Here is a 72089-nt window from a genome sequence, read left to right on the forward strand (position 1 = left end):
GAATAAATGTTCAAGAGTGTGTCAAATCTATGATTAGAGGTTTATAATGAAGTTTTCCCCCCATCATTTTTGAAAGATGAAGAGCTCACCTTGACAAGTATTGTCAAAATACTCAAAAATACACATATTTGCAATCTTTGTAATATTAGGATAATGTTTAGCGTTGTTATAATATATTCATTTTAATGTATTTGGGGGTCATCTATTTAGTGACAAGCTTACCTCTTTTAACTTTAAACAAATAAAACAACCAGTTCATCTTTTAAAAAAAATAATAGGCTCACTACTCTTGAAAAGTGGTGTGCTCGCCACTAGATAGATTTTCTTAAAATACCATAAATACTTACATTAATTATAATAAAGGTATTGTTAACATGTTTCCTAATGGCAGTTGTTAAATTGTAATAAATACACTTTGGAAATAAAGCATTTGAGGGTATTTTGAGTAAAAAAATAAAAATAAAAAAATATTTGGATGGCATTTTTTTTTTTTTAAGAAATTCAATTTTCAAAGTGTATTTATTGCAGCTTAGCATGAACCCTTTGGGCACTTGTTAACAAAACCCTATAATAAATAGACATGCACTTTAATAAGAAATTACACTTCCACTTAGATTGGGATTTGGACACAATGCTAAAATATATGCATTTTTTTGGGGGAGGTTTATCCAATGGCAAGTATATCACATTTCAAAAAACAATTGCGTCGTTTTGTAATAAAGAAATGAACACTTAGATAAAAAAATTCACTAAGTGAATCTTTAAGTTACTGACCAAAAATTAGGCGATATATAGAAAGATTATCTTATATTAGGTTATATAAAAGCATTTTTTTCTAAATCATTTATCGTTAATGATTTTTTGACTCAAAAATGTTCATCCGGTCTATACTCAACTGATGTGGTAAGGGCACAAAATTGTTTGATTGTTTTCCTTATGTATCTTGAAGAAAAAGATCCATGGTTTTGTGCCCTTGACAAGTCACCGCATATAAACCCTTGTAGAAAATTGTTTGATTGTTTTCCTTATGTATCTTGAAGAAAAAGATCCATGGTTTTGTGCCCTTGACAAGTCAATCGCATATAAACCCTTGTAGTAATCTCCCGTTTAATTCTTGAAAAATTCATGAATTTTTTGCTTATCTCAATAAAAGTATTAATCTCCGGATTATTAAACTAGTTTCAATAATTCACGAATTTTTAGTTTAAAAAGAATAAAATATTATTTTTATGAATTTTTACAAAACACGATGGAAAAAAAAATGCTACTATAACTTGTTGTATATTGTAAAGTGTAAATTTGTAAGTTGTGACATATAACACAAGTTGACTGAAGCAGTTGTACTTCAAAATTTTAGAGGAATCCATATTTTTATATAACAAATGTCCATTTTATCTTTAAAAAAATAATGACACAATCCAATACATTTATTTGAGATTACATCTTAATTTTCTAAATTGATGATTTATCCCTTCATTTTGGTCTTCTTTTAAAAATCAATAGAACAATAACCTTAATGTCCTCATTATTATTATTATTATTTATTAGAAAGGTATTTGGGCCAGCTTGCGCACACCAACTATTCCCTCTTCCCCGAACAAGGCCTACAAACACAGAGTTTTAATCATGCAGTCCATGGCCACTGATATTAGTAGTCGATGGGAATTGAACTTGAGACCATAGGGGGAGCACACCCCTTGACCCCGAAATGCTACCACTTGACTACCCATCTGATGGTTTTAATGTCCTCATTATCACCACCATCATTATTACCATCATCACCATCACTATCATATGGCCAACTTTTTTATTTTCGAATTTTTGAAGCCTATGTTGCATATTTTTCATTTATCGAATTTGAGATCGGATTTTTGCAATTCAAATCGAATAGAACTTAAATTTTTTCCGTATTCCAAATTGCTAACAAGCGTATAGACGGAGAATTTTATGAGTCAGAAAATCACGACTCGTCGTTTAACTTTCATCAGTAATCATACAAAATCAAACGATACAAATTCTAGTTGACGTGGCCGAACTTTATTAATTCAACTAATATTCGTCCAATTTGATGTTCACATTGGAAATCTGTATACGAGTCAGGTTTAAAAACGTCAAGACCGAGGTGACCGAGATGACTCTTTTGAGTCAATATATTGTCACTCGTTCTACCACCCTGCACCTGCATGTGCAGGGTTAGAATTCTGTTACGTCAACTCAGAGTTCGGTGCGTCGAATTCAAACTTCAAAGATGAAGGGAGAACGCATAAAGAAGATTGAGAAATATACACGGTTGGTTGGTTCCAGACAAGTCGGTATCAAATACGGCAAATCTCTCTAACCCAAACCTCACCATCTTTTCCTCGCCCAATCCGTAGGTTTATTCGAAATTCGAATCGAAAAACACGTTTTTCGATTTTTAACTTTTTCTTTCTTTCAATTTTTCTTATCTTAATTTTTTTTTTGATAAGTTTCCTAATCTTAATCTTACAGGGCAACCTAAAACATAATTTTAAGAGTATTAAAAGAAGATTTTTGAGGTTCATTTGGGCTGTTAATCTGTTCTTCTTCATTTGGTCTACCTAATAGTCAATCTTTTTCAATGGGTATCTCTCATGTCTCCTTCAATCACATTTTTTTTTTCTGCACGTTCGATTATGATCAAGATGTTTTTTGTGTGTGTAATCTAGTCTCTTTGGGTGATTTTATGATCTGGGTTTCATTGCATTTAGTGTCACAATGGATCTGTTGTTTATTTTAATTATAGGGGTGGCGATATAGAGATTCTCTATTGCAGTGCATCATGTGGTTTGTTTTGTCTTTGGAATTGCTTTTTTTTTTGTATTAATTTGTTTCTAAAGATAAGAGGAAGAAATGAAGAATCTCTATATGATTTCTATTGATTTATGGAAAACATCCAACTTATAGAAAACATCCAACAAAACACCTAGAGAGCTAACTTGATGAGTATTGGGAAATAAAGGAGCCCTAAATGGATACATTGATATAACTAATGGCATATACGTGAGGGCTTGTGACTAGTGTGAGAAAAAATGGATGGGATACGAATGAGTTCCCACTTACAATTGCTTCGCATTAGGGATCAATTTCGAGTCCGTATTTATTTTTCCTAGTTATAGATAAAGTGACTGCTTATATTCAAGAATATGTACCTTGGTTTATGTTATTTGCAGACAGATTCTATGGTATTAGTTGACGGGAATGGAGGAGTCGACACAAAACTAGGATTATGGAGATACATGTTGGAGTCCAAGGGCTTTGAAATAAGTAGAACCAAGGCCGAGCATGTAACGTGTACATTTAGCATTGACAACCAAGAGGAGGAATGTCCAGTAAAAAATTGATGGTCTAGAAATACCCCAATGTGACCACTTTTTATTTTTAGGGTTTGATATATATAAGGATGCAGTTATTGAAGAAGATGTTGCTCAGAGAATCAAAGTTGGATTGTTAAAGTGGAGGTGCGTTTTTGGAGTGTTATGTGACAGATACATACAATCAAATTAAAAGGAAAATTTTATCTGATGATTGGAAGACCAACTATGTTTTATGGGGTTAAATGTTGTACGATCAAGAAAAACGTGTTAATCAAATGAGCGGCTTGGAAAAAAATGGTTAATAAATAGAGCATATTAGAGATGAGGATATTGAGATGGATGACTGAAAAGACTATGAAGGATAAAATTATAAATGAATGCATTGAGAAACTCTAGGAGTAGCTCTAATAAGCGATGAACTAAGAGAAAGTTGGTTGAGATGGTTTGGACATGAGCGTGAGGAAGACCCAAAATAACGTGGATGGAGATAATGAAAGCATATATAAACTCACTTTGAATAACAAAATTTATGGCTTTGGACATGGTGAAATGTAGGAAAAAGATTCTTTTGTCCAACCCCAAATCTTTGAGATAAGACTATCTTGTAGATGATTGTCAAGGATGGTATGCTCGGAGTGTCAACATGAGAGCTTATACCCTAATCCATCTCTTTCTTTCTTGGGACATTTTATTATTGTTTGTAGAATCAAACCTAGAAAGTGCCACATTTTAAAGCAATTTGCCCTCCAATTAAATTTTTGAGGTTCTTATGTGCTTGGAAAGTTGTTGATCTATATTTAACTCATATTATATAAACTTCATAAATTACTAAAATATGTCTTTTCACTGATATGTTCATATGACTATTTTTTCTTGCAGCAAAGGACGATGAATGTTGCTCTACTCACCTCATTGATGGAGATGGTACATTTAATGTCACTGGCCTTGATAATTTTGTGAAGGCAGTGAAGCTGGGAGACTGTGGACTTTCCTATGCTATAGTTTCCATCATGGGTCCACAAAGTAGTGGTATGCATGCCATACCACAACCTGGGTTGAAAACCTGCCTTTCAACAACTAATTACTAACCACCAACTTGCTTGCTTATTACAAAAAAAATACAACTTTTCTATCATCTCACCAGAAGGGCCTTTTTTTAATTAAGTTATTAGTCAGGCAGTTCCTTCCTTTTGTTTCCTCAGAAAAAGCTTATATTTTGAAATGTGCTTCCTAGTTTTTGGTTTGCAGATTATCATTTGTTTTACACTTTTGCCTTTTACCACAACATCATAACATGGCACCTACCAAAGTTGGGTATTAATCAGTGATAAAAGATCTTGACAATAAAACACTTAGCGAGGTAAAGTAGCAAATCATTCAACCTGTTTGGACTCCTTATAATGTTATCAATGAAGTTCCTTTTTTTTTCTTTGTTTGACATCACGTAAGTGCTAAAAACTCCAAAGGGATATGGGGGACATTTGTGTCACAGTCAAGAGGTTTGTTTGGGGAAAAGTTGAAAATTATGGACCATTGTGTCTTTTGCATTATTCTGGTGAATTTGGATATAATGGAAGAGTGTAATATTTAAAGATCATTTTTGGTCCTTGCGGGACGATGGGTCTTAGTTTTGGAATATCTCGGGAATAAGATTCATATAGCCAACGCCTAATCTTTGGAATAAGGCTTTGTTGTTTTTGTACTACCCATTTGGCTTTGGATATCTCTCACGAATTTGCTTCTTTTTTTTTTTTGGTTTCACTTTTTATCCACTAACTATATTGGAGTGAGATAACATGTTCATTCTATTTTTTGACTTCTAAAACTAAGGATAGGAATGGAGGTGAACACTTGTTATCTTGAAACTGTGAAGATCTTGATAAACACTGGAATCACCTTTGTTACCCCACTAGTACTCTTAATTAGTAAGGCTTTTCGAGTATTCTCCTTGTGTCACATTAGTAATTATATTATTCTCCTTCTTCCCTACAAATGTATATTTTATAATTCTCAACCCATGAACAATGCCAAAGGTGTGGGGGATTTCTAGGACTTCCATCGATGCCTCGAGATATGCCTCTCACAATCTTGATCTTCGAGAACAATATTCATTCACCAGACATAAAAACCAAGAAAGAGAAGAGATACACAAAGAGGCAATCTTTTCCTGAGGTTCATTGCCTAATCTGATGACTACATACTCGGGCCCTATGGAGCTAATTCACTATTCATCTACAAAATACAACTTTGGTGTTCTTGTTGAAAGATCTACTCTTATTACAACCCTTTTTCACCCTTCCCCATAGAAATAGTGATACTCAAATGGAAAAAGGTAAATAAATATAACAACAAATCTTTCTTAAATCAAGAGATTGACTCCTTTCCAAAAGTATATGTCTAATCCTTCTTAGATTAGGATAGATTTTGAATTTTGAATCTTATTCCTTATATGTTGCACCATGTGGGTGACCCATATGGGAATGTGTAGTATCCCGACCTCCCAACATATGAAGATATCTTGACCTCTAAAGGCAACCTGACCTCTGATGATATCCCAACTTCTTATTCCCTAGTCTTATCATGGCTCTTGGGTGCGAAATACACACGTCATTAAGTTGCCCATGTCCAGCCTAGATTAGTTGCAATTTATTGCATTTTGACCCACAAATACCTATATATATAAGAGTTGAATCATTTCTTTTATGTTTGGGCAGGGAAGAGCACACTTTTAAACCATCTCTTTGGCACAAACTTTAGAGAAATGGATGCTTTTAAGGGAAGGCAAGTTCTTACATTTTCACTCACTTATTTCATCTTTCATCATATTTGATAACACTTTGACATTAGAAGATAACAGAATTCATCTATTTCAGGTCTCAAACTACTAATGGTATTTGGTTGGCAAAATGTGCTGATATCTTACCTTGTACACTTGTCATGGATTTGGAGGGTACTGATGGAAGGGAACGTGGAGAGGTTTCTTTGCAAGACTTTCTACATTTTAATTTTGTCCGTCATTGATGTTATTACGTATAAGTCACCTCCTTATAAGGTTTTCATAATTCCATTACTATTTCTTGTTGGTGCTCTGTCTTTGTACATTGGTTGTAATCGCCTCATTTTTATAATATTAGAGATTATTTGACATTTACTATTCTACCTTAAGAATTTCAGGTCTGAATATGAGAACATACCCATGTTACATTTTAATGTATGATAAACATTCTTTTTGTACTTTATATCTGCAGGCCCTTCTCTTCCTTCTACTTGGATTTATGTTACTCTGAAATCCCTGCATGGTATCATGGTTCCAATAGCTAATCCTCTTTTGTTTTGTCCACATGGCTTTCTGAGGTTTTGATTAATATAGTTTCCATCTTTTTTTCTCTGACTTATAACTGTAGAGCAAGACCTTTACATTGTTGGAATGGTAAGGGTTGTATTTACTATATATGGTTCTTAAACCATTGCATTAGTTTCTTACTGTATCTGTTGGAAATTCTGATAAAATTTTACACATTATTGTCTTTGTTTTGTCAAGTTTCCTTACTGTTCTGAAATTTCTATAAATGCATCCATGCTTGTTTTTCCTCATGTAATGTTTCTGTATCATTTCCAGGATGATACCGCATTTGAGAAGCAAAGTGCACTTTTCGCTCTTGCGGTATCAGATATAGTCCTCATAAACATGTAAGCTCAATGGTTTACCATAAACAAGGTTTCTTCTTCATATTATGCTGTCAATTTGAGGCAAGGTGCCTGTATATGGTATCTATTTAATGTAATGATAATGTAGTGCAATCATGCTTTAGATAACTACTTCAGGGATAGTATTGGCATATCAGTTTTGTTCACTCATTACTGGCATTTTTGTAAATACTGTTTCAAGTTATTTTGAATTAAGAGAGGAATGTTTGACCATCTTGGAATGCACATCTCTCCATCTCTCATTTATTTGTTCTTCTCTGTTTTTTTTTCTCGTGTTATTTTTCTCTAAAAAATAATGAAACCCTAGCCTAACTAGTTGACTGAGACAAATAGCAGTTTTTTTTTTTTTTTTTTTTCTTTCTTTAAAGCAAGTTCTTCAGTGAGGAGTAAGGCAGTAACAAGCACTCTGTTGAGAGCAATTGAGCGGGGGATGAAGTGGAGGTGGGGGGTGAGGGAAGGGGATAAGACTGAGAACTGGTTCTAAGTATGGGATATTGTCTCATCATGATGCCTTAGGTGGCTCAATCACATTCGTGAGGTTAAATGGCTCAAATTACCTACAATGGGATACATCAGTTCAGATTTTCCTTATGGCAAAGAAAATGATCATTACCTTACTTTGGAAAAGCCCTCTTATAGATGCTAGTGAATATAGATAATGGTTTGTAATAATTCTCAAATTATGACATGGTTTTGGAATAGTATGGAGTTTTCAATAAGCTCAAATTTAATGTTCCTTGAATCAAAAAAAGCCATATGGAAAATTCTTCATGATATATACTCGTCCAAAAGGTATATTTCATGTGTACAACAATTATTTGAGATTTGTTCCTTTATAAAAGGGATAAAATCCTTGGTGAGTATTACTCTCGTTTGGTGAGGACGTGGGATATGTTCACCAAGGCACTTGGGTGTTGTAAGTGCCCCAACTTGAGGGGGGTGTTAGTGTTGATGAAGTTATAAGGCAATTGACTCATGCTTTATTTCATAGTTAATCAGTCTAGTATTGGTATTTATGTTTTTTTCATGTAAATAAATTATGTTTTTATAGTAATATTTAAGTATATAAGGGGACCAGGGATTTTCGACTGATGCAGTTAAAAACGATTTCTTTCCACTTTTCTGTTTCTTCTCTAGTATTCTTTTTCTTCTTCCTCATTTCTCTCAAATATAATGAAAACTTAGTTTACTATAGTTTGCCTCGGTAGATTCTTAGAAGTTATTTTTATTTTAGGTGGTGTCATGATATTGGCCGTGAACAGGCTGCAAATAAGCCTCTTCTAAAGACCGTATTCCAGGTATTTTCTATGTACGTCCATTGTGCGAGCAATTATTTTACATCTGAAAAGTTTTTGATTGTTCGTTACTTCGGTGATATTTATTTGACAGGTCATGATGCGGTTGTTTAGTCCGCGCAAAACAACTTTGCTGTTTGTCATACGTGATAAAACAAGGGTATATTTCTCAACTACTATCCTATTTTGAGAGCTGTATCTTGAGAATTCCCCTCTCCTGACTGCTAGTTGTCTCCTACTTTATCTGTACCTTTTACCATGTGTATATGAAGACCCCACTGGAAAATTTGGAGCCCATTCTAAGGGAAGATATTCAGAAGGTATTGGAACTAATTCTTCCTTCTGCAATGTATAAAAAATATCAGTCGTGGTGCTTATGTCTTTACCTAATATTTTTGCTTGTAGATATGGGATTCTGTTCCTAAACCACAAGCCCACAAAGAAACCCCACTGAATGAATTTTTTGATGTAAGATATTATGATCTCACCCGATATAAGTTTAGTTGTGGCTTTCCTTAACTAATTAAAAATGTGTAAGCAGCAAAAGATAATTTGTTCTTGCTATTTAAATGTCCAGACTCAAGTTACTGCTCTTTCAAGTTTTGAAGAAAAGGAAGACCAATTCAAAGAACAGGTATATCATAGCTATATTCTTAAAGTATGATTTTACTTATATTTGAGCTTTGCTTTGTTAATTCAACTTTTTTTATTATAAAATGAAGGTTGCGAGTTTAAGGCAGAGATTCTTCAATTCTATAGCTCCTGGTGGACTTGCTGGAGATCGACGAGCTGTGGTTCCAGCATCAGGGTTTTCTTTTAGTGCACAACAGATGTGGAAAATTATTAAGGAGAACAAGGACCTTGACCTTCCCGCACACAAGGTGATGATGCGAATAATCTCTCATTTAATATTCAAACTTGACTTTATGTTCATTGTCATCCTTCTGTTTGAAGGTTATGGTTGCTACTGTACGTTGTGAAGAAATTGCCAATGAAAAGTTTGCTAGGTTAACCGAGAATGAGGTACTCGGTGTTCGTCATCCACTATTTCCATTTTGAATTTCTTTCTATTATAAACATTGACAAATGGCTAGAAAATTTTCTTTGAAATTGAACAGGAATGGTGTAAGTTGGAAGAGGCTGTACAATCTGGTCCAGTTTCGAGCTTCGGAAAAAAGCTCAGTTTAATACTCGAGACATGTTTATCAGAGTGAGCACTTCTCTTCTAATGTAGTAACGTAGATAGATTATTTCACTGGTCTCTATTTTTTTAAGCTTTATGGTTGCTACCTGTAAGCATTCGACAGTTTATCAACTTAATTTCATAAGGTTAAATTATTCATGTTTTATTCTTATTCACTAACATAAGGGCACATGGTTAAGAAAAAGTTGGGTAAATGAACCTCTTTATTTGCAGGCTGAGTGTTTTCAAGGTTTTTCTTCTCTTAGCAATCCCATGTTGAGCAGCTTCTTTTTTGGTGTTCCTTATTTCTTCATACTCTAGTTTACATCATAGTCACCAAGTCAGGATTCAGGAATCAGTCAGCAAGGGAAAAATTCGATAAAATCGGGAAAAAAAGGAAAGAAATCGGGTTAGGCTTAAATCTGTGTTAGTGTTCATACTAGGTGGTGTTCTCATATTTTATCATGAAATCTCATAGTAAACCACAGTAATAAATCACCAAACCTCCATATGGATATCCTCCTGGTATCCACAACAATTAACCACAAGTCCACACCACATTCAGGGTTTATATTATTCAAAATATAAAAATATTCAATGTTATCCTCATTTGCATTCTCATTATCTAATGCTTCATCAATAAAATGATTACCATCGTCTTCATCAATGTCATCTTCTCTTACTAGTGCTTCAATTTCATCTTTCGTTTTAATCCAATTTAATCACAAAGTTCGTGATTTAATCTCAAAGTTCGTAAAAGTCGTGATTAAATTCTGTGAAGGAAAAAGTTGTGATTTAATCGCAACTTTTTCAATAAGTTGGAGAATTTGGTGACTATGGTTTACATTAGCCAGGCCTTTCTTATAGCTCCTTCACAGGATGACATTGTGTCGGTTGTTTATCACCTACTAATTGTAGCAAACAGCTTTAAAATTCTATAGAAAAAAAAAAAAGAACTTTTACTTGTGTGATGTACATTGTAATCTGATATTTAAGTTGTTTGAGCGATCTTTTTGTTGATTGACAATGTCAATTTTGAGTTGCTGAATTTATTTTTCACCTTGTAGATATGATACGGAAGCTATTTTCTTTGAGGAAGGTGCTAGGACTGCAAAACGGCAGCAGTTGGAAGCTAAAGTTCTGCATGTATATCCTATGTGCCTTATCTTACGGAATTTATGGGTTCTACTCAATTTTTTTACTTGATGGATAACAACAGTATCCCCTTTATTGTTGATTTTTTTTTATTAGTAAAAAAGATTTCATTAATTATGAGGATAAAGCAAACAAGCAAAAGATCAAGCACTGCAGGTGGTCTAGGACCTAGAAAAGACACTCCTTAAGAAAGATAAAAAGAAGCATAATGAAGCCCCCAAGCAATAAACAAACAGAAAAAACACCCCCAGAGTTCAAGCTACACTAACAGGAATTCCTTTCTAAACAACATAGCTTTGATAACCATAATATAACCACTTACACCTTAAACCTCCTTCCTTCCTCTAGAAAGTTCTAGCATTCCTCTTCCTCCAAATGCATCAACAAATGCCAAAGGAAGCAGGCTCCACAAAATTGTGCCTCTAGATTTAAATGCAATGAGGACCAACTGCCAAATAGAGCCTCAACGGGACAAGTAAGAGTCTTCACTAAGTAGTATTTAGGAGACTCCAAGTCTTCACTAAATGTTTCTCAATTTCCTTTTCTAATACATTGGTCAATAGAGCTCAAATTGAAAAAGATGACAGAAAATTAGTGGTTAACTCAGAATTTTGCCAAGTTCAATCAATTTGGCGGGTTTTGGATACGGACACCAAACCCTGATTTTTTTCCTGTCTGTTTTTAATATAATTTTGATCTTTGCCTATCCCATTGAAAGTGATCTGCTGGGTTTTTTTAGATAGTCCGACCCGCATACAAATCATTGCTGCGACATCTACGGTCCAGAACTTTAGACAATTTCAAGGAAGCATTTGATAAGGCTCTGAATGGAGGGGAAGGATTTGCTGTTGCTTCTCGGGATTGCACTCAATCTTTTATGTCTATATTTGATGCAGGATGTGCAGGTATAATAGAGGATTTCATATTTCTCATATTGTCAATCACAAATGAAGAAAAGAAAACAAAAAGCTATGCATCCTACCATCCACCTCTGTTTTTTCGTATCTAATTGAATCCAGGCTTCATGCCTTAGTGCCATTTGCTTAAATGAATGATTGTGGGGTCAACTCCCACAGGGTATGCTTCACTATTTGTCTTTCTCATTCAAAATGTATGGTGTTTAATGTGAAATAGTTGGTGTTTCCACGGCATTTGGTGGGGTCGCAGCATTTTAATTACAGTCAGACCCAGCCTATAATGTCTTCATAAAGTTTTAAAAAATAGTCCTGTTTGGTCTTCAAGGATTTGGTGACCTCTTAAAAAATTTCCTGTGGCCTTCTATTTTTGGGATTTGACCACATGAATGTTTGACTCCTTCATGGAACTAGATACCAAAAATCGGCCATATTGGTGACTTCCAGCCATTAGGTTCAATCATTTTTTATGCATTGGTCTCTAGCCACTAGGATTTGATTTTTTTTTTTTTTTTTTAATTTTCTGTTTCTTCTCTTGTGAATGTATTGTTTTTTCCCTGAATGTCTCGATTTATCTTTTCTATTTTAATGATATATATATATATATATATAATATATATATATATATATTATATATATATATATATATATATATAGGGTAGCGTTCAAGGGCAAACTTTTTGGCAAAACATTTTTCAAAACATGGGTTAGAGATTTTGGAATGGGCTGATTTTTGGTGAGGATGATCTCTACGGTGAGTAGATCATCCTCACCAAAAATCAGCCCATTCCAAAACTTCTAACCCATGTTTACCAGTTGAAAAATCGTGCACCGTCCATTTTTTGTAAACTATTTTTGATGGTGTTAGAAGTTTTGGAATGAGCTGATTTTTGGTGAGGATGATCTCCTCACCGTAGAGATCATCCTCACCAAAAATCAGCCCATTCCAAAACTTCTAACTCATGTTTTGAAAAATGTTTTGCCAAAAAGTTTGCTAAAAAGTTTGCCATTGAACGCCCCCCCATATATATATATAAGAGAAATGCCTAACATATCCATGACAAAAACCGTAATATTCTGAGATAAACAATATGAACATAATTTTTGTCTTTTTTCCTTTTACCCATGCCGATTGCTTGTATGTTTCAACCAAACACAAACTGAAACAAAAAATAAAAAATAAAAATTTGAACTATAATTCGGATTTCATTCTTCATACCATAAACTGACTTGTAATTTTCAGAAATACTTTGATGGATCCAGTTTTGATGGAATTCCTATTAATTTCCAGTGCATTCTTTTTTCAAAATCTCTCCTACGGACTTGTGTTGAGTAGTATGCTGATCTCATTAAGTTTACAGATGCGGCTATTAAACATGCTAATTGGGACCCATCCAAGGCTCAGGATAAGCTTCAGCGTGATATGGATGCACATGTTGCTTGTGTCCGTACTGCCAAACTGTCTGAACTTGCTGCCTTATATGAGGTATGGGAACATGGGGTTCCTTTTTGTGGGTATATTTGGTTTCCTCACAATAAGGTTTTAAATCCTAGATATTAATTATAGTTTGGCCTTGACTTTTGGTACTATATACACATGATAACCATTATTACTTAGCAAGTTCAACTGGTCATCATAGATTTGATATGCATGCAGGGAAAACTGGATAAAGCATTATCAGAACCCGTGGAATCTCTTTTAGATGCTGCTAGTAATGACACCTGGCCATCCATAAGAAACCTTCTTCGGCTTGAGACACAATCAGCTGTCTCTGGGCTCGCTAGTGCATTCTCTGGCTTTGACATGGACCAAAAAACTGTTGATGAACTGCTCGCAAACCTCAAGGATTATGCCAGAAGTGTGGTTGAAACTAAGGCAAGAGAAGAAGCTGGAAGGGTTCTGATACGTATGAAGGACAGGTAGTGATACCTGGAATTATTTATATACCATACTGTTTCTGCTGAATTCTATTTTGGGAGTAACTAAATAAAATCAATTACAGGTTTTCTACATTTTTTAGCCATGATTCTGACTCAATGCCAAGGGTTTGGACTGGGAAGGAAGACATACGTGCAATTACAAAAGCTGCTCGCTCTGCAGTATGTCGTGGCTTATTCTCTTAATTGTTTAAATCTTCAGTTTTGTATTATATGTGTTACCCTCATGATCGTAAAAATTTTCTTTCCAGTCCTTGAAGTTGCTCTCTGTTATGGCTGCAATCCGGTTAGATGATGATGCTGATAACATTGAGAATACTCTCTCAGTTGCTCTAGTGGATACTACTACCAAGAGCGGTGGTGATAACAGGAGCATCACATCATTTGACGCATTGGCTTCGAGCACTTGGGAAGAGGTGACCATTTGTAGTCGTCGGAACTCATTGATGTTTTTCTAATTATATGATTTTGTGCCTATATTCTGCAATGGGCTGGCTTTATATATTTTACTAAAAGGTGCACAGTACACAGTACACATCAGGTGTAGGGAAAGAAAAAAAACTGAATGGCCCTTATGTCGACTTAGCACTATTTTTACAATCTTCACCTTTAACAGGTAATTTCAGTCGAGGCATGGCTACTGATGAGGGATTTTGTGTGCAACAGTTATATCTGCACGTTCACTGGAATCCACAAGCTTCTTTGTCTTTTTAATTAGTCAGACTTCTCTATTGGAGAATTTAGGCCCAGAGATGAATTCTTTCAATTTCGACCTCTCATCCTAGTGCCACATGTAGGAATAAGATTTTTTTTCCTCACTACAAAAAGTAAAATTTACAAAAAGATAACTTGTGGTGCCCTTTGGGAGGAACTACCAAATTTTCATATGATCCCAAACAACTGCTCTATGCACAAATGATTTTAACTTGCTACGGATGAGATTTCTTTTCTATGCATGCGTAGCTCAATATTGAAGTTGGAGGGAAGATAATCCATGTCAGGAACAGTATGAGGACTCACCCTGCATTATTAGATTCTGAAAATTCTTTTTAGTCATCTTGTTCCTGACAAGGACTGTTACTTCTTTGAATTCCCAGGTCATAATTCGAAGCATGGATTTTGTCATTTTGATACATACCCTCTACTTCAGTAATCTGACAGATAAATGAGCTAAAACCTCAGGAAACTAATATTTGTGCAATCCTTTTATTTTTCCAAACATGTTTATTATGTCAACACATGAAGTAATTCATACCATGGGAAATTGCCTAAGAGTCTTGCATGTTTTGTTTGTGTAAATATACATGAGAAAATGACATCTTGTTTCATCTGTTTCTTATTTAATCCAAATGCTATCAAATGGGAATCTTCCCTGTAATAAAATGCTTACATTTTGACACAAACTGCCAAAAAAAACTTCACTCAATTATAATTTTTTGAATTCTTTGTATAGTTAAGAAAAACAATCATTTGCTTTCCAAGGTTTTCTGTCAAGAGCTTATTCTCTCATTATGCACTTTTTCCCAGGTTCCCCCAACAAAAACTATGATTACACCTGTACAATGCAAATCTTTGTGGAGGCAATTCAAGACAGAGACGGAGTACAGTGTTACTCAGGCCATTGCTGCTCTGGTATGCTCTCAAATTATGATTTCAACATTATTTATATTAATGTGTCTACATGGGAAGGATATTGGGGTTTTCTTACAGTAGTTTTTTGGATTAATAGAATTATACTAGATTAACTTTAAAAGTTTCTACCTTGCACAAAATTGTCGTAAATTTAGTGGTTTTATTGATAGTGTTCCTTTTATGGTGGTATGGTGTTTCCTGGAGAACTTTTCTATTTAAAGTTCCTGTTGTGGTGCACGATGTGGTGAATTTTTGAGTTGCGAAGATATCCTTTTATAGGAAATCATTGTCTAAAAGGATTAGCCTTGCATATATTGACAGTTCAATTTGGTGTGTCAGTTCTGCAAATTAATTTCCTGCTGGACACATTTTTTTTTTACCTTTTCTTTTCTTACAATATTTTTCTTCCTTTCAATATTTAACTGATGAGGACAGTGAAATATTGGTGAGTATGAGCTCATGTATTATAGGTGTTAATTATACTAGATATATTTTCTTCTCTATTTTTTCAAATTGTAAATATTTTTGAAATTTTTTGTCAAGGATGTCTGATAGAAAACCTCCCCCCTTCTTTTTTTTCCCTTTCAGGAAGCTAATAAGCGAAACAACAACTGGTTACCACCTCCATGGGCAATTGTTGCCTTGCTTATCCTGGGATTCAATGAATTTATGTCCCTATTGAGGTAGTTAATCATAACTCATGCAATTGAGACGCTTGCTTTTGCCGCCTCACACTAATCTTTGTTTACTTCAACACTTGCTTCACAGGAATCCATTATATCTTCTTGTAATCTTTGTCACTTTTCTACTGGTCAAAGCCCTATGGGTCCAGCTAGATGTCTCTGCTCAATTCCGCAATGGTGCTGTAAGTACTAATTTATTGAACATTTGACAATCATACCCATTCTTTATTAAGCTTAAAACATATTTATTTTATATTTTCGTAACGAGTTATGCATGGCTTGATTTGTGAGCCATGTCCACCTGCAGCTTCCGGGTCTTCTCTCCGTGTCTACCAAGTTTCTTCCAACTGTGATGAACCTCATCAGGAAACTAGTGGTGGAGGGGCAAAAGCCTACAACAGCTGGTCCCCAAAGAAACTCTACTTTAGAATCGAGATCGGGGAATGGTGTTGGCGTTCATAGGGATTCTATACCAAGTGCGTCATCTACTAATATAACATCAGAGAATGGGGTTGAATTGTCAAACCCTTTACGGAAAGGACAAGTTGAAAAGAATTGAAATGGTTAATCTCATCGATTATCAGAGTTGGTGCAGGTCATGTTCAAGCAACTTTCTGTTAGGTGCCATCGTTTTTCTTGACGTGTCATGGGAAGTCAAGAGTTGCTCAAGAAAAAGTTTTTGAGGTCAGTTGATTTTCCTTTATAGGCTTCAGGTCTGGCGGTGTCATTTAATGGCTATAGAAGTCGTCTTTTTTGTTTCCTAATGATTTTTTGGTTTGGTAAGATAGAATTGTTAATGAACACATTGATACATTAAGGCTTGATTAAGTATTGAGACCAAATCCATTTGATTTCAAAAATGGATTACTAGTCCCACTTTTCGGGGATAAATGTAAATGACTTTCTCATTAATTTCGACCTCGTCTCCATAGCAATATTATTCCAAGCTTATGATAAACTCAGATCTTAATCCAAGTTTTGGGTTTTTAGTTAACCTTCTGTCTTGCCTTCTATTTGTTTCTAGTCAACAGCAGCAGCAGTAGCGGCTTTTGGGGTCAGCAAAACTAAGACAGTTGCTATTGCCACACTAACTTTTGTTAATGCCCCACCAAGTGTGTGCAATTCTTTGGTGATTTATATAGGAATTGGTGTGGCAATAGTAGCTCTCTAAACAAATCCCGCTTCTCTATTCAGTTCTGTCCAAAGCCAAGTCTCCTATTGTTGAGAATGAGTTCACAACTGCTTTTATTGTCTATATCTACGTTTTTTTGGAGTTTCCTCTTGTTCTTTTAGGACTTTTAACTTGACTTTCTACATCCACGTTCTTTTAGTTTATTGCGTATTGATGTATTTTGACTTAAACATCCAACCCCATAAAGCATAGTTGATCTTTCTAACTGTCTTATAAAATTTTTCTTCAGGATTGATTGGTATGCATTTATTACATAGTACTCTAAAAGTGCACATCTACTATATTTATAGAATGAAACACAAAGGTGAATCTTACTTAACTATTGTTTTGTGGGATATAAGAATCGAGACGAAGGAGTGAGATTTACAAAAGTCCACTTTATTGCATTGTCTCTTCTCAGCCCTTTCAACTTTATTGTATTTCTTCTCCTCACTTTTTCATTAATACCTATCTAACTTTACTATCTTTCCTCTTTAGCCTTACAAGGGCATTTTTGAATAGTATTTGAAAACTCATGAACTGGACTCTATTTCATTGACCTAAAAAATAACGATTAGTTACACCAGTATTATAATATTACAAGAATTTAGCTAGAATGTATACGTTAATGTTAATATTTTTGAACTTGTACTATCCTAGTAATTTCGAGATCTCTCACCCATGAGTTGTTAAATTCCTCAAAAAAAATATAATGAGACCGATTCAATTAGGCCTGGTTTTCAAAAATCGATTGAACCAGTTTTAGGCTGAGTCAAATGGCATCCCAACTCATACCCAGTCCCTCTGTTCCAACTCACCTCAGTCAAATTGAGTCAGCCCAAAGTTTTAAAACCATGAGGCAAATGCATTATATCAAAGAATCCAAATAACATCTCCAATCCAATATTTAAATCATGATTTGGAAGAGCAAGGGGAACAGTCTTCCCCAAATCATATCTTTCATGTTTAATATGACACTATTTCAGATCAAGTATACTCAAATCTGGGTCAGTGCCCAAGTCTAATATACATAATATCAATATCTTACATATTCACTGAGACTTTTTAAATCTTGTTGGAGACCAAGATAATTCATTCGAGTTATCTCAGTATCATCCACCAATGAGATGAGTTGACAAGTGGTCTCAAAGACATGGTCTGTTCTAATTCTAAGGCATTTTTTAAAATCTCGTTCAAGACAACCATATAAATTGGATATCTTGTCTGAGACGACTCGGTTTCGTTCATGGATGAGATGAGACATCAAAATGAGTTTTAAAACCATCGTATAGGAGAGGAGGAAGATCACCTGATGAAAGAAGTTTAATTAGGCGAACCAGAAGAAGCTGAAATCCTCCTTTCCCCTAATCCTTACTCCTTAAAACACCAAAACTCAACTCTGATATCCAGCTAGTCGACTCAACTCGAATGAGCCGATCATTTTGCCCAAAAAAAATCTATTATTTTCAAGGTTTTCAACCTTTATGGTAAGTTACTTAAATCTATTTAAACCTTGCATCCAATCCCTTGTTTTCAACCTAGGCTTAAACCTTTGTAGATACCCCATTATTTTTCTTTTCCAACCCAAAATTCCATTCTGTTTTGACTTCTTCGAAAATCCTATTTTACCGTAAAGTTTGAAGTAGATAGAATTTTAAGGTTAAAGATGAAAATTCAAGTGTATTTGATTAGAAATTGAATATTAAGGCATTTAGGTCATTTTCTACTAGTCTTGCATAAAAGTTTCATTTCAATGAACTGTAAAATAAGCAATATTGGCGTAGTTGTCTAATTAATTTTTTTTTTAATTTTTTTTATTTATTATTAAGCACTATTAAGCTAATTGCCTTATTAGTTTCTTTCTAAAAAAAGCTTTATTTGTAAATCTAGCTAAACAGTATGTACAGATAAAAGTCAACCTCTCAATAATTGTCTTCTTAAGTTCTTTCTAAAATAACTTAGGGGATTGCTATTATCCAATATCTCATAGGAATGTTAGCATTCTCTATTATATTGATGTTTCAATAATACCCTTGCCTATTTTACTTTTTAGTAAAAAAGACGGGGGTATGTTAGTCTTTTACATAATAATGTTAAGGGTATTTTAATCTTTAGATTTAAATATTTTATTTATAATACATACTTTGACAATCATTGCCGATAAGCATTTATTAAATAAAAGATCAATACATCCTTATCTTTCTCACTAAAAGGTAAAATAGGAAAGTGTATTATTGTAAAATAAATGTGGTGGATAATGCTAATGACCCTATAAAATCTTCGACATTAGTATTTTCCAATATTTCATTTATAAAATAAACCAAACAAAGGTCTGCCTTTCAACAACGTTCTGATAGAGTACATCTCCGAAGGTAAGAACTCTTTCTTAACTTGTTTCTTTTGCTCATGTTGATTATTTGATTTCAATAATTACTCAACCACAACATTCCCCTTATTCAAAACCTCACCTCAGTCCTTCTCTAGAATCCCTAACTAGAGAAATGCGCTAGGAAAATAATTAATTTAAAAAAAAAAGAAAAAAAAAAAGAAGAAGAAATGAAAGGTCATGTCTCACATATTTTTTGTGTTTTAAAAGGGGAGAATGTTGATGTCTTGTAAAGCATATAAGTTGTTAGCAACTTCTAAAACTTTTTTTTTTTCATTACTTGCCATTTAAAATTAATTTTATTTTAATTTTCGTCATAAATATCACTAGAGTGTTGAAAAGTTATTTACAATGACTACAAATCTTGTTTTTGCGATGAGTTGTGCGGAGAGGTAAAATGATGATGAGAAAGAGAGAGAGAGACCCCAATATATGAGACAAGGTGGTGGTATGATTTGAGGCTACTTACTTACTAACCGGAGTACTTGCCTTTATTATGTGATTTTCTCTCTCCGGTTCCTTAATCGGGTATTTAGGAGAGAAAGGAACTACTGAACCAAGTAAACCGGCCTCAACGAGTCCCTCAGGACTACAAAATGTTGGGGCACACTGGTGCCTATTAACTCCACGCCACAACTATACCTCTATCTATCAAAATTGGCACAAAAACGAGTAGGAAATCAAGATGACTTGCCCCCTTTCAAGGAAAACTATTACTACCAAAACAGAACCATTAGAATTCCCCTTGTTTGGTATCATAAGATTCTATTTTATATGCAAATAGACTGTAAATCACTAAAATGTTTGATGGGATGATTGTTAGATAAAGTCCACACAATACATGATTAAACAAACCGTAATAATCCCTTGACCTTCAAACCTACATTTTTGTCCCATCTCTACGTTGATCATATTTTTACCATCTCACTTATGATCAATCTAAGTTGTATACATGTGGACTGATTAATTTGGCACCATCTACAAAACCCCTTAGTTTTTTCATTAAAAGATTTTTTTATTGCTAAGCAAGTAAGATTTATATAAGAAAAAGAATATACAAAAGGGGTTTTTCATAAAAAGAATAAGATCTTTTTAATGGAATTAATTGGGGGTAGCATGATCTTAAATGTTTCACGTTAGTCTTTGCAGGATTCTACTTTGACCTCTCCCCTCCTTTCTTATTATGATTTCATCCTTGAAGAATTTATTCATTGAGAAATTCTTGGATGAATAATGTATGAAACAAGGTATATTTTAAAAAGATTACATCAACTAAGATATGAAAATATTCTAATATAAATATACTAATTTATTAATACTTCCTAATGTAGAATATCTACATTTATTATGCTCCATAATTACCTTCCTTTTTGATGAGATACATGTATCTCATTTATCATAATATGATGCATCATATTCTCTTACAATCTCTTATATTATTTATTTAAATTTATTGAGCCAAAGAAAAGTTTTCTTCTTTCATGCATATATATTACCCATGTGAACATGTATATCTCACTCTCTACAATCTAGTTTTTTGATTTACAGAAAGATTTGAAGAGACTATCTTGCTCCATGGAGAAAACAAGCTATGGCCATGGGAGAAAACTCATAAGAGGAAACATGTTATTTTTTGCTGTAATTGCTATGGGTTTGTGTGTTGGAGTGTTGGAAGGAAGAACTGCTTTTGAAGAAGACTTCAATCTGAAGAGTCATTTGAAACTTTTAAACAAGCCAGCAATCAAGACCATTGAGGTTGTCGTTCACTTGTTAAGAGTTCATAACTGTTTTGGTCATTACTATGTTCTTGCAAGTTTTTTTTTTTTTTTTCCTTCTTAATTTTTTTTTTTTTTAAAACTTTTGCAGAGTGAAGATGGAGATATTATTGATTGTGTTGATATTTACAAACAACCTGCTTTCGATCATCCTTTACTACAAAATCACACTCTCCAGGTTCCTCTGAACTTTATTATTATTATTTTTTAGTTATCCATTTTGCTAGACTAGACATGAGCTTCCTCTTTGGGGTTAAGAGAGTGAAAGGAGAAAAGACAATATATAAAGTTATAGGGGTATTTTTATAAATGAGAGAAGAAAAAAGACAAATAAACTTCTCCGAAACATTCTTTATGTAAGGATAAAGATTGAGACAAAAGGGTGAAAATCCATCTTGATTTATTATATAGATTTATTCTCTTAGTTATTTTATGAAAGAATAGTCTCTTAATTATTAATTACAAGAAGCCTAATAAAACTTACATAGAAAATCATGGAGAAAAATCCTAAATAAGAGTAAGGGTAGTATAATCAAACCCCCTAAGAAAAAAAAATGCAAGATTATGCTTACTTCTTTAGTGAAAGTCAATGTCCTTTTTTGTTGATGAATTAATTGTGCAAATTTGTTTTTATACAAATTTTGATTTAATAAATAATTGAAGTTTTGTATAAAAAAAATTCAAAATTTCATCGTTATTCATATAAAAAAAAACGACGTTGACTTCCGGGTCAAAGGAAAAACCTACTCTTGCATTTTTCTTGTAGGGGATTTTTACTAAATTATCATAAAAATAAACTCTATTTCAAATAAATCTAATTCTAATCTTATTTTCTATAAAAAAAACATAATTTGTTGTATTGTTGTCGATCATTTTAGTCATTACAATGCTTCATATCTAATACTCTTTAACATATTGATGCCTTACCGTATTTGAATTAACAAACGTGAATCTAACTCTGACTCAGATGAGACCGAGCAACTATCCGAAAGCAAGCGATAGATTGTTTTCCTTTCAACAGATATGGCAAAAGAGCGGAAGTTGTCCAGAGGGGACAGTCCCCATTAGAAGAACTCGAAAATCTGACTTACTCAGAGCTTTTTCCTTGGAACGCTATGGAACAAAAAATACAACCAACTCCAATTCAGAGAATGAGGTACAAAATTATGGCCTAATATTGTTTTGAAATCAATATTAAATCCTTGTAAGAAATTGGGTAGCATTTGGCTTAGTTTTCGGACTTTTAAAAGTGCTTTTTTAGTCAAATTACTGTCACATTTTTTCTCATAAAATCCAAAATTTGAAAGAAGTCCTACTAACAATCGAAAGAAGCGTTTCAGATCTGATCGAAAGAAGTCCTACTCACAATCATTTTTCTTATATAATTGATTCCATATAGAAGCATTTCTATTGAAATTTGAAAGCAATATCATGGGCATGGGCTAACTTGTATATACATATTTTCCATAAATAGAATCTGGTAGTAGTGGCAAAAGGTGACTTCTATGGAGCAAAAGCACAAATTAATGTTTGGAAAATTCATGTTGAGCCCAAGGAATTCAGTGCCTCTAAAATGATTATTCTCACTCTCAGTGAGGATGGTAGTTTGGTCACTAGTAGCATTCAAGCTGGATGGATGGTATGCATGTTATCTTGAATTTTTTTTTTTTTTTACTTTTTGGATTTAATGTTAGAAAAATTACCTCGATATCTCAAACCATAATTAATGAAGTTTTTAGGAGAGATATTATCTCATTTATGAACTTGTCTTGTTTCAGATACATCCGCAACTATTTGAAGATCACCAGACCAGATTATTTACATATTGGACTGTAAGTTTTATGTGGTTTAAATTTTTTAGTTTTTTATTTTGTGTGTGTGTGGGCGCACGTGAGAGAGAATTCTGAACGACCATTGGAATTTTCCAACAAGTCTCTAGCTTTGAGAACAATAGTAAATCTTGTAGATCTATCTTTCTTCATGTTTGATCTACGATCCATTGGGACTTTCCACTAATGATTCTCACACTCTCTCTCTCTCTTTGCAATGTTTTAAAGTTGTTTTTATATTATTATCAAGGTTATATTTCTCCACCAAAGTTATATACATGAAAAATTGTTGTAAAAATCTCAATGATTATGCAAATTTTTTAGGGTATCGTTCTTAAAATTTGCATAGTGTCAAGTCTCGACACTAAAATGTACCTCAGAATTGAGACTAAACGTTACCTATCATCAAACATCGACGAAAACTATAATAGAATGATTCGTCAAGGTTTGATGATAGGTAACATTGAGACTCTACTCTGAGATACATTCTCATGTTGAGTCTCGACCCTCGATAAATTTAAGAACTATACCCATCCATGAAATCATTGAGTTTTTTGTTACTATTTCCAATTTATGTAACTTTAGAGAAGAAATATATCGCGGTTGATAAGAGTATAAAAATGATTTTAAAATAATAGAAAGAAAGAGAAGAAAGAGCCGAGAACCATTGATGAACTCCAATGGCTGTTTGGTAGTGAAAATGGACAATTTTCTCCCTTATTTAACCGTGTAAAAGATTGGGACTTAGGAGGGAGGAAATTATAATTTACAAAAATATTTCCTAAGGATTTACTAAAGAATTTGTAATATGGGGGCATTTTTGTCCAAAAATATGAGTTATCATTTATGCTTTTAGAGGGATCACAATGATGTTCATGTCTTAAATCAACACAAAACCGTAATTAAACCAACAAAACCCAATTTAAATTGATAGAAAAAAAAAAAATACTCAATAAAACTGGAGAATATCTATGTTTCTCTCATATGTCATTATTTTTTTTTATAAATGTTGAATTAGTTGTTGCACATTTCTAGGATACTAAACCCTAATTAAACCAACAAAAACCAATTTGTAGATTTCCCAAACCTCATCTTACCACCTCAAAGCCTCCAAAACAAAATTAATTGGAAGGCTCCAATTAAAATTTCGTGAAACAAGATATACCTGACTGCATCAAATTATCAACTTTGCAAAATTCTTTCTTGAATTTAAATTGAATAGAAGTGGTAATAGGAATCTGAACTTGTTTATTCATGTTTGTTAGGGAGATGGCGCAAAGAACACAGGATGCTTCAACTTAATTTGCCCTGGATTTGTTCAAGTAAGCAAAGATATAAGCCTTGGTGCTGTATTTTCTCCTTCCACCTATGAAGGAAACCAAACAGTTATTGAAATTCTATTACATAAGGTAAACCACAAGAAACCCACATCAATCTCATTTCATTTCCTCCAATTTTATAATTATTATTCTCGTGCCTAGTAATTAACAACCCCAGTTCAAAAACATTTTTGTACAGAATTTTTACTGCCAGACAAATGTTTCTTGTAACACCTCAATAATTAAATTAAATGATTTAAAAAAATGTATATATATATATATATATATATATAGAGGGTCGGGTTCAACAGGCAAAATTGTAGCCAACGTGTTTTGTCCAATGTAGGTTAAAAGATTCCGAATGAGTTGATTTTTTGTGAGGGTGATCTGTATGATGAGGAGATCATCCTCACACAAAATAAGTTCATTCTGAAACTTTTATTGTACATAAGACAAAAATTTGACTCCCATTTTGGCAAATGAACGTTGCCCGTATGTATATATATATATATATAGGGAGCGGTTCAGCGGCCCTAATGTCTTCCAAGTTTCATGCCAAGGTTTTCAGGCCGTTAGATTATAATGCATCCGACGGTTCGGATCTAATATTACGCTTTTATAATAAAACGTATCGTAATTATTAATAGATCCCTCAAAAATTCTTTTATTCTCTTTTAACTCCCTCTCTCTCTCTCATCAAATCACTCTCTCTCTCTCTCTCTCTCTCTCTTCGAACCATCTTCTTCGTTCAAACAGAACAAACGTCTGTAACCTCTTCCAAGCTCTCTCTCTCTCTCTCACTATCTCAAGTTTTATATCAAACGATCCGACGCATCTCGTCGCCTTCGGAGCTTTCTCAATCCATATATATATAAATGATTAATGAAAAGACAAAATGATTGAGGTTATTATTGAAAAATCAATGTGGTGGAATATGTTAATGTTCCTATGAGGTCTTAGACATTAGCATTATTAGGATGGGGGGACGGAAAAAAATTGACAAAAATTTTGAGATGCTGTTTTAGAAATATGTGTTAGAAGTTTTAGAATGGGCTGATTTTTAGGTGAATGAATGAGGTGTGAATAAGAAAAAAGGAATCGTTGTCCCCAATCTAATTTTATTTTGTCATTATAAAAAGGAGTTGGTATAGCAATATAAGCTCTAATATATACTTTTATCTCCTCCATATATATATGTTTGTGTGTCTGACTTTTGATTTTGTAAATTAAAATTATGGTAGGATCCTCCATACCAAAACTGGTGGCTGGTACTTGATGGCAAACCAATTGGATATTGGCCAAAATCAATTTTTAAGAATCTTGAGAGTGCATCCTATGTTGAATGGGGAGGGGAGATTTTCAACACTAAGACTGATGGTCGTCACACCATTACTCAGATGGGTAGCGGTCATTTTCCGAACGAAGGTTATGGAAAATCTAGTTTCTTCAGGAATATACTTGTAATCGATTCGTCGAAAACTCTCAAAGCTCCAGACAAAGCTCAAGTTTTTAAGACGACACCAGCCGGCTGTTATGATTTGACGTATGAAGCTCGTCAATGGGATAAGGATCAGGGCTATTATTTCTATTATGGGGGGCCTGGTATTGGTCCAAATTGCTCTTAGGAGCTAAAATTCGATTAAATTCTCATAAATAAAGATATTTCTTGTTGCATTTAAAGAGATTTTTCTTATTCTTAGTTTCAGATTGATATTGAACAAGTTGAAACTCCATGTAGATTGGGCTGTCAATGGGTGGGCTTGGGCTGTAGTCAGCTAGTGTTACTTGGTCCATTTAGATATCATGCTGGACCTCCCAATGGGCCCAGTAAGAACCAAATCACCAGCTTATTCGCTTTGTCGGGTTGGGCTGTCTTCAGGGCTGTTATTTTTGTTTTGTAGATTGGGCTGTCAATTGGTGGGTTTGGGCTGTGTTCAGCTCCTGTTCGAAAGAGAATCTGCTTTTCATTAATGATTCATTCTTTACTGGCGAACTACGAATTGTGAAGCCACGAATCAGGTAACATAGAGTTAGACAATTGCAACTTGGATGTATCGAAGGTGCGCAAGATTGCGAGAAAATGGTTTCTTAGGACAACATTTCCAAGAAAATGGATTTTCTTTTTTCCATAAAATATCCCTTCGGGTTTTGGTGTGCATTTGAGATGTCTTTCCGATATTCAAAATATTCAAAATAAATATATATCTCCCATTAACCACAATTTTCCGTAAGAAAATCGTGACATAAATGATGAAAGTACCTCAAACAAGCCAAAATGATTGGAGCTCCCAAATTACTCACTCTCAAAGGTTATATTATAGAATCTTGAGATTGAAGAGAAGGTACCAACTTGCTAAATTGGTTAAAGTTTTTGAATATTGATAGCATGACATGATGAAGATGACAAGTTTTTTGAAAAGGAAAAAAAAATTGTTTTTACCAAGAGGGTGAAATTGAGGGCATTTCAATCATTATACCTAACTCTTATTGTACCAGGCTCCACTCATCTTCTATATAGCTTAGCCCAGGCTCGCCCATTAATCGGGTTGCAGACCTAATCTTGAACGCTAGCAAACACAAACATGTTTTTTCTCCAAAATCCATCATCTTCAAGCTTTCCAACCTTTATGGTAAGTTAATTTAATCTATTTAACCTTATATCCAATCCATTATTTTCAACCTTGGCTTAAACCTTTTTGAAAGCCCCCCCCCCCCCCCCCGCCCCCCTTTTTTTTTCTTTTTCCAACTCAAAATTCCATCATTTTTTTCACTTCTCCAAAAACCTTAAGGTTTGAATGTTGAAGTAAATAGAATTTCATGGTTGATGAAGAAGAAAAATCAAGGGTATTTGACTAGAAATTGAAGATGGGGGCATTTAAGTCATTTTTGTTAGTCTTTCAGAAAAATCTCAGTTTAACAAATTGGATAATAAGCACTATCAACCTAGTTGTCTCATTAATTTATTTTTAAAAAAGTTAACTAAAACCACAACTAACCTAATTGTCTTATTAATTTCTTTCTTAAAAGCTTTATTTATAAGTCTTGCTAAATAATATATAAGACAAAGGTCAACCTCTTAAAAGTTGTCTTATTAATTTCTTTCTAAAATAATTTAGGAGAATGTTAATGTTCAAGACCTCAAGGAGACGTTAACATTCACTTTCTAATAATATTTGTGCCTATTTTGTTTTTTAGTGAAAAAGATAAAGATATACTAGTTTTTTACATTATAAATATTTGTTTACATAATAAATATTAAGAACACTTTAATCTTTAAATTTAAATGCCTTGATTGTGATAAATGCTTTTGTAATTAATGTCAATAAGCATATATCATGTAAAGAATAACACATATAGCATTTCTTATTTCACTAAAAGACAAAAGTCAAGGTTATTACTGGAAAATGAATGTGGTGGAGAATGCTAACGTCCCCACTAGGTCTTATATATTAGTATTTCCCAATAATTTATTTGTTATCAAGCTAACCAAAAGTCAGCCTATCGACGATATTCTGATTCTGTATATCTCCTAAGGTAAGAACTCTTTCTTAACTATTTTTTCTTTTGTTTATGTCAGATACTTGGGGTCAAAATTTTAACTTAAGATCATGGGTTTAATCTCAATTTTTTTTATTGTTCAAATCAGTTCAAATGGATTTAATAAATTTAGATTTGCTATTATAATGAGAAAAGTAGTAGAAGTAGTTTGACACTAAAATTTGAATCTCGCAAATGCCTCCACCTCCTCTACATTTAAATTTAATTTGGTTGGATCATTTTGATCAAAAGTCAAGAAAGTAGTGATCTCAAGACCTTATCACCACTTTGGTTAGTTCTCAAAATTACAAAGTATAATTTTTTTTATTATGTAATTTTCAAAAGCGTGTTCATTAATATTTTAAATTACAAATAAGCCCTTCTAGCTGATTCATGTTTGTTTGCACATGCTACTTCTAGCTTGTAATTAAATAAGATAAATTTTATTGTTAATTGAATTATAGGGGCTACAAGCCTACAATCACAAAAATCACTTTTTTATATAAAGATCACAATTATGGAAATTCTTAAAAATTGATTATATTCATATGGAAAAAAGCATAAGAAGGGATGAATGGCACTTGATTTTTGATAGTCATAGAAGAGATGACTTTATTTTTGATAGGCTTTCAAGATTTTTTTTTCTTTTCTTCTCTAAGTATCTTTCTTCATTATAGCTTCTCAAATCTCTAATAAAGTGATGGTCTTTATAAGAGTGAAAGGGAGATAAATGACGAGAGAGAGACCACAATGTATGAGGGAGGGTGATGCTTGGATTTGAGGTTACTAACTAACTAAAGTACTTGCTTTTTATCATGTGATTTTATCTCTCCAATTCCTTAATTAGGTATATTGGAGAGAAAGGAGCTAAACCAAGTAAATCGGTCTCAACGAGTCCCTTAGGATACTACTAAATGTTGGGGTACGCCAGTGCCTAGTAGTTCAATCTCTCCTTTTCAAGTTTGATCTCTCAATGGATGCGACTAAAGGAAATAGGGTCTACTATACTCTTATCTTAAGACAATAGACAATCGCCTTAAGGGAAAAGGGTGAACATATCCTAAAAGAGAGAAGTTAGAACCGAATAAGAGGCCTTTATTAACTCCGCCCCGCAACTATACCTCTATCTATCTTAAAGCAACACTGGCACAAAAACGAGTAGGAAGTTCAAGACGAGTACTTATTGATGATTTGATCCAACCTCATCTTTAGCGTTGTTGACTTGCCCCTTTGAAGGAAAACTATCACCACCAAAATGAAACATTAGAATTCCCCTCTATGTTCGTATCATAAGATATATAGATAGAGGCCATATACAAATCTAAACATTGTGCCAAACATTTTTCAATATATGGGTTAGAAGTTTTATAATGAATTGATTTTTTGTGAGGAAGTTCTCTATGGTGAGAAGATCATCCTCAAAATAATCAGGCTATTTTGAAACTTCTAAGTCTATCAAAAGTGATTTACAAAAGTAGGACGGTCCACAATTATTCAACTTGTAAACTGCAGTTAGAAGTTTGAGAATGGGATGATTTTTTAGAAGATCATTCTCACAAAAAAACAGCCCATTATGAAACTTGGAACCCATATTATTGAAAAATGTTCGACACAATGTTTGTTTTTGTAGATGACATATATATATATATATATCATCCTCACAAAAAATCAGTCCATTCCGAAAATTTTAACCCATAAATGTTTGGTTTTGTATATGGCCCTTGAATCCGACCGAGATATATATATCTCACATACCCCGCCCTCTCAGAAAATCCTAAGTGCAATAGGTTGAGTTAAGGTCAACATGACCCTAAAGGGTGCCTCAAGAAATTCATAGCTTCATGGGGTTTTGAACACATGACCTATCTCAATGGCTTGTCAAGTGCGCAGCTTGACACTAGGCCAACCCTTTGGGGTTGAACCTGAATAGTGGCGTTTCCCTTGGCCATTGCTATTGATAATAACAACGGTATTTTTTATATTTGCGACGGTTTTTGACCCTCACTAAAAACCTAAAATTTTGTAGTGCCAAATAGATTGTAAATCACTGACATGCCATCCTCTCATTCATGTGATTATGTTAGGTAAAGGCCACAAAATACACGATTAAAAAGGCCATCATAATCCCCTGGCCTCCAAACCTACATCTTTGTCCCACCTCTACGCTGATCATATACTTATCATCTTACTTCTGATCAATCTAAGTCATATACATGTGGACTGATTAATTTGTCATCATTTATGAAAACCCCCCAGTTTTTTTACGAAAAGATAGAATAAGAATTATTTTTTAATGGTATTCATTTGTGGAGGGTGGGGAGGGGGGGATGTTGCACATTAGTCCTTGTAGGATTCTAGTTTGAGCTCCCCCCTCCTTTCTCATTATGTTTTCATCCTTACATCCTCCTATATTATTTATTTATATTAGTTTATCCCAAGAAAAGTTTTCTTCTGTCATGCATACGTATTACCCATGTTGTGAACATGTATATCAACACTCACAGCAATGTAGTTTTCTGATTTACAGAACATGGAGAAAACTAGCAATGTCCATGGGAAAGAACTCGGAGGAAACATGTTATTTTTTGCTGTAATTGCTATGGGTTTGTCTGTTGGAGTGTTGGGAGGAACAACTGCTTTTGAAGAAGACTTCAATCTGAAGAGACATTTAAAACTTTTAAACAAGCCAGCAATCAAGACAATAAAGGTTATTGTTTACTTGTTAAGAGTTCTTGATTGTGTTGGTAATGTTCTTACTGTATTTTTTTTTAATAACTTTTGCAGAGTGAAGATGGAGATATTATTGATTGTGTTGATATTTACAAACAACCTGCTTTTGATCATCCTTTACTGCAAAATCACACTCTCCAGGTTCCTCTGAACTTTATTATTATTATTCTTTTAATTATTCATTTTGTTAAAGAGTATTGGATATGAAGCATCATAATAATGTGTATTGCGCTACATCAACTTGGTTATATTTGGAGTCAAATTGGAACGAATTCGACATAGTTCAGTTCCACTAAATAAGAATCAGAACTAAACTGAATTGCCCATAGAATCAAACTAACCCAAATCGAACTAAAGTTAGTTTGGTTTGATTCAATTCTGAGTTGTCAAGATCTTATAAACCTGCTTGGAAACAACATATTTTTAATGAAAAAAGAATTAATAAATAAAAGACATGAAATTTCGTATAATAAGTCATTAATCTATCCATACAAAAGATCATCAATCAATATCCAAATTCCTAACAACTAGTAAATCATTAAGGGTCTGATTTGGTTTTATACAAGCCTTAAATCGAAAAGCGAACCAAACCGCAATTTGTTGCAAACCAGCCCAAAGCTATCGGTTTGAACCGGATCAATTTGTACTCTCATAGAAAACAATAGAAATTCTTAAGAGTAATTTAGTAAAACCCCCTAGAAAATTGGTGATATTAGATTTAAATCCCCAAGGCAAGTTAGGTTTACCCATAGATAGAAAGTCAATGTCCTTTTTTAATGATGAATTAATAGTGAAAATTTACTAAATTACCATACAAATAAAGTTTGTTTCAAATAAATATAGTTCTAATCTTAAATCAATCTGATAATGTCTTATTCTCTATAAAAACATGATTTGTAGAATTGTTTTACATGTTCTTAGTTATTATAATGCTTCATATGTAATATATACTCTTAACATGGTAATTATATCGTAGTAGCGTATTTGAGTTAACAAAAGTGAATCTAACTATGACTCAGATGAGACCGAGCAACTATCCGAAAGGAAGCAAAAGATTGTTTTCCTTTCAACAGATATGGCAAAAAAGCGGAAGTTGTCCAAAGGGAACAATCCCCATTCGAAGAACTCGAAAATCTGACTTACTCGGAGCTTTTTCCTTCAAAAGCTATGGAAAGAAAAATACGGCGAAATCCTTGAACTCCAATTCGAGATATGAGGTACAAAATGATGTCTAATATTGTTTTCAAATCAATATTATATCCTTACGAGAAATTGGATAAGAAATGTACTAGACCTTCACCAATTTGGATCCAATCATGTCTGTCATGTTCAAGTCCGAATCTGATCTGGTTTGAAAAAAATTCAATATTTTTTGAAATGGTCCTAATCCAATCCAAATTCGATTTTATAAAAATAAAACATACACCAATATCCAAATAAAATACTAAATACACATCATTTATATATGAGTCATGATAATACGCCGCCCCTTTCCTGACATACACCCCCATCACAGAACCGTAGATCATTTGCCTTGAGATACACAAGAAAAGATTTATGATTATGTGTATCCCGAGGCAAATGATCTATGATTTTGTGATAAGAGTGTATGTTAGAGAGGGGGCGTCAGAAAATCATTACACTTTATATATTTCAAACACAATATTGGATTGGGTCCCTATTAGAACAAAATATTGGATTCTTATCAGAATGGGTCCTTATCAAAACCCAAATCCTTGATCGGAAAGGATCGGATTTCGACTCTGATATGATCAATTGAAGTCCTGCTCACAATCACTTTTCTTATATAATTGATTCCATATATAGAACATAGTTTCAAAACTCATCCGAGATCAAGACGTATCGTCCGAGTCGTTTTAGTGTCAAGCATGGACGAGACAAACAAACAAGTCAATTTTTCGGATGAGATTTAAAACGTCACATTCATTTTTTTAAATTTTGAACAAAACGTCTCAAATGTATCGGAAAACTCGTCCGAGACGACTTGATATCTGGCATGGACGAGACGAGACGTGAAACCAAGTCTTAAAACCGTGATATAGAAGCACTTCTATTGAAAGTAATCTCATGACCAAACTTATATGTACATAATTTCCATAAATAGAATTTGGCTGTAGCGGCATATGGTAAATTCTACGGAGGAAAAGCACAAATTAATGCTTGGAACATTCACGTTGAGCCCAACGATTTCAGTGCCTCTAAAATATCTGTTTTCAGAGATAATGGTACTTCGGATACTAGTAGCATCCAAGTTGGATGGATGGTAAGCATTTCATCTTGATTTTTGTTTTTATTTTTGAGATTTAATGTTAGAAAAATTACCATAATGAAGTTTTTAGGTGAGATATTATCACATTTATGACCTTGTCTCGTTTCAGATACATCCGCAACTATTTGGAGATTACCAGACCAGATTTTTTACATATTGGACTGTAAGTTTTGTGTTGTATAATTTTTCGTCAAAAGTTGAATATGTTTGTGTGCATTAGAGAGAAATTTTTGGGTAAATTACCTTTTTGTAGCGGGGGCAAACTACAGTTGCCCCCTAAAGATGAGTGATTTTGAAAAGAAAATTTAAGGATTTTTTGTTAGATATCAAAAAGGGTATTTTAATCATTTTTCATTAGACTTTGAGAGAAGACCTAAGTCTAGGGGCAATGTCGTCACGGTTGTGGACTGTGGAGGCAATTGCCAAACATTTTCAAATAGAGAGATTTCTAATAAACCCAAAAATTTGAGTGAGGTGAGGGTAAAGTCAAATTATATCAAATTATAAAGATGACAATGTAATTTTTAAACATATTGTTGGGAAAGGTGCCCCCATTGTAAATCCGACACCTTTGACATGATAGGCTCGGGAATCGTAGATCTACTCTCCTTGGGATACAGAACTACGATTCCCCATAAAAAGGTGCAGTTTTGTATCCTAAAGAGAACAGATCTATGGTTCCTGAGCCTATCACGTCAGGGGTGTTGATTGAATATGTCATGTAGCTAAGTCAAATTACCACGACCCTTCTTTTATAGAATTCGAATTTGTTGTTGCACATTTCTAGATAATGAAATCCTAATTGAACCAACAAAATCCAATTAGTAGATTTCCCAAACCTCATATTACCGTGTTAAGATCTCCAAAACAAAATTAATTAGAAGCCTCCAATTTCAAATTTGTGAGACAAGACATATCTGATTGCATCTAATTCTCAACTTTCAAAATTTCTTTTCTGAATTTCTGTTGAAAAGAAGTGGTAATATGAATCTGAACTTGTTTATTCATGTTTGTTAGGCAGATGGCACAAAAAAAACTGGATGCTTCAACTTAATGTGCCCTGGATTTATTCAAGTAAGCCAAGATATAAGCCTGGGTGCTTTAGTTCCAACTTCCACCTATAAAGGAAAACAAACAGCTATTGAAATTCTAGTATATAAGGTAAACAGCAAGGAACCTACATACATCTATCTCATTTCATTTCTCCACTTTTATAATTGTTGTTCTTGTGCCAAGTACTTAACAACACCAATTCAAAAACATTTTTGTAGAGAATTTTTATTGCCAGACAAAATTTTCTTGTAACACCTCAATAATTAAATTAAATGATTTAAAAAAATATGACGATATATATATATATATATATACTAGGCAGATTTACCAATTTCGAATATTTACCAAAACGGTACACTGTAGCAATTAATTCCGAAAACGGTAAATTTACTGTTTTCGGAATTAATTTTTTTTACTAAAACGGTAAAAACAGTAAAATGTATTTTTTTTTACCGAAAATGCCCTTTTTTATTTTTTGACTGAAATTACGAAAATAAAATTGATTTCGGTAAAAAAAAATTTGTAAATACATATGATTGTTGGATTACCGAAAGAGAGTGAATCTTTTTAGTTGGATTTTCATTTTTTTAAGGTTAAATTGTAAATATATATGTAAAACAAAAAAAAGGGTATTTTCGGTAAAAAAATATATATTTTTTACTGTTTTTACCGTTTTGGTAAAAAAATATTAATTCCGAAAACGGTAAATTTACTATTTTCGGAATTAATTGCTACAGTGTACCATTTTAGTAATTAATTTCGAAAACTCTACCGTTTTGGTAAATCAAAGTATATACTATCATTTATTATGTAAAAAGACCAATATATCCTTGCCGTTTTATTAAAAGACAAAATGGAAATAGGTGTACTTAGAAAATGAATGTGATGGACAATAATAACGTCTCCCTGAGGTCTTGGACGTTAGGATTCTCATATATATAATAAAAAATTTACTAACTTGAAAAATGGTCTTAAAAACTCTTTTGAGGCAACTCACTAAGATAGAAAGCAATTTAAAGTTGTATGTGTTACCTAGTTTAGGTGAAGGAATGGGGTGTGAATAGAAAAAAAAGGAATGATTAACCCCACCCCTAACACCCCAATCTAATTTTACAATTGGAGAAATATAAAAAAGAGTGGGTATGGCAATATAAGCTCTAATTTATACTTCATCTCCTCTATATATTGTGTCTAACTTTTAATTTTATAAATAAAAAAATATGGTAGGATTCTGCAAAACACGAAAATTGGTGGCTCATGCTTGGAGACAAACCAGTTGGATATTGGCCAACATCAGTTTTTGAGAATCTTGAGAGTGCAACCTATGTACAATGGGGAGGGGAGGTTTTCAACAGTGAAAGTGATGGTCATCACACCATTACTCAGATGGGTAGCGGTCATTTTTCAAACGAAGGTTTTGGAAAATCAAGTTTCTTCAAGGATATACTTGTAGTCGATTCGTCCAACAATTATAGAGCTCCAGAGAAAGCTCGAGTTTTCAAGACGGTGCAGGCCGGTTGTTATGATTTGGCGTATGAAGGTCGTCGATGGGGTAAGGATCAGGGTCATTATTTCTTTTATGGGGGGCCTGGTATTGGTCCTAGCTGTTCATAAGAGCCAAAATTTGATTAAAGTATCAGAAATAAAGATATTTATTGTTGCAGCTACAGAGGTTGTTTTTTATTTATTTATTTTCCCTTATTTTCAGATGAATCGTGCTGGGGTAACACAATGATGTAGTGGCGCACACATAATCGTAATAAAAAACATGTACGATTATGTGCGCGCATCATGTTATTTGCGTCTCCGTTTGTGTCACTCCAACATTAGTCTTTTCAGATTGATATTAAACTACAGAATGGGTGGGCGTTGGGCTGGGTTCAGGTACTATTAGTAGGTCCATTTAGATGTTATGATGGGCCTCCCAATGGGCCCTGTATGAACCAAATCACAAACTGATTTGCTTTGTATTGGTTAATGTTTCGGTATCATAGGATGTGACGGGACTCTCCAGCTCTACGCACCTAAATGTCTCATTGTACCCACTTACTTGATATACCCACCCGAACACACATAATTCACTAAATTTTGACTAGTTTTCACTGCACCCACCCAAACGTACCAAATACTTCTTCTTTTGCTTCTTGTCTCTCTCATTCCTCTTTGCTTCGAATTTATATGAAAAGATTTGTGCGCCGAACTTTTTGTTAGGTATGTTAGTATTAAATCATTTTTGCAATGTTCAATAGTTACCTAACAATCCTATATATATATATATGATGGGAAGATCTTCCGGAAAAAAAAAAAAATCAGTCCAATCCAAAACTTTTAACCCCCCATTAATAGTGATTTAGAATGTGGCTCGTCGATTTTTTATCAATTTTTTTCAATAATTTGTAAATCACTTTTGATGAATTTAAAAGTTTCAGATTGAGCTGATTTTTTGTGAGGATGATCTTATCATCATAGTGACCGTCCTCGCAAAAAAACAGCTCAATCCAAAACCTCTAACCCATATTTTGAAAAACCATTGTTTTTACATATGTCACTTGAGCTGCCCCCTATATATATATGGGAAATGTTCAACAACAAATATTTTGACAAATATTTTGGCAAAACATTTTTCAAAACATGGGTTAGAGGTTTGTGAATGGGCTGATTTTTAGTGAGGATGATCTACTCACCGTAGAGATCATCCTCACTAAAAATCAGCCCATTCCAAAACTTCTAACCCCATCAAAAATGGTTTACAAAAAATGGACGGTCCACGATTTTTCAAGTTGTAAATTGGGGCTAGAAGTTTTGGAATGGGCTGATTTTTGGTGAGGATGATCTCCTCACCATAGAGATCATCCTCACAAAAAATCAGCCCATTCCAAAACCTTTAACCCATGTTTTGAAAAATGTTTTGCCAAAATGTTTGTTGTTGAACGGCCTATATATATATATATATAGGGAAATGTTCAGCACCCTAAGTTTTACCACACAATTTAACAAACGTTTTTTGTCCTACATGGGTTAGAAGTTTTGGAATGGGCTGATTTTTGGTGAGGATGATCTCTATGATTAGAAGATCATCCTCCCCAAAAATCAGCCCATTCCGAAATGTCTAGCCCCATGTTTACACGTTGAAAAATCGTGGACCGTCCATTTTTTGTAAACCATTTTTGATGGGGTTAGAAGTTTTGGAATGAGCTGATTTTGGTGAGGATGATCTCCTCACCATAGAGATCATCCTCACCAAAAATCAGCCCATTCCAAAACTTCTAACCCATGTAAGACAAAACACGTTTGTTAAAGTGTGTGGTAAAACTTAGGGTGCTGAACGGGACCCATATATATATATATATATATATATATAAATTTCTTATAAGTCATTAATCTATATCCAAAATTCTTAACCTACCGATTTAGTAAGTCATTAAGGGTTTGGGGGGTGCTAATAGCCGCTCTCTAAATCTAATGCTAATATTAAATCATTCAAAAATGTCTTTTTCTCTATAAAAAAAAAAATCATGATTTTATGTATTGTTGTACATCTTATTAGTTTTTACAATGCTTCGTATCTAATACTCTTAACATGCTTATATCGTACCATATTTGAGTAAACAAAAGTGAATCTAACTATGACTCAAATGAGACGGAGCAACTATCCGAAAGCAAGCGATAGATTGTTTTCCTTTCAACAGATATGGCAAAAGAGCGGAAGTTGTCCCGAGGGAACAGTCCCCATTAGAAAAACTCGAAAATCCGACTTACTTAGACCTTTTTTTCCTCCGAAAGCTATGGAAAGAAAAATACAACAAAATCCTTGAACTCCAATACGGATATTAAAAGTTCAATAATTGTTTGGTTTCCTTCATAGGTTGAAGGAGGAATTACACCACCCAGGCTTCTCTCTTGGCTTACTTGAAAAAATCCAGGGATTTTTTTTTTAAGGATACACAAGGAAAAATATCCATGGTTCTGTGCACTTGCCACGTTGGTGGAGTACACACCGAGTAAGTCTTTTCAAGTCCAATTATAAATGACCGAATTACCTCAAACAAGCCAAAATGACTGGAAACTCCCAAATTACTCACCCCCCCCAAGGTTTATATTAGAGATTAACCCAAATATTGTTATGGTTTTTGACAACTTGAGGGCATTTCTATCATTTTACATAAATTTCTCATTGGAAAAAAAAAGGGTGAAAGGGGATTTGGATATTTGAGCAGGAAAATTGGACGGGAGGAGGAGCAATATCTTTTTTTTTGAAATTTTGAAAGTTTGTATTTAACCTCTCCATCAATATTACATGGATAATTTGACACATAGTACTTGAAGGATATATACACGTTTTCTTCGGGTCTGTTAGGCTTTAACACATCTTCACAAATCTTAACGAAATCAACAAAACATGTAGTCATAATACAATTTATAATCTTTGTATTTCCCGTCATTCACTACGTGAAAACTGGAAAATTAGATAGAAAAAATTGACGGGCCAAGGCTCATGAATTTTAGAAACTAAAATTTGACGGTCTAGGATCGTTGAAATTCTTGATGTTCCCATATTTGACGGTTTAGAATTATCGAATTTCTTTCATCCTTCATTAATTTGATAGTTTTAACCCGTTGAAAAAAAAAATTTTGACAATGAAAAATTCGATGCCTATTCGACTCCTTGGTTCATTACTCATTATAACAACACAAGATCTAAACTAATATTTAATTACATATTGTCGTTCAACCTAAAAAATAAAAGAACATCAAACTTTTACTATTCAAATAAGGTCTGTCAATCGTTTATTTACAACCTATTAAACTTGCATGAAAGGTATGTCAAAATTTAATAAATAAATTTTGCAAGAGACAATTTATTTACCATGTAAGAAATCCTGCCAAGCTTGATTACACAATTGGGGAAGACATGAATAAAATATTGACAAAACCTTGGAGAAAGGAATGCTCATTTTAAACATGTATGGCTATGTTTATGCTCTAGGATTTTAAACATAGAAAAATTCAAGTAGGGTTTAAATAATGATAATGAGAGCTTTACATTTATCTAAGTAGAGAAATATAACTTTCACATTTAAATGCAATCAAATGCATTCAATTACATACTTTATTTTTAAATGAAGAGGATACTCTTATTTTTACACAAAATCAGACAATGCATGGCATAGAAATTGTGAACCTAACTATTTAATGAGTGAAATAGATAGAGAAATTGTTTGCGAGATGAACTTGGGAAAAGAATATTAGAATTGAGGTTTAAAATATCATTTCGTTTCAATATTTCAAGTTTCTCAAAAATCAAAACGATACCGAAACATTATCGAACCATATGATTCATTTCATACATTCAAAATGAGTCTTTCATAGTAAACCCAATCAAGGGACATGTTATCATTTTGAACATAAGGGAGTCTCTGAAATACCTAAATATAGAGGGAGTTTCCCTAAATTCCTTGAGACTTTGGTCGAGGGCATATTATTCCCTAAATCCCTTTAGTCTAATTTGATAGGAGATTGTAGTCAAGGGAATTTTTTTCTAATTTTTAAAAACGGCGTTTTGTATCGAAACACAAAAAAAATAAGATGAAGGAGAAAGAGGAGAATAATAAGAAGAAGAGGAAGAGATCAACCTCAAAAGATTGAAAAATCGAAATGTTTTGGCCGATACAAACTGAAATGAAATAATATTTTAAACAATGATTTAGAATGTTAAAGATAGTATTGACCTTCCATGTCAAGTTGAAAGATCAATGCAGAACAAAGAAAAAGAGGAAGAATTAAAAAAGAGGTAAACGAAAAATTTTGCTTGTCATCATAAGAAAAAAAAAAAATTTGACTTGTAAAAGGAGCTTTTGTTTTCTTCTAATGTACTTGTCAATTGTCACTTTTAAAAAAAGTGCAAAAAGCCTTGTTTCTACTTTAAAGGGCTATTTCGTTCAAAATATATAAAATTGTACAAATAGATAATATTGATAAACTATAACACTTTCGGTATTAACAAAATTTCTGATAATCATTTGGGAAATTTCACATTTTCAAATTGGTGAACTATTTTTTTATCTATTTAACTTTAGCTTTGATACATTGTTTTCAATCTTGCCTTAAATCTTTATAGAAATTCCTTAAATTTTTCTTCCGAAAATTTCATCATTTTCTATCTTCCTAAAAATTCTATCTTTCCTTCGAAGTTTGAATATTTAAGTGAATCAGATTTTAAGGTTGAAGATGAAAATCAAGAATTTTTTGTTAGAACTTTAAGATAAAGGCATTTAGGTCATTTTTTATTAATCTATTAGAGAAGAAAGAGTTCAAGGGAGGCATATTATCCATTTGAAAAAATAAGGGTATCTTAAATATTATCCAAGATATGGAAGGGCATGCTTAAATCACCCTTAATTATTATTTTATTTTATTTGATGATTGGGTATCCTTGTAGACAATAGATCGGAGGGGTTGTATCTAGGCTTTCCCCAATCCATAGACCATGGTCTTGTCCAAGGATTAGTCTAGGAGCACGTTATGTTGTAATTGGGCTTTCCCCAGTCCATAGATCATGATCTTATACAAGGACTAGTCTCAGGATACATGCAACACCCGCACATCACACACACCAGGTAAGTGAGGGTGCACCCTTGCGGGGGGGGGGGGGGGGGGCCCAAGGAATTAATGCTCGTATTGGCTATCGAATTCACGACCTACGATTAATTATTGAAACACTAAAAATGACACTTTCTATTAGTGAACACTAAAAGTGTCAAATTATATTTATTGAAGAGGCAAGGTGATGACCTAGGACTGTAACAGAATCGTGCCCAAAATCATATTTGTTCATTTTCAATAACTTTGGGTCTGGATCAAGGATTTAGATTATGATAAGTATTCAATTCAATCTTGTAAGATTCCAATCCAATATCTTATTGATGGATCAATTCTGGACCAATCATGTCTCAATCCTATGAGAACCTGATCCGATAAAATGAGAGAAAGTGTATAAATTATATTATATATTTGGGTTTTGTTTACACGTGCCTTAAAGACAGATGATTAAGTAGCATTAAATACATATTGGAAATTTATTTTCCTACCAAATATATCTAACAAAATTTCTTACTAAAAACACTGTCAAATTCTTATTTTCAAGGTGTATTTAATTCACCTTAACATGTGCCCGCTAATGTTAACAAAACCATTTGTTTAACTATATGAAGATTATGTGGATTTTGTTCATCAAATCGGAGGTTGTGATTGGATTTGGATCCTAAAATTGAGATCTGAAAAATAAAAATTTGATCAAGCTTGGTTCAAGATCTGATACAATCAGTATCTTGGTACCAAATCAACCCCGATCCATTACGCCCCTCGATAATCTTTTTGTGGAAAATTAAAATGACTAATGATAAACTCGAGCTCTTGACGTGGCATGTAAACACAACCATAGAACTTTTCTGTGTATCCCGAAGAAAAGAGTCATGATTTTCTAACTCCCCACGTGGTTGTGCATAGAACTATAGATTTCCTTGGGATACACAATTGCATATCCCCATAAATATGTGCAGTTGTGTGTTCAGAGGAAACTATGGTTCTTTGTACATTCCCTTAGGGAGTGTTTGTTGAAGGGGGAGTCATATGTCATTATTCTAAAGAAAAAAAATCTAGAATAATGATAAATTGTCTCCCCTTCTGCCAAACTCCACTCCCCTGACTATGTATAAAACCATAGATATTTTTTTCTTTGGGAGACACAATTACACATATTTATGGGGATGTGCATTGTGTATCCCAAGAAAAAATCTATGATTCTATATATGCACAACCACGTGGGGGAGAGTTTGTCAAAGGAGGGGGGAAGTTCTCGCGAGTCAATTAAATTTTGTACAGAAGAAACTGAATTGGATAATAAGCAATAATGTCCTAACTGTCTAATTAATTTCTTTCTTAAAAGAGTTTATTAATAAATCTATCTAGCTAAACAAAAGTAATTCTCACAACAATTTTCTGATCTTCACCATCTTGTAAGGTAAGAACTTTCTTCCTTTTTTCATCTAATTTTTTAGATACTTTAGGGCAAAACTTTAACATGTTCAATAAGATCGTGGCTTTTAATCTCGTTTTATCATCCAAATCAGCTCAAAAGGAACTAATAAAAATATTTTTATTTAAATAATGATTGTTTTAGTTAGAGACTGACTTCTAAATTTTACAATCACAAAATCTCATTTTTCATATAAATCACAAAGAATATTGTTACAATCTCATTTTTTAGTAACTTCAATGTTTTTTATTTTATTTTATATTTCTTCCTTTGGTTGCTCAAGTCTCTGTTATAAAGTATCTTGCTTAGAGAAATTGGTGTTTTTTTGGCCACACAAAAAAAAGTCCCATAATGTAATTCTTACGAAAATTGTGGAATATTTGATTTCAATAATTGCTGAACCACAACAGCCCCTTGATTCAAAATCCATCCACCTTCAGTTTCTTGATCTCTAGAACCCCCAAACTAGAGAAATGTGCTCAGAAAAGATATTAAAAAGATAAAAATAAAGTCATGTTCATATATTATTTTTATTTGAGGGCCATTTGCAAGTCCAATTGATTTTTATTGTTTTTAGTTATGTTGGGATCCTTTGACTTTTAAAAATGACTCATGAAAAAGAAACGTTATCCCAACCCTTTAAACACAAAAGCCAATGATTGAGATTTATCCTCGGGATAAGTATCTCCGAGATTTGTGTTATCAAGCTACTCATAAATCTCAACCATTGGATTTTGCATATAAAAGGTTGGGATCGATCATGTGTTTTATTCATGAGTCATTCTTAGGGGTTAAGGGATCTTTATTTATTATTATTATTATTATTAAAGTGGTGATAATATGACTCCCCTACATGGCATACTCAATCGACTCCCCTGACATGAGGTGTGCCAGAACCATAGACTTTATTCCATGGGATACACAATCTCATGTCCCCATATACACAACTGCACATATTTATGGGGATGTGCAGTTGTGTATCCCAAGGCATAAAGTCTATGATTCTAGCACCCCCACGTCATGCGAGTCTATTGAGTATGCCAAGTGGGGGGAGTCATATTATCGCCACTCTTATTATTATTATTACTTGGCCGATTAGTCCTTGCAGGATTGTATTTTCAGCTATATCCTCCTTTATCATTATGTTTTCATCCTTACATCTTCTTATATTATTTATTTAAATTATTTTTATCCAAAGAAAGGTTCTCTACTTTCATGCAAATATACATTCAAGTTAACCATATTGTGAACATTTTATGTATGTCAGCACTCTCTGCAATATAGTTTTATTGATTTACAGAAAGATTTGAAAAGACTATCTTGCTCCATGGAGAAAACAAGCCATGGCCATGGGAGAGATCTCATAAGAGGAAACATGTTACTTCTAGCCATAATTGTTGTTGGTATGTGTGTGGAAGTTTTGGGAGGAAGAACTACTTTTGAAGAAGACTTCATCTTAAAGAGACATTTGAAACTTCTAAACAAGCCAGCAATCAAGACCATAAAGGTGGTTGTTTACTTGTTATACTTCCTAACTATTTTTGGTCATTAAATTGGTCTCACAGTTTTTTTTTTTGTCGTCGTCGTCGTGGGTGTGTATATGTGTGTGACTTTTGCAGAGTGAAGATGGAGATAATATTGATTGTGTTGATATTTACAAACAACCTGCTTTCGACCATCCTTTACTACAAAATCACACTCTCCAGGTTTTTTTTAACTTAATTTATTTATTTTCTGGTCTATTTTGTTATAGAATTAGATATTAAGCATTGTAATAAGGTGTATTGCGATACATCAAATCATATTTTTATAGAGATTAAGAAATGCTTCGATTGATAAGCAAAGTCTAATTAAAGATAAACTCTATCTTTTTTATAAAAACGTGATATGATGTATTGCAGTATACTTTATTACAATGCTTCACGTCTAATACTCTTAACATGCTTATATTGTATCAAATTTGAGTTAATAAAAATGAATCTAACTATGACTTAGATGAGACCGAGCAACTACCCCAAAGCGAGCAAAAGATTATTTTCCTTTCAACAAGTATGGCAAAAGAGCGGAAGTTGTCCAGAGGGAACAATCCCCATTAGAAGAACTCGAAAGTCTGACTTACTCCGAGTTTTTCCCTTCGAAAGCTATGGAAAGAAAAACACAACAAAATCCTTGATCTCCAATGCAGGGCATGAGGTACAAAATTCTAACAAAATTATGGGGTCTAATGTTTTGAAATCAATATCATATCCATGTGAGAAATTGGAAGCATTTGATTTAACTTCTAGGTGACTGATTCTAGCTTTCGAACCTTTAGAAGTGCTTTTGTAGTCAAATTATGATCACATTTTTCCAATAAAATCCAGAATTCAAAAGTGGGATGGCTAGAAGCCAAAGATGTTGTGGACTGGCTTTTGGATTTTGGCTTCTATGGAAATCTAGACATAACATAAGAAACACATTTTTGGGGGTGAAAAGATTGGAGTACCCCGAAATGGTTCCATGAGTTTAATTTATTAGGGCTGTTAATGGATCCGGTTCCTATCATGGTTTCAAAACTCGTCCGAAACCGAGACATATCATCCAAGTCGTCTCGATATCAGGCCTGGACGAGACAGACAAGTCGAATTATCGGACAAGATATAAAACCCCGCGTTCATTTTTTCTAAACGAGACGTCTCAAACATATCGGAAAACTCATCTGAGACGACTCAATATCTGACATGGACGAGACGAGACACGAAACCGAATTTTAAAACCATGGTTCATATTGGATTGCAACCAGGTTGGTATCAACTGACAAGGAATTTATTAGGTCCGATCCAGATCCAATTAGATCTATCACTTTCAAGTCCGGGCCTGATCCAATATGATATGGCTATCAATGGATCAAAGTTTGGATTGGATTTGTACCAAATTGGTATCGATTTTAGACCTGGATCCAATCAGATCTTTTATTTTCAAGTCCAAAACTGATCTAATCTGAAAAATCAATATTTTCGAATCCGTCCGATTCAATTTATTAAAAATATATCTAAATAAAATATTAAATACATGCATACATCATTTACATATTTCAAATATATTATTAGATCGGGTCTTTACCAAAACCCAAATCCTTGACCTGGACCTGTAGTTATCGGAACGGATTGGATCAGATTTTCAGTCTGATCTGATCCAATGAAGTCTTACTCATAGTCACTAATCTTATATAATTGGCTCCATAGAAGCACTTCTGTTGAAAGCAATCTCATGGGCTAACTTCTATACACATATTTTCCATAAATAGAATGTTGTTTTAGTGGCAAAGGGTGACTTCTATGGAGCAAAAGCACAGATTAATGTTTGGAACATTCACGTCGAGCCCAACGAGCTAAGTGCCTCTAAAATTACTCTTCTAAGTGATTCTACTTCGGATGCTAGTAGCATTCAAGCAGGATGGCTGGTATGCATTTTATCCTGATTTTTTATTTTTCACTTTATTCGGATTTAATGTTAGAAAATTTACCAAAATACCCCTAATCATAATGTGATTTTTAGGTGAGATATTAACCCATTTATGACCTTGTCTTGTTTCAGATACATCCACAACTATTTGGAGATTACCAGACCAGATTTTTTACATATTGGACTGTAAGTTCTATGTTGGTATAATTTTTCCTATGTGTATATGTGCGTCGTGCATGAGAGAGAGCAAAATTAGATGATAATTTTAATGTCTAAGTCACATTGTATTTGAATAGAAATTTCCATTTTCGAATTTCTCCATATCCAAAACTATAGGGTTAGTAGGGCAACTTGTTATGCAAATGGGAACCAAAGTCATGAGACTTTGTGACTAGTCCTTAGAGAGTAAAAAAGACTCTAAATTCATTTTCGTTAATGCTACTAAAACCGAGAGAATGCCTCGATATATATAAGGTAGCTTTCTTTTGACAAAATCCTAGACAACATTCTAAACAAAGACTTTTGTCTTATATGGGTTAAAAGTTTTGAAATGAACTGATTTTTCATGAGGATGATCTCTATGGTGAGAAAATCATCCTCGCAAAAAATCAGAAAATTCTAAAATTTCTAACCCTACCTAGTTTATAAGTTAAAGAATCATGAACCGTCAATTTTTTATCGTTAGTTTGTCACCACTTTTCATTGGATTAAAAGTTTTAGAATTTGCTGATTTTTTTGTGAGTATGTTCTCTATGGTGAGGATGATCTACTCATTATAGATGTCATCTTCACAAAAAAAAAATCAGCTCATTCCAAAATTTTTTAGCCATACAAGCAAAGAAAATTACATTGAAGGTAGAATAATTACGTGTATAAGGGCAACCCTAATAATTACAAGAAGCGAATGGAAACCAAACCAACAGTATGTTATTAGAGAGAAGATGATAAAGACTGAAAATATTCAAAACTCACTTTTGTTGATGGTATTAAAGCGATCACTATGAAATTTATGCCTTAGATCACTAGGTACTGATAAGATCAAGATAATACTTCAATATTTTTGTTTCTCTCTCATAAGTTCTTAACTTCCCTTTGAAAGAAGTTGAAATAGTTGTTGCGCACTTCTAATACAACAATAACTCCATGTCTCTTGGACGTTAATGTTGTGGTTTGTGGAGCCTAGTGGTACTGGTCAACAATGAGGTATTGTAAATCAAGTCACATGTTCATGCCGGCCAAGCTCGGTGTGATCCATGGACGTACTTCTTTTTCTTTTTCTTTTTTTGAAAGGTCAACAGGGTTAAGGCAGACCTAGACCAGCTACAACCTCATGAAGAGGAGACCTCTTTGATCCTGACTTCGATCACACAAAGAAACACAAGACATACCTCAATCTTGAGGAAATCACATAAAATCTGTGTTTCTTTGTGTGATCACATCTTGTCTTGTATTTGTTTAACCCCTAGAAGTCAACAAAAAAAAAAACACAATTTGTGGACTTCCCAAACCTCATTTTACCACCTTAAAGTCTCCAAAACAAAATTAATTAGAAGTCTCCAATTTCAAATTTGAGCAACAAAATATACTTAATTGCATAAAACTATCTACTTTTTAAAATTCTATTACTAATTTATGTTGGAATGAAGTGGTAATTATATGTTTCTGAGCTTGATTATCTATGTTTGTTAGGGAGATGGTTCGAAAAACACTGGATGCTTCAACTTAGTGTGCCCTGGATTTGTTCAAGTAAGCCAAGAGATAAGTCTGGGTGCTGTAATTTCTCCTTCCACCTATGAAGGGGAACAAAAATTTATTGAACTTCTAGTATATAAGGTAAACCAAGAGAAAATCCACCTCTATCTCATTTCATTTTCTCCAATTTTATAATAATCTCGAGAAAATTAATCAAGTAATTAACAACCACAGTCCAAAAACATTTTTATAGAGAATTGTTATTGCCAAACAATTTGCTTTCTTATACCATCTCCATAATTAAATTAAATGATTTTAATAAATGTGGAGTAAAATTTTTTTTTTTTTTTATATTAAATTTTCATCATGATACCCTTGAAACCAAATTCATCCATCTGGACCACAGAAAATTACTCTTTTTTGGGTAAATTCTCAAATAATTACAAAAGTTTTCTGTATTTCTGAAATGGTGCTAATGTTTACAAAGTCATCACGTAATGTTGACAATTTGATAATTTTTTGTTAACATTACATGGTAGTTGTGTCAACACATGTAACACTTCCAATATTTTTGAAAACTTGAGTAATTATTTGAGAAGTTACCCCTCTTTTTCCAAAGTTAATCTAAATATCTTTTAAACTCTATTTCCACATAAGAAAATGGTCATAAATGCAATTTTTCTTCACCTCACTAAGTTAGAAATTTCTAACTCAAAGAGAAAAGGGCAAAAGGAAGAATGGGGTGTCAAGATGAAAAAAGGAATGGTTATATATCCCAACCCTTAAAAAAGAGTTGGTGTGGCAACATAAGCTCTTAAATTTAAACTTCATCAACTCCCTATATTTTATTTCTAACTTGTTTACTTTGTGGGGAAAAAAAATATATGGAAGGATCCAAAAAACAAAGATTGGTGGCTAATATTGGAAGGCAAAGTAATAGGTTATTGGCCAACATCCATATTTAAGAATCTTGAGAGTGCATCCTTTGTTCAATGGGGAGGGGAGGTTCTCAACACTGCAAGTGATGGTCATCACACCATTACTCAGATGGGTAGCGGTCATTTCCCGAGCGAAGGTTTTGGAAAATCAAGTTTCTTCAAAAATATACTTCTAGTCGATTCGTCCAATGCTTACTTTGCTCCAGAGAGAGCTGTAGTTCTAAGGGAGAAGCCTGGTTGTTATGATTTGACATATGAAGGTCGTCGATGGGGTAAGGATCAAGGGACTTATTTCTATTACGGGGGGCCTGGTCGCGGTCCTAACTGCTTATAGGAACTATAATATAAGATGGTTCTTTTTAGTTTTTGATCCATTAAGGCTCATAAATAAAGATATTTCTTGTTGGAGCTAAATATATTCTTCTTTTCTAGTTTTTTGATTTGATGACATTAAACCATGGTTTTAAATCTTATTTGTGACCGAGATGACTTGTCCGATACATCTCGGTATTGTCACCAATGAGACAGATAGACAAGTCAAATGTATAGAACGAGATTTAAAACCATGGGTTATTTTTCACATTGTTGAACGAGACAACTCAAAGGAAAACTTATCCGAGACGAGTTTTAAAACCATGCATATTTACGGCTGGGCTCAAGCTTGCGAGCTAGGCCCACAGGAGGCTTGGCAAGACAACTTATAATTTTGAGTTGTGATAATCTAACTACCCCACGTGGCATGAGGTAGTTAGATTATCACGATTCTATAATTTTACTTTAATTTCTACTATAATATTGTGTGGCATGTGTGTTGATGTATAAAATCTATTATTCCTACAAATGTATAATTGTCTTTATAATTAATTTAGTAGTTGCCACACCAATTAAAAATCTCCCATAAATACTATGGGGGTGTGAGGAGTAAATCCAAAAGAACACTTGTTTTTGTTCAAATTGGAACTTGGAAGAGGTACTCTCTCTCCTCTCTCCTCTATTTACTTAATCTTCACCCTTCCATAAAATCATTTTCTCTCCAAAAACGCAAAGTTTGTTCAAAGATCGGAGATTTGGAGAAACTCGAATTTATAGAACCTTTGAAGATCGGCCAAATGATGCAAAACGTCACAAACAAAACCAAAACCTCCACACCCTTATAGGCGATGGTCACCCAAATTTGAGTTTTTCGTAGATGGTTGGGACTAAGATGAACCTAAACGACTTAACCTAAATAGATGAATGCATCAACTCAAGACTGTATGTAGTGACTCACTCACTCGTCTCATCAAGAAATAAGTCAAAGAGGCTTGACTCGTTTCTTGCATCGTTAACAACTCATTCCTACATTGGGTGTCTAATGTGGCAACCTATTTGGAGATCTCATGTGCCGTGTTGCAGGTTCAATAATGTGCGGTCTACTCCATTTACTATCATCATTTCCATCGATTAAGATCTTTCCCAGCAGTAGAACAACTAGATCTCCTTGGTTTGCCCACTTTGAAATTAGACAAAATACGAAGTTTCTTGATTCCATCAACTCTCTATGCTTTACTATAGAAAGTTATCTTGAGAAAATTCGATAATCTCTCAAAATCATTTTGTATGTAGGTCAATTCATTTCAGGAGCTCGAACATGAAACTCTAGAATCCATATCTCATCTCTCACCGTTAAGGTATTTGATAAAATGTGTAAAAGAAGAATGAATACAAAGGAATATCAATTCATCTCAGATTTTTTGTTCGAAAGCATTGGTTTGTAATAAAAAAATGGTGTGTAAATTTATTTTTTCAATAAATGGTGAGCACATTATTTTTTATTGGTGTGGCACATGTAATTTCATTAATTGGTGTGGCAATAACAACTCTCTTAATTTAAAAGGCCGTTTAAGTTATTTCATATAAATATTTTAGTTAACAGGGATTTGTCACTAATAATACTCATTTTTCTCTCATTATAATATTAAAGATTTAATTTAAAGAGATTCTATTGCCACAAAAACTTTTACCACTGAAGAATCAACATAGATCTTGGAATTTTTTTGGAAAAAGGACCTTATATTAATTTTGGTGTCGATAATAGTCTACTCCTTCTCTCATTACAATAAGAAAGATATATCCACTAAACCCAAGGGGTTGGCTAAATGGAAATTTTGGACCGATAAATGATTGATACTCGTAGATCGTGAGTTCAATATCCAATACGAGCATTAATTCCTCGGGGGGCCACCCGTGAGGGCACATCATCACTTACCTAGTGCATGTGATGTGCAGGCGTTGCATGTGCCTTAGAACTAGTCCTTCAACAAGATCATGGTCTATGGACTGGACTAAACCCAGATATAGGCCTTGTCTACTGTTTATTTATTAAAAAAAAAAGATATATGATGTGTCGGCTGGACTGACCAATAGATGAGTCTGGCTCGGGTATGATTTTGAGGTCCTATATTAGCATTGGACCTGTAACTGCACCAGTCCTATATGTAGAAGACCTAAAGGTTGGGGTTTAAGCAGGGTGAATGTTAGCCACTCAACCAAAACTTAACCTATTATATGAACCAAACCCTAGACCCATCCATGCGTGTTCCGTGTGGGTGGGTATAAACAAATAACAATCATGCACAATTTACAACTGCATTTATATTCCACAACAACTTTTTTTTTTTTTTTTTTTTTTTTTAAAATTAAGGGGGGTTTAGGTAGACCCCCAACTAGAAAAAAGGACCTTACATTCTTTCATATACGTGCCCACAGGCATCCTTACATATGATGGTCTTAAGATTAGTAGGGAGGCTTAGAGGGTCCAACCTAATGCTACCAGGGGTAGTAAGGTAACTTGCTAAGAAGTCCGCAGCTTGATTTGTCTCTCTAAAGCAGAAGGAGAAATCAATCTTATGGAACAATAAAACTTTAGCTTTGATGGTTTTGACCAGTTTCTCTTCTTTCCAAGGGGTCTTGTTTAGTTCATTTATGCAGTCGATAGCTATTTTTGAGTCCGCTCTAACATTCAGGGCCCTAATGTGAAGGGAATGTGCCATGTCCAAACCTTTAAGAATCGCTTGAAGCTCATGGTACAGAACTGATTTCCACAACAACTTTCCGTAACATCCAAACAAGTAAATTTAACATATAAAAATATGGTATTGAGGTGCATATAACAAATTAATTTTTCAATGAAGACACTCCATTCAAATTTTCATTTTTTACCCTTGTACTTATGTTTTAATTTGAGATACCACCCCACCCAAAAAAAAATTGAAGATGACATTTTCCCTTGACTTTTGTCTTCTCACATAGAATAATTGAAAATGACTTAAATACCCTTTTCTTCAATTTCTAAACAAAAAAACCTCTAAATTTTCTCCACAAAACCATTCAACTTCAAGTTCTTCAACCTTACCACTAACTATAGTTTGCCCCCACAACATGAAAATCCTGACTTTGTCCCTACTAAAATTTGATGAAGTTGTTGCAATTCTCTCTTCTCTTCTTTTTACAACCTTTTATTTCACAATCCCTTTTATGATATATATATATATATATATATATATATATATATATATATATATATATATATATATATATTATATATATATAATATATATATATTAGTGTTCGGAGGTCTTAAAGTGAGTCAAACATTTTTTCAATGTATGGGTTAGAAGTTTTGGAATGGACTGATTTTTTTAGGACGATCTCTATGATGAGGAGATCATCCTTACAAAAAATCAACATATTCCAAAACTTATAACCCCATCAAAAGTGGTTTACAAAAATCAGACGGTCCACAATTCTTCAACTTGTAAATTAGGGTTAGAAATTTTCGGAATGAACTGATTTTTTATGAGGATGATCTCTTCACCGTAGAGATCATTCTAAAAAAAATAAAAAGCCTATTCTTAAGCTTCTAACTCATGTTTCGAAAAATGTTTGGCTCTCTTTAGGGCCTTCGAACACCCCCCCCCCCCATATATATATATCTATATATATATATATATATAGGATCAGGTTCCCTTGACTCCTAAGAATCACTTATGAAAAAAACACATGATCCCAACCTTTTAAATGCAAAGTCCAATGGTTAAGATTTATCCTCATGATAAGTATTTCTGAGATTTGTGTTATCAAGTTACCCATAAATCTCAACCATTGGATTTTGTGTTTAAAGGGTTGGGATCATGTGTTTTTTTTTCATGAATCATTTTTAAAAGTCAAGGGATCCCAATCCAATAAATATAGGGTTAATTAAACTTTCACCCCTTATGGTTTGCCATAATTCTATATCGACCCCCTAACATTTTGACAATTGCACTTACCCATTATAATTATCGAAGGGGCTCATTTAACCCTTCCATCTACTTACGTCCATCAAATAGATAACAAATTACTTTTTATTTTTAAAAGATCATTTTACCCTTTTTAAAATATTATTATTTTATTTATTTATTATATATATATATATATCCCTATGAAAAAATGGATTCATATGTGAGTGTGAATGCTTAGAGTAACCAAATTTAATTATAATTTAAAAAAAAATTGAAATAAAAAAAGGATAAAATGAGAGTAAAACATGGTTTTTAAACTCGTCCGAGATTGAGACATATCGCCCGAGTTAACTCAATATCGTTGCTGAACGAGACCAACTCACAAAGTTATTTGAGACAACCGCATATCGTGAGATAAGTGAGACGTCTCGGACGAAATTTTTCAATATCTTGTCCGAGACAAATGAGACCTCGCAGCAATGAATAAATCACGAGTTAAACGATACGTATCGGACGAGATTTTCAAAATTCCATCCAAGTTAAACCAAACAAACGAGGTAAACGTACTAAACCCTATATTCTTTCACCTAAATCGATTTTTCTTCATCTTCTCAACCAAGTGAATAAAAAAAAAGTAAGATTTTGAGGGGAAAACCTCATATTTAATTTATTTATTTTGATAGGTATATTATGAGTTTTTTTTTTTAATTTTATATTTTTTTTTACTTCATTTTTTAATAGGAATCATTTCTTAATTTTTTTTCAAAAGTTTTCAAAATTTTTAAATGGTTAAAAATCATTGTCTCAAGGTCGAACAAGACGGATGTATCGTCCAAGTCAACTCAGTATCGGAGTTGAATGAGACGAGACATGAAACCGAGTTTAAAAACCATGGAGTAAAATAACATCTGAATTCTAACGTTGTTAGTGAAAAAGGGGAGGTAAGTACAATTCATCAAAATGTTAGGGGGCCAAAATACAAGGGTCAAAGTGCAATTTACCCACATATATATATATATGTCACCCATATATATATATGGTCAAGTTCGACAGCAAACTTCAGAGAGCCAACACATTTGTCCTATGAGATTTAAAAGTTTCAAATTGAGTTGATTTTTAGTGAGGATGATCTCTATGATGAGGAAATCATCCTCACCAAAAATTAATAGAATATGAAACTTCTATGACCATCAAAAGTGGTTTAGAAATGCGAACCATGGATTTTTTTATCTAAAATTTGTAAATCACTTTTGGTGGACTTAGAAATTTAAGATTTGGTTGATTTTTGGTGTGGATGGTCTCCTCGCCATAAAGATCATCTTCACAAAAAAATCAACTCAATCTGAAACTTTTAAGTCACATAGGACAAACGTGTTGGCTCCCTAATATTGGTTGTCAAACACCACTCATATATATAGCCAACATTAGGGAAGCAAAAATTTTCCTACACGATTTAAAAGTTTCAGATTGAATTGATTTTTGGTGAGGATGATCTCTCGCAAAACCCAATCCAATCTGAAACTTCTAACTCCATCAAAAGTGATTTACAAATTAACGGTAAAAAAAATAAAATGTCCACAATTCTAAATCACTTTTGATGGTGTTAGATATTTCAAATTGGGCTGATTTTTTGTGAGGATGATCTCCTCACCATAGAGATCATCCTCACAAAGATTCAGCTCAATCCCAATATTTTCAATCATATAAAACAAAGGTGTTGGCTGCTGAGTGGGATATATGAGTTTAAAATCCCTTTTTAAAATGTGTTATTAAAGAAATCCTCCCACTTAATTAATAACCTAGGCATCAAGTGAAATGGTGAATATTAGGGCTTCATAAAGGTTATACCTGGTAAATATCGTTAATTTCTTCAAAAACAATAAATATCACTATGAAAATTTTCATAAATTGGATTATTAAACTCAGATATGCTCATGAAGGTGTGTATGAAAATTTCTCAAGAATTTTTTTATTAAAATAGATTTTTGTAAAGAGTCGCGATGAATGCACGTGATCTTGATACGTGACTGATGTGGCAAGGGCACAGAACCATAGATCATTTACATTGAGATACACAAGAAAAATATGTGTGATTTTGTGCCCTTTGCCACATCAGCCCGCATACTCAACCGCATGCTTTCATCATTATTCATTTGTAAAAATTTTTGCTTTGATTGTAAATTTGTAATGAAGGTGCAATCAGTTAGTAGAATGACCAACTTTCTTTTACAAATTCGTATTTCTTTAAAATCGAATTTCCTGAAATCATGAGATCCTAATGGGTCCGAAAAACTAAAAACATGCCTGTCAATATCATAGGTCGCTGTTAAAATTGATTTATTAGGAAAAGATGTGAGATGGCGTTGTCTTCTTTCGGAGCCATAAATACTTCAAGAAGAAATTTTAACGGAGACACCAACTTGTGGGACAGTACATGTGATACACATGCAAAATCTGTGGGACCCACCATTTGACGAGGATGTGGTCAAGGTACTTCGTCCATCATATTGACTCGTCCAAAAACTCGAGTTAACTCGCTTGAAATTTTGAAAGGAAAATGCTGATGTAACATTGAAATTGACATCTTTTCAGACATTGCTGACGTGGATCTATCTATATAATCATGTTTTTCATTGAGATCCCTGGAGAAGCATCAATGGTTCTGTGCACACTAATGTCCCAAACGATGTTAATCTCAATATTACTCCAGCACGACTCATTTTGAAATAGGTAAATTACACTTTAACCCTTATAGTTTGGCATGATTCTATTTTAACTCCCTAATGTGCTTATAATTGCCTTTACCTCCCCTTTCACCAACGGAGTTAAATTCAGATGTTATTTTACTATTTTACTCTCTTATTTTATATTAGTTTTTATAAAAAATATTTTTTAAAATAAAACCTAAAATGATCATTCTAAACATTCGTTGGACTATTTTTTCAATGGCATATTTTTATTCATAGAAAGGAGTAACATTTTAAAAAGGACAAAATGATCTTTATAAAAGGAACCTAACAATAGGTTGATGCGAATTTGACATAAGGGGGGGGGTAAGTGAACCCCTTCGATAAGTATAAGGTGGTAAATATAATTATCAAAATATTAAAAGGTAAAAATGGAATTATGCCAAATTACATGGGGTCAAAGTGTAATTTACCCTTTTGAAAATACTTACCATCCATTTTGAAAGTATAATGATTTTGTAACTCAACCTTACAATAAATTAAAAAATTCAATTGAAGTGTACATTGCAAGAATCGTGGATAAAGAGTTGTGTATCTCGAGGGGAAAAGCTACGATTCTTGCACCTGTCACGTCAATGAGTTTTTGAGTTATCCTATCGAGTTGAGTTACAAAATCAACACTCTTTCTGAAAACTTGGTTATATCAATTAGGTTTCATGTTTTAGATATAATAATAATAAAAAAGGTGGTGTTCAGCAACCAACGTTAGGTAGTTAAAATTTGTCTTATGTAGGTTAAATTTTTTGGACTGGGCTGATTTTTTGTAAAGATGATATTTATACCTGTCAATATCATAGGTTGCTCTTAAAATTGATTTTCAGGAAAATAGTTGAGATGACGTTGTCTTCTTTCGGAGCCATAAATATTTAAAGAAGGAATTTTAACAATATTGTGGTACTGAGACACCAACTTGTGGGACCTACTTGGGCGATAGATGTGATACACATGCAAAATTTGTGGGACCCACCATTTGACGTGGATGTGGTTAAGGTACTTCATCCATTACATTGGCTCATCCAAAAATCCGAGTTGACTCGCTTGAAATTTTGAAAGGAAAATGCTGAAGTAATATTGAAATTAACATTGTTTCAAACATTGTTGACGTGGATGTATCTATAGAACCATGTTTTTCATTGACATACGTGTGAAAAACATCAATTATTCTGTGCACACCAATGTCCCAAACGATGTCAATTTCAATGTTACTCCAACATGACCCATTTTGAAAAAAGTAAATTGTAGTTTGACCCTTATTAGTTTGGCATAATTCCATTTTGACCCCCTAATGTATTTATAATTGCCTTTTCCTCCCCTTTCACAAACGGAGTTAAATTCAGATGTATTTTACTATTTTACTTTCTTATTTTACATTATTTTCTATTAAAAAATAAATTTTAAAACAAAACTTAAAATGGCCCTTCTAAACATTCATTGAACCCATTTTTTCACTGGCATATTTTTATTCATAGAATGGAGTAACATTTTAAAAAGGACAAAATGATCTTTTATAAAAGGAACCTAACAGTTAGGTTGATGCCAATTTGACAGAAGGGGGGTAAGTGAACCCCTTAGATAAGTATAAGATGGTAAATGTAATTATCAAAATATTAAGGGGTAAAAATGAAATTATGCCAAATTATATGGGTCAAACTGTAATTTACCCTTTTGAAAATACTTACCATCCATTTTTGAAAGTGTAATGATTTTGTAACTCAGCCTAACAGGTAACTCAAAAACTCATTTGATGTGTATCCTCCAAGAATCGTAAATAAAGAGTTTTGTATCTTGAGGGAAATAGTTACGGTTCTTGCACTTGCCACTTCAGTGAGTTTTTGAGTTATCTTATCAGGTTGAGTTACAAAATCAATACTCTTTCTGAAATTTTGGTTGTGTCAACTAGGTTTCATGTTTTAGATATAATAATAAAAAAAAAATGTGGTGTTCAACAACCAACGTTAGGGAGTCAACACATTTATCCTATATAAGCTAAAAATTTGAATTTGGCTAATTTTTTGTGAGGATGGTCTCTATTGTGATGAGATCTTCTCACAAAAATTAACCCAATCTAAAACTTCTAATCCCATAAAAAATGATTTACAATTTAATGATAAATAATCGACGATCCACAATTCTAAATCACTTTTGATGGGATTACCAGTTTTATATTGGACTGATTTTTTTGAGGATAATCTCCTCACTATAGAGATCGTCTTCACAGAAAAATCAATCCAATTCAAAATTTCTAACCAATGTAGAACAAATGTGTTGGCTATCTATCGTTGGTTGTTGAACGGGACACAACTAAAAAATTGTTATTTGCTATTGATTTTAAATATTTTTTAGTTGCACATCTTTGAAAAAAAAAAAAAAAAAAAGGCTTTTGAATGCCTTATATGTCACAATTAAGTGCGATGCTTACTAAATTCTATAGAAAAGGACAATTTAAAAAGCTGGACCACAGGTTGGGGGCTCATGAAGAATTATGGACCATCTTGTAGGCTTTTATCTAATGACCTTTCTTTTTTATATTTAAATTTTCTTCACCTAACGTAAACCTCCTTTTATAAAGAAATGTCGTGTGATTCATCCCTAAGTGCATTACGAAATAGAAAACAAGATACACAAATCCCTCAACTCCCTCTTATGTTCAGCAATCTAATAAACTTAATTATATGACTTTTCAATTTTTTTTAATGAGAATTTGTAATCCCACTTTGTTTAGGAGCGATGATTTTTTTAAGTACTTAGCAAAGGTGAACGAGATTTCAAGAAGTTTTAAAGGTGAACGAGATTTCAAGAAGTTTTGAATTCAAGTCGTAGGATCAACACTCCACAAACCTTACTAACTTGAATTGATTAAGTTGGCACCTTCATCTAGAGAAAAAAAAACCTAAGAATATTGTAGACATGGGAAATTCATTGAGTGAACGTCAAATGCTACGTTGGTTTGAAGTTGTTACCAATTTTTTTTTTTTTTTTTGAAAAAAGTGTGAATGGTCATCCGATTAATTATTTTGAAAAATCCATTTTTTTAATTAATTAGTGACTCCAAGATATGGATAAGGAAATTAATCTACTTAGAGATCTATGTAAGGGGTTCGATTAGATATTGGAGAAGGTGTTAAGCACCCCTCTTTCTCATCTTAGATGGTAATCTTATTAACATGGTCACTTGATGAAAACAAAATAAAAGAAGTAAAATTTAAGAAAATATTTTTTATTTATGTCCTTATATGAATGGACGTTAATTTTGGCACATATCATGAGAGTCTCCTCATTGAGAGATGGAGATCACAAAATCTTGCCTTAAAATTATATTTTTGACAAAAAAAAATCTTAAAGAAAAAGGCAGCGAAAGAAGATGACAGGAATAAGAAAAATTATATTATCCTTACTACACTCTACCTTAAAGCTTGATTTATTTTTCTTGTTTTTCTTTATTAATTTTAATGAAGGAGCCTTAATTTCTTTAGACTTATTTATAGAGATGGCAGTTGAGTAATGGATGGTGTAAGGATATGAGATTTAGGAAAATGAAAAGATATGAAAGAAAGAGAGAGAGAGAGAGAGAGAGAGAAACTTGAGGTGAGTAGAGATATTAGGATGAGAGGCGTGCGCGGGGGGGGGGGGGGGGGGTGAGAGTATGTGAGGTGAGAGTGTTAATGAAGATGACTTGAGAGGGGTGTTGAAGCCTTGTAGTAGGCACATAAGACTACTTGGAAGTCTTAAGGCCTTTATTTTGAGTAAAACATTGAATTTTGAATATTTGTGCCTTTAGTCTCATTTACGATTTTTTTGACAAAAATATGTCTTTTTTTTTTTTTTTTATTCTTTTCGAATTAGACTGATTCAAATTGGAGTGCCTATAAATATGATACATGTGAAAATTTAAATGAATTAAAATAAAAAACTCTAGAACGACACTCAAGTATCCCACATCAGGATGTTGTAGAGAAATCGATTCAAAAGCAATAATAAAAATAAATAAATCAAAATGCAATTACACACAAAAAAAATACAAGGATATTTTACGATATTCTCTCAACATTCACAAAAATCACAACGATTCCATTATGAAGAGAAAATTTAGGAAAACCTAACTAAGGGGTATCACATTAAACCAATGAAATTACGAAAAATACCCTTGAAAAATAGGTCATTGTATCAAATTACAACCTCAATCTATCAATTCCCATAACTTTATGTGATTTATATATATTATTTATGATCATCACATCGATCAGTGGGGTCCCATGTTGGTATGGAGTCCCATCACCCATGACCAAGAGATGTGAAGTTGTTGAAATCTGTATACAGTTAACATTTAAAAAGGGCTATAATTATCCATTTGTCCAACCATACTCCACATTCTTTGTTTATTTCTCATCTTTACCTACATAATATGGACCACCGCATTTGTGGTGAATATTTGAGATACCCCCTTATATTTTCAAACTGATGACACACCCCTTTGATCTAGGTCTTATCTAATAAACATATATAAAAGATCTAATATAACTTCTCCCATCTTCAACTTTTAACAAGAAAAAAAAAAAAAAAATCCCTTGAAAAGTGGGTCATCCTCAATCTCTTGGGTGAAAATTGTTTACCCTCATCTTTGCCCATAATATTTTTATTTATTTCAATTTTTAAATCCTAAAAATAACATAAGTTTTTTGAAAAGTAAAAAAAAAAATGACAAAATTTTGAGTAGAAAAAAAATTGAAAGAATTTTAAAGGGATTTAGACGAGATTGAAACAATGAATTGAAGATGAGGTTGAGTGGATTAAAATGAAATTAACACAGAGGTTGAAGAGAAATTTTAATATATTTCTATAATTATAGATGAGAATATTAAGGTCATTTTTCATTAGTTTATAAGAGAAGACGGAGGTCAAGGGGTCATGTCATCAATTTAGAAATATAGAGGGGTATCTCAAACATTCATCGAAACATTGAAGGCCAGGTCTAAATCAATACGGCGGATTAATCAATCCAAGTCTTCGTAGTCAATCAAAGATAAGGCCTAATTCGAGTTCACATTTCAGAGTCCATATGCTTTAAATATAAAATTGACTTTTAAGTAACATTTTTGGTTGAAACTTATTAATCGAAAATTTTAATAATTAAGACGATTGATTGATACTATACACATATAGTAAAAAAAAAACATGATGAAAATGGACAAAAATCTAAGCCGTCTATGTTAGATAAGACCCCCAATCAATCAGAGATGCTCAATCCGAATCCAAATCCAAATCAAAATACCGACATTCAAGTCAACACAAGTCATCGGACTCGGTTGGGTCGGGTTGGTCCATAATACATTTATCGGAGAGAGAGACAGAGAGAGAGAGATTACTGATATTGAGGAAATTAAAAGTACAATCTATCGAACCAAACCTTTAAACAATAACCCAACAAAGAAATATAAAATTTTAAATTTTGAAATTTTGATTTTGATTGGAAAACCTGTGATTTTATAAATTAGGGTTGTAATCATTCTGAAATATTGAGGAAACTCTTTGATTCATTAATCCATCAACGTAAGCACAAACCACATAAATTTTGATTTAGTTATTTTTTAATCACAATAAATATAGGGTTTCGCACTATCAAAAGGGGTCGAGGTCTACCGATTGGAGACAATCCAATCTTGTAAGCCGTTGGATCCTTAAAGTTACAAATGACTTTAATCACACTTCTTAATTAAGTGGAGTTACTTTCCTAATCATTTTTTAATCCTAATCCTAGCTTTAGCAAAATTAATATTGTGGGTCGTACCACTTAGAAACCAATTAAGAAACATAAATGAAATTAATATTTTATTTAATTGAAGATACTTACAATATCGTACTTCAATCTGAACAAAATAATTTTTTATTTTTTATTTTAAACCAACTCTAATGGTAAGTTTTTTTAAAATCGAGCAACCACTCTATAATTTTCAGAAAGAAAAACAAATTACGTATTCTTTTGAAAACTTTCACCCAGAATATATCACCACTGGGCTATGACCTAAAGGCAACATGACGACAAACAGCTAATACCACTAAATCTTTATACCTTATACAATTAACAACTATTCATGACGAGGCACCGAATAAAATTCAACCAAGGCGACTTTAATGTTCTTGGTGAAATTTTATTTATTTTTTTACTTGTGCACATACCATGATTGCATGATTTAATTATATAGTTTGATTATGATAATGCAATAATAAAATGAAGTCAAATGAATAATACATGTTCAAATCATCAAGCATACAATGAAAACTCTCTCAATTATACAATAAATCAAATGATTATATAAAATATTCATATGGGGTACACGTTTCTTAAATATCTTAGATGAAATACTTTAAGTCAATGGATCTACAATCGTAAGTTAAGGTCGAGAGATGTTGTATTACGATTTGTCCACCTCTGACTCTAACTCGATCAAGAATAATAATATAAAAAAATAAAAAATAAAAAATAAAAAAATAAAAACTCGATTTCAATGTTTCTTATTTGTCTGATCTCAAGGTCATTCTTTATGTATTTTCGACGACTTCATCATAAAATGATTTTATTCGTCTGTGAATGAAATGCACTACTTTAAACCCATTCACAAAGTTCTTTAGCAAAATGGTTTGTTGTGGAGTTTTGTGAAAAGTTACATATTCTACTTTTATATTGAAAAATGCCAAATAGATATTATTTTCACTTATTTATGATACATCATTTTCCATGACCACACAACACAAATCTAGATGTGGATTTCAAATTGTCTTTGCATTCGGAAAAATCTGAGTCTGAGTAGTCGACAATCACTAAAGTTTTCATTCTATCTCATTCTTAGGGCATTGCAACTAAATAAATCGTGCATCAATTATAACTTTTGGTCATTTTCTCAATAATATTTGAAAATATTTTCAAATATCGGATAGAATGATCTCTCAAAGATATGGTTTTAGCTTGTCTAAGGTAGATATTTGATCGATGGCACCGATGATAAGGAAAATGCTTTGGTGCAAATAGAGAGCTTCATAAGTATATTTTCTTTGTTCTTCTTCAGATTCCAATCAAAATATCTTTACTTAAAAGAAATAATAGAATTGATAATAAGGACAAGCTCAAAAGCTTCAAATGAGAGGTGGATATAGATTCAAGGAATCTTTTAATTCGAATATATTGCATATTCCATTATGATTTACACATTTATATTTAAAACATGGTTAAACATGTCTAAAGAATCTCTCTCTCTCTCTCTCTCTCACACACACACACATACACAAAACAAAAAAACAAAAAAACCAAAAAAACCTGGATGCTTTAATAAGCATCCTCAAAAGGTTACATAGCAACCCCACAACTGAAAAATGTGTAATCAAATTATTAAACAAAGTGCATTTACATTTTATATATATATATATATATATATATTTTGCTCCGAATTAGTTGTACCTAATATAATGAAATGACATATTTTCTCCATTTGGGCCAATTGACCTCTTAGAGCACCATTTATCCTTCAAATCCCCTAGGTACATGCAATACCCCACAAACCACCCATATCAGGTATGTTGTGGGTGGCTAACGAGTGGACTTAAACTAAAGAAAATTTTCTTTAAAGGGTTGTCCTGGCCACTATGTCAATAGTCGTTTCAGAACTTAGTTTGATATTATTTCAAAGCCTTTACCATTAATTACGTATAAATAATAGAACAGAAAAAATTGCACATTTTAATAGATACACATAATATTCTCATTTTAAACTTATGATAATTGCTAGTTTGAAAATGGTACCACAAAACTACGAGAATCGAGAATCATGAGACACATAAATTTGTGATCTTGAGGAGGTTGCAATCGCAAGTTAAGTGTGATAGAATTTGATTATTGAATAAATTCAAGTAAAATTCATAAACAAATGTGGAATTATTTTTTTTCCAAATAGAGTCTTCTAGTTTCCTTAGGTTGATTTTGGGCATATTAATGGTTACCGCTCTTTGCAGGGTTGAATTGAGCAGAGGATCATATTTGAATCAGTTTTCAAAGAATATATACCAAAACTTAATTTTTTACACTTTCAAATTTTATTTTCCTACCAAAATAGCTCACAAATTTTGTTTTTCCTGTATAAAAAAAAATACCCTCAAATGCTTATTTCCCAAATGTACGTAATGCACGCGTCTACAAGATCCCAATGTTTAGAAAAAAATTTGAAGTCGACTATGTCATAGACCTAAAGAAGGTTGAGAGCAAATCCTTTGTAGCTTATTTTTCTTGTAGCTCTCTGTACCCACAATCAATGACTAAGGGTGTACCACATCATCAATACAGTTACAGGGAATGTCCATTTTTAAATACTTGATCTGACCAAAAATCGATTTTTTTTATATATATATTTTTTTCATATCTGATCTAAACCGTGAGTAAAAGAGGACTGAGTAGTTATTTTTAATCTATGATTAATATAACAGGAGGTACAAAGGATCCACTCTCAAGAGGGTTATCCTATTTCATAAAATTTCGTGTGTTAATACTAAATTTCATCTCTAATTATGAATATTTGAGATTTAAATGGAATTAGAGAGAATATTTATATTAATTTTTTTTAAGTCGTGTTGGAGTGGCTTCAAGTTGAAACCTCATATCGTACTTCTTGACGTCAGAGTGGATAGGAATCATAAATGCTTTTTTACTTGTATCACGGTAAAGACAGATTTTGAAATGATTGTAATATTAGGATTCACATATTTTAATCAAAATATGTATATTGTTGTAAATTATCTTATTTTCATGAATAATGAATAATAATCTCCTATTTCATTAAATATCTTCCCATCAATACTTGAAGAAAATTGATATTCCAGAAAAAAGAGACTTCATTTTCCTAAAAATAATTCCTTACGTCACATGTGACAAAAATTTATGTGATGAAAATCTGTGTGTGTGTGTGTGTGTGTGTGAAGGATAAACATTGATTTGGTTACTCAAAAAACCTCTTCTTTTTTGTCCTGGAATCAGAAGAACACGTGTCTCTTCAGATCAACAAATATTAGAAAAAAAAGATAATATTTTTAAAAAATAAAAAATACCTCACCCTCATAAATGCCTCTCTCAACCTTTCTCACACACTGTAAACCACAACCTCTCTCTCGCACTGCGACAAAATCTCCCAAAATTTTCTACTATAAGAGAGAGAGAGAGAGAGCCAACCAAACCGAAACCTAAGCAGAAACAGAAACAAAAATCAACCAAACATGCTTGAAGAAGCTCTCCCTTCGATCTGGACTTCCATGAACAGTTGGTTCACACCCACTGTTCTCTTCGTTCTCTTAAACCTCATGATCGGCACCATCGCTGTTACTTCTGGCATTGGAACACAGAAACATCACCAACAACAAGAACCCAAAGAAGGAAACCAACCAAAGCTCGCCCGTGCTCCATCTGTTTTAGAACGTCTCAAATCCATCAATCTCTACCGCTACAGATCCCAAGAACTAGACCCTTTTCCATCCACCACCACCACCACCATCTTGAACCCACCAGATCTCGAGATTCTTAAAAAAACAGACCCAATCGAAACCCTAGTTTTAACCCAAGAAGAAAAAGTTGTTCCTGATGAAAACCCAGATGAATTTCATGATCATCATGTTAGTAGAAGCAAATCTGACACCAAACCAGCATCTGGAGAAATGCCTGTAAAGCTGTCAAAGAAGATGAAGAAATCGGCGAGTGCGAAATCTGCATTTGGGCATTTTGAAGAAGAACAAAAGACTGATATTCGGCCTTCGACTGTGAAAGAAGGGAAGACGAAGTCGAATGACTTGCAGACGTTTGGAGACGATGAAGAGGTCGATGCGAAGGCAGACGATTTCATTAACAAGTTCAAGCAGCAATTGAAGTTGCAGAGGCTCGATTCGATCCTCCGGAACAGGGGGATGCTCAAGAAAGGTGGAAATTAGGGTTTGTTTAGGGGGTTTGATCTCTTGTGTTTTTAGGGTTTTTTTTTTTTTTTTTGGTTTGTTTGTTGTAGATCTCCCACTACTGTTTTCAGACATTGTTGTTATATATGTCTCTCTTGAATTTGACTGGAAGTTATGGATATTTTGGTTATTTTAGTCTATTTCTGTTTTCTTCTTTAATGGAGACTGGTAGGTATCAGAGAGGATTGTAAGGGAGGATGTTACACGAAGAAGAAGAAGAGTGGAAGGACAAAAATGGCCATACGTTTTGGCTTGAATAAAGAAGAAAATTATGGGCATTTTTGTCAATTAGTGTTTGGCATCTGGAGTTACTTTATCCCGTATATTCCGGTTGTTTGAAATTTACAAGTATGTATGCGGTGGTACATACATTGGTCTGTCATCCACATGGGTACAATTTAATACCAATTTGATTGTGTAGAAGACTATATATAGTTTTATAGATTCTCTGATGACTTTAGATTGATGGTTTACTCATGACTCATGAATCATGTTGTCCCTAATGTATAGGGTTAGTCTAATGGATCGGGTTCCGATCCATTGGGACCATTTTGATTAGTATTGGACTTAAAATCAATATCTTTGTTGGAATGGGTTATTTATTTACTTGATCAACATCTGATTCTATATGACTATACGATTGGGTCAAGATGAAGATCAAATCCAATTTGCTATACAAAATAAATTTCGTCTCTTAAGGTTTACTCAATGATCCTAGTGACTAGGGTTAGTCAACGGATCGTATGGATCCATCTGTGACCAATAATTTGATAAGGATTGAATGTAGAATCAATGCAATTGGACCCTTGTTGGGGTTTTTTGGACTCGATAACATCTGAACGGCATTGATAATGAATTTAATATGAATGATAGATAGTTTGCATATTTTTGAAGGTTGCAATTTGGGTGGGTTGGATCAGATTGATCCCCAACCCAAAAACACCAACCCGTGCCTGTGCCTGTGCCTGTGCCCAACCCTACCTCGGGCATAAAATACTCAATCTGAGACGAACCCAAGTTGAATTAGTTGAGTTAATTCATTCATCATTAATACTAGGTAATGTAGTAATGATAATGTTTTATAGAAAGATAAAGTATATATATAAAGGGTCGGGATCCGTACATAATATTTTGTCTTATATGGTAAAATAGTTTTGGATTGGACTGATATTTGGTGAGGATGATATCTATGGTCAATAGATCATCCTTACAAAAAATCAGCTGATTCTAAACCTTCTAATCCTATAAAAAGTGGTTACAAATTAACAGTTAAAATGAACGGTTCACAATTCTTTAACTTGTAAACTTGGATTAGCAATTTCAAAATGAGTTGATTTTTTGCAAGGATGATCTCTTCACCATAGAGACCACCCTCACAAAAAATCAGCCCATTCCGAACCTTTTTGCCTTTATAAGACAAAACAAGTTGTCTAGAATATTATCTGCGGATCTTGATCCTGACTCATATATAAAATATGGATCTTGTTAACGTGTGTCCTAAGGGCACGTGGTAAAATGCAATAAAAACACCAATTTCCAAAGTGTATTTATTGCACTTAACAAAAAAAAAAGATTTTGTTAACATGTGCCCGAGAGCACACATTAAAGTGCATTAAATACACCTGGAAAATTATTTTTTGTATAGAGAATGTCTTTAAAAAAAAGAAAGTTTTTAGATAAAAAATACCTACAAATACTTATTTTCAAGATATATTTAATGCACTTTAAAGTGTGCCCATATTAACAAAATCTAATATTTATTTTCTTGAACCCGAGATCCAATCCAAGCTAACCATGCTAGCCGGACCCAAGGTCATGTTCAATCTAGGGTTCAGGTTTGTCCCGCCCAAGTTCTACTTCTATGTGTTTTTCTGTATTTTGTTAGGGGTCATATCAACGTGTGCCCTAGGGGCACATGTCAAGGTGCATTACCCATTAAGGGTATTTACCTTTAAAACAAATCCAAAATCTTTTTGAGGGTATTTACCAATTAAGTAAAAATCATTCCTTTCAGAGAAAAGGGGATTTGGAGATGCATTAAGTGCACATTATCCATGCATCTTTAGGCCACACTTTTATAGAACCCTTTTATCAGATTGGGACACGATTGATATGGATCCGTAGTTCTCTGAATGGATCAAGTCTGGGACCAATTTGATTAGGATTGGAGTTAGAATCAATCCTATATGAATAATACTTGATCCTTGTTGTATTGGATCTTTTCATTGGATCCAAATCTGATATTGATTTCAAATGAGATGAAATCCAATTTACAATTTACATACTCTATCTCTCTCTCTCTCTCTTGTCAGATCAATCTGCAAATCTAATTGGATCCTCTTTGAAACCCAAATCTTGTTATGGATCTGAATTATATAAACGGATCAGAATTTTGATCCGATCCATTGAGATCCCTATAATAATGGCATGTGCATGTGCATGGGACATTAACACTTAAAAGAAGTATTTATTATTGATTAATTTAGGGTTGAAAATTAAAAAAGGATTGTTAGTTAATGCTTCTTAATTGGATTATTTAGGGTTATTAAATTTCTGCTTAGTTGGATACTTGGGTTGTTTGAATTATTCAGTCTTTGGTGACATCAAGATATTTTTAAGGGTGAGGTGGAATTTGTTTAATGTAACTATCCTATCCAACAAATCAAATGTAGTTGTTGTGGAATTTTGAGTCATCTCATATGAGATTTTGAAAATCTCTTCTGAGTTTTTATGATGGTTTTAAATATAATGAAATCAAGTTGGGGTATGATTGATTGCATTGATTTTTATTTTCTATGAAAAATGAAATCCATGGAAAAAATGGGTAGGTGAGAAAGAATCCAATTTTAAAGCGGTCTGGCTGTTTCAAAATTTTGAAGAAACCCTCCTTATTACAAGACAACGGCGTATTAAATTTATTTCAAGCCCTTATACTTCCGTCAAATTTTGGAATACCTCCTTGAAAATGTTACATGTAATTCAATGTAGAGGATTCCTTTAAAATTTTGAAGTGGTCTGATTGTTTCAAAAAAAATTATGGTGAGAAAATGAAATTCACATTTTATTAATTTTTTTTTTTTTTTTTTTTTTTTGAGAGTGTAGATTCATTTTCTCTAGAAAAAATCATCAAATATATGAGGGTATGTTTGATTGCATGGAAAATAACTTTCCATTGAATTTAAAATCCAAAGAAAAATAGTGATGAAGAATAGGTAAGGCTGGAAAAACAAATTGCATTGTTTGATTTCATTTAGACAAAATAATGGGAAAACAATATGTAGAAGAAGAAGAAAAAGAAAAAGAAGAGAGAGAGAGAGAGAGAGGAGGGCGGTGGCCTGCGACGGAAGGTGACAGGCAATAATGGAGATAACGACAACAAAAAGAGTGAGTAGCTATAATGATGGTGGGGAAGAAGAAGAGATGAAGTTAAGAATTTTGATTTGGAGATAAAAAATAAATGTGAATTTCATTTTTCTACGGATTTCATTTTTACATGTGTATAGGTGAGAAAATGAAATCTATATTTTATAAGACTTTTGGAGGAAGGTAGAATACTATTTTTTATGTAAAAATGCAATTAAACACTTGAAAAATAGTGTTCCTTCCACCCTATTTTTCATGTGCAATCAAACATACCTTTTAGAGGAAAACGAAAGAGATTTTCTCTCTGAATCATTCAAAGTTTGAGTCAACTTATCTGTGACTTTGGAAAATCCTGTCGATTCTTATATAAATGCATTTGATTTTTAAGAATTAAATGTTTGTGATTTATATAAATGAGACATTGTGATGATAACATCTAATAATTGGTTCGAAATCACTTGAACTAATTAGAAAGGATTTGTCTGATGGATGTAAATTTCAAACAGTATTGTGATTTCTATTACATTCAAAATCACGAATTGACGGATCATGAAACTTATATGATGATCAAAATAAAATAGAAATTATAAATCAAACATTTATTGCATGCCTTGCAACATCATAAAATCCTTGAATAATAGAATTGATTGGGGTCAATCTGAGCTCTGCCAACTGTTTGATATTCTCTTGAATCACCTTTTTTTTTGCTCCTCTCCCTTAAAATAAAAAGAATGTGTATTTGATCCAATAACCTCTATTTATAGGATGGAGAAAGAGAGCGAAGTTTATATTCCCAACTAGGTTATCTAACGAATCCAAAAACTGTAAATAATACAACTATTTATTTACTTATATATATATATATATATATATATATATATATATATATATAATATATATATATATATATATATATATATTTATATATATTTATGGGTCGGGTTCCTACGACCCCCATTACAACCCCCATTGCGACACATCGTTTGAGCCGTTCGATATTCGCAAGATCCACGGTCCAGATCAAACTTGGAAATACAATCGTTTTAAACAAATAACTTCTCCGATTTTACAATTACCTCCCCGAAAAAAAAAAAAAACCCAAATCTGAGTTTTTCTTCTTCCTTCGTTTCTTTGCGTTCGAAACGAACTCATCTTGTTTCGTCTCAAACAGATCTGAGTCATTGTCTTCTTCGTCTTCTGCCCTCTGCGTTCGAAGACACCAGATTCAGCTCCTCTTCTGAACTCTACACATCTGAAAACCAGATCTAAGTTCGAGTTCATCTTCTACCGTCTGCGTTCGTCTTCTTTTTCGCGTCTTCCTCTTCGATTCACGCCGACGAAGGTCACGGCTTCGTCTTCACTCTCTCTCTCTCAAAGGTAAGAAATCACAAACTCTTCTAACCTTTTTATTTTTTAATTTTTATTTTAAATTTCATGTTTTGCTGAATTTTATGTATGTTTAACCCAACAAATTAGACCCAACAATGGGTCTTCGGAACTAATAAAAAGAAGGAAAAAAAACTGGGTTTTCTTCTCTACAAATTGAAGTTTTTTTTTCCCCCTCTTTGATGTATAGTAATTATTATTAAGAGATGAGTATTTTTGAATCATTTTGAGTTTCTTTTGCTGTTTTATTCTCATTATCTCTCTAGGTATTTTCTGAGAATTTAATGGGCTTTTTTTTTTTTTGAGAAGATTTGAACATATGGGTCTTAGTTCTGTAAAATTAATGGGTCTTAGCTATTTGATGCAGAAATGTTTTTTCAAGGATCTAAATACAGAGAAAGGCTTCTTGCGATAAATTTCCACAAGTTATATTGTTTCTTGAGGGTACTACAACTAATGGCCTCCTTATCTCATTTCAACTTGGTGCATTCATTCCTGGTTACCCTATCCAACCAGTGGGTGTCCGCTATCCCCATGTACACTTTGACCAATCATGGTGGGACTTCTATAGTATGTAAACGATTCTGTCAATGGTGTCTCAAATAATATCTCACAGGTCTTGTGTCTTTTGACATTTCTCTTTGTTTAGGGGAGATGTTTCTTTGCCAATGCTCATGTTCAGAATGTTCACCCAAGGCGTTGATTTCACCAAACGAATTCAGTATCCTTATGAAAGTCCTTCACTAAATGGTTTTGGAAAGGCATTTTTTGATGTGATGTTATATACAGCAGCCGCCAAGGGTGTGATTCATTAGCATTGTTGAAAGCCTCATGACCACTGTCCACGCCATCACTGGTTGGTTTCATTGTACAAGTGTTCATTAGTTGGCTGTTTCTATAAATTTGGACTATTACATTGATTTGCCTTTTTTGATATCAGGTTGAAATTTTATATGGCTTTTGCAGATTACAATGACCTGATGGTGCTCATTGAGCAAATCTTAAGTGATAAGGGATACATTCTTTCTTGTATAATTGGCTATCACTACAAATTAAATTCCACACAAACGGGTATGACAAAGATCCAATTGGTGAGTATTAGTTTCTTAATTTCTGCTAAGTATTAATTTCTGTTGAAAATAAATTATTTGTGTCTCAACTTTGCAGAAGGATCAACAAGATAGATGAGTTGGAAAAGTTGGTGAACCTTACCATACCTAAGGATCTTTCAAGTGACGTAGCCAACGCACACACCTTCATATTGAGACTACCACAAGGCTACGATACTTCGGTTGGGGAGAGGGGGTGCAATTGTCAGGTGGGCAAAAGCAACGTAGTTTGGTGTGGCTGTAGTGATTACCAGCCAAGTTGTTGCACAAGTGGATGGTTCTGCCATATTTGTTGGGCCCCAAATCAAGCCTATTAGTGGAAACATCATGGCACATAAGAACTGTTACTGTAGAAGTTGTGAAAGTTTTACGGTGCTATATTTTTAGCTTGCTCCATTCAACTTTTTTGTTTTGTTTCATTTACTTGAAGTGTAAAGGATATTGTTACTTGGATTGCTTCTTATTATTTAAGTGAATGTTCCTTGAGCTTTTGTTGAATCTTGAGTACAAAATCAACAATCATCTATTACTAAGTCTAGTAGTTTGATGTTTTATATAAGCCAAAGCATGAATCTATGATGGCCTCTTTTGGTGGAACAGCCATGGCTCACATGCAATGGTGAAACTACCATTTGGTAGTTGCTTCCTAAGGTATCTAATGTACCAAAATTGACATGATTGGATGATTTTAACCTACCAATATGATGCTTTTCTCTTAGGTAGTCTACACACTAGTAAAGTGATCTGAAATAAGGTGTGAGCTTGCCAAGTTTGTTAAGATATGTGAGTGTTGATACCACAACCTCGGGTTTCAAACCTGCCTTCACCTACTAATTACTAACCAGTAACTCATGTCTCCAAAGACAAAAAGGATAGTATGAAATAAGTGAATAAATTGGATAACATCAATCATCGGTTAGGTAGGTTAAAATCTCCTAGGTCGAGCTAATTGAATGTTAGGTTCCAGCCAATGTATGTCAAATGCATGCATGTTGTTCATTGTTGAAATTACTTCAAGGATGCTGTTGATTTGTTTTGATCCTAATGCATAGGTCAACATGTTTGGCTAGTACAGGGAGAATTATTTGTGAAAAGAATTGAGTCTCGTAATAAATTCAACCATGTTACAATCCAAACAGCTGCTTCATACTTTACAAATCAAAGTCTTCCACACCCATGTTTCTCTTTTTAGAAAAATGAAA

At 33.2% G+C, this 72089-nt stretch overlaps 4 protein-coding genes and 2 long non-coding RNA genes across 9 annotated transcripts in view; 5 read left to right on the plus strand and 1 right to left on the minus strand.

Annotated features, from left to right (window-relative positions):
• The first annotated feature begins 2257 nt into the window (after positions 1–2257).
• LOC147397152 (protein ROOT HAIR DEFECTIVE 3-like) lies at positions 2258–16801 on the plus strand. Of its 2 annotated transcripts, none has more exons than XM_086452654.1 (24): positions 2258–2371; positions 2491–2603; positions 4215–4364; positions 6050–6116; positions 6209–6311; positions 6955–7025; positions 8278–8341; positions 8433–8498; positions 8611–8658; positions 8744–8806; positions 8916–8972; positions 9061–9219; positions 9293–9361; positions 9457–9548; positions 10589–10667; positions 11416–11581; positions 12952–13076; positions 13248–13510; positions 13594–13690; positions 13780–13944; positions 15056–15160; positions 15749–15843; positions 15929–16025; positions 16151–16801. In XM_086452654.1, exons 2-24 carry the CDS (start codon positions 2600–2602, stop codon positions 16400–16402), a joined length of 2457 nt encoding a protein of 818 aa, XP_086308780.1. In that variant the 5' UTR covers positions 2258–2371; positions 2491–2599; the 3' UTR covers positions 16403–16801. The 2 variants fall into 2 exon arrangements, with proteins under 2 accessions (XP_086308780.1, XP_086308781.1); XM_086452655.1 differs by having other exon boundaries at positions 2271–2375.
• A 4127-nt stretch (positions 16802–20928) lies between these two features.
• On the plus strand, positions 20929–35567 carry LOC147397153 (uncharacterized). Its single transcript, XM_086450188.1, has 15 exons — positions 20929–21155; positions 21267–21353; positions 22143–22331; positions 22650–22814; positions 22954–23007; positions 24270–24413; positions 25565–25942; positions 26024–26206; positions 30388–30567; positions 30645–30731; positions 31610–31807; positions 32716–32874; positions 32990–33043; positions 33898–34041; positions 35161–35567. The coding sequence occupies exons 1-15, from the start codon at positions 20976–20978 to the stop codon at positions 35545–35547; spliced, it is 2589 nt and encodes an 862-aa protein (XP_086306314.1). The 5' UTR covers positions 20929–20975; the 3' UTR covers positions 35548–35567.
• Positions 35568–41840: 6273 nt separating this feature from the next.
• On the plus strand, positions 41841–48450 carry LOC147397154 (protein neprosin-like). 2 transcript variants are annotated; one of them, XM_086451181.1, is made up of 8 exons: positions 41841–41953; positions 43269–43475; positions 43588–43674; positions 43964–44161; positions 45255–45410; positions 45545–45598; positions 47102–47245; positions 47996–48450. In XM_086451181.1, the coding sequence occupies exons 2-8, from the start codon at positions 43296–43298 to the stop codon at positions 48374–48376; spliced, it is 1200 nt and encodes a 399-aa protein (XP_086307307.1). In that variant the 5' UTR covers positions 41841–41953; positions 43269–43295; the 3' UTR covers positions 48377–48450. The 2 variants fall into 2 exon arrangements, with proteins under 2 accessions (XP_086307307.1, XP_086307308.1); XM_086451182.1 differs by lacking the exon at positions 43964–44161.
• A 15720-nt stretch (positions 48451–64170) lies between these two features.
• On the plus strand, positions 64171–65169 carry LOC147397155 (pathogen-associated molecular patterns-induced protein A70-like). Its single transcript, XM_086452657.1, has one exon. It carries the CDS (start codon positions 64304–64306, stop codon positions 65006–65008), a length of 705 nt encoding a protein of 234 aa, XP_086308783.1. The 5' UTR covers positions 64171–64303; the 3' UTR covers positions 65009–65169.
• Positions 65170–69457: 4288 nt separating this feature from the next.
• Positions 69458–71385, plus strand: LOC147397156 (uncharacterized). The gene is made up of 5 exons (XR_015180698.1): positions 69458–69769; positions 70146–70334; positions 70428–70634; positions 70745–70869; positions 70946–71385. It is a non-coding gene; the product is annotated as an uncharacterized LOC147397156 (long non-coding RNA).
• Positions 71386–72030: 645 nt separating this feature from the next.
• The window catches only part of LOC147397157 (uncharacterized), a 2443-nt gene continuing 2384 nt past the window's right edge, over positions 72031–72089 (minus strand). Inside the window, exon 4 of one of the 2 annotated variants that reach the window (XR_015180335.1) lies at positions 72031–72089. This exon is cut by the window's right edge and continues 919 nt beyond it. This is a non-coding gene — a long non-coding RNA (uncharacterized LOC147397157). The other variant, XR_015180334.1, reaches the window with a different exon arrangement.

Source organism: Akebia trifoliata, chromosome 8 (genome assembly GCF_017979445.1).
Source record: "Akebia trifoliata isolate Shusen 1 chromosome 8, ASM1797944v1, whole genome shotgun sequence".
Taxonomy (NCBI): Eukaryota; Viridiplantae; Streptophyta; class Magnoliopsida; order Ranunculales; family Lardizabalaceae; genus Akebia; species Akebia trifoliata.

Coding starts and splice junctions, on each gene's coding strand:
- LOC147397152 (XM_086452654.1), top strand. Junction 8,807..8,915: donor CACTGAATGAATTTTTTGAT/GTAAGATATTAT, acceptor TTAAATGTCCAG/ACTCAAGTTACTGCTCTTTC. Junction 9,549..10,588: donor CTCGAGACATGTTTATCAGA/GTGAGCACTTCT, acceptor TTCACCTTGTAG/ATATGATACGGAAGCTATTT.
- LOC147397153 (XM_086450188.1), top strand. CDS start 20,976: ATGGAGAAAACAAGCTATGGCCATGGGAGAAAACTCATAAGAGGAAAC. Junction 21,354..22,142: donor TACAAAATCACACTCTCCAG/GTTCCTCTGAAC, acceptor ACTCTGACTCAG/ATGAGACCGAGCAACTATCC. Junction 23,008..24,269: donor GATTATTTACATATTGGACT/GTAAGTTTTATG, acceptor CATGTTTGTTAG/GGAGATGGCGCAAAGAACAC.
- LOC147397154 (XM_086451181.1), top strand. CDS start 43,296: ATGGAGAAAACAAGCCATGGCCATGGGAGAGATCTCATAAGAGGAAAC. Junction 43,476..43,587: donor CAGCAATCAAGACCATAAAG/GTGGTTGTTTAC, acceptor TGACTTTTGCAG/AGTGAAGATGGAGATAATAT. Junction 44,162..45,254: donor TCTCCAATGCAGGGCATGAG/GTACAAAATTCT, acceptor TTCCATAAATAG/AATGTTGTTTTAGTGGCAAA.
- LOC147397155 (XM_086452657.1), top strand. CDS start 64,304: ATGCTTGAAGAAGCTCTCCCTTCGATCTGGACTTCCATGAACAGTTGG.